The sequence below is a fragment of the Phyllobates terribilis genome, unplaced genomic scaffold, assembly GCF_046119375.1.
Source record: "Phyllobates terribilis strain yellow unplaced genomic scaffold, ASM4611937v1 Scaffold_10__3_contigs__length_209671492, whole genome shotgun sequence".
NCBI classification, from domain to species: Eukaryota; Metazoa; Chordata; class Amphibia; order Anura; family Dendrobatidae; genus Phyllobates; species Phyllobates terribilis.
In genome coordinates, this window is record NW_027362770.1 from 170,137,115 (window position 1) to 170,209,203 (window position 72,089).

General features: G+C 48.9%; 1 protein-coding gene and 1 pseudogene across 1 annotated transcript; both read right to left on the reverse strand.

Annotated features, from left to right (window-relative positions):
• Positions 1-2,113: 2,113 nt before the first annotated feature.
• On the reverse strand, positions 2,114-44,598 carry LOC141164069 (E3 ubiquitin-protein ligase TRIM7-like; annotated as a pseudogene).
• On the reverse strand, positions 37,380-51,587 carry LOC141164070 (uncharacterized). Its single transcript, XM_073649229.1, has 3 exons — positions 50,697-51,587; positions 49,855-49,950; positions 37,380-38,373 (listed from the first exon to the last, which is right to left on the reverse strand). Exons 1-2 carry the CDS (start codon positions 51,585-51,587, stop codon positions 49,939-49,941), a joined length of 903 nt encoding a protein of 300 aa, XP_073505330.1. The 3' UTR covers positions 37,380-38,373; positions 49,855-49,938.
• Between the last annotated feature and the right edge of the window lie 20,502 nt (positions 51,588-72,089).

Genomic DNA, 72,089 nt, shown 5'->3' on the forward strand with positions numbered 1-72,089 from the left:
TAAGAGGGCAACAACCCAGCAGCAGGACCGCTACCTCCGCCTTTATGCAAGGAGGAACAGGAGGAGCACTGCCAGAGCCCTGCAAAATGACCTCCAGCAGACCACAAATGTGCATGTGTCTGCACAAACGGTTAGAAACCGACTCCATGAGGGTGGTATGAGGGCCCGATGTCCACAGATGGGGGTTGTGCTCACAGCCCAACACCGTGCAGGATGCTTGGCATTTGCCACAGAACACCAGGATTGGCAAAGCCGCCACTGGCACCTGTGCTCTTCACAGATGAAAACAGGTTCACACTGAGCACGTGACAGACGTGACAGAGTCTGGAGACGCCGTGGAGAGCGATCTGCTGCCTGCAACATCCTTCAGCATGACCGGTTTGGCAGTGGGTCAGTAATAGTGTGGGGTGGCATTTCTTTGGAGGGCCGCACAGCCCTCCATGTGCTCGCCAGAGGTAGACTGACTGCCATTAGGTACCGAGATGAGATCCTCAGACCCCTTGTGAGACCATATGCTGGTGCGGTTGGCCCTTGGTTCCTCCTAATGCAGGACAATGCCAGACCTCATGTGGCTGCAGTGTGTCAGCAGTTCCTGCAAGATGAAGGCATTGAAGCTATGGACTGGCCCACCCGTTCCCCAGACCTGAATCCTATTGACAATGCCAGAACTCATGTGGCTGGAGTGTGTCAGCAGTTTCTGCAAGATGAAGGCATTGAAGCTATGGACTGGCCCGCCCGTTCCCCAGACCTGAATCCGATTGAGCACATCTGGGACATCATGTCTCGCTCCATCCACCAACGTCACGTTGCACCACAGACTGTCCAGGAGTTGGCGGATGCTTTAGTCCAGGTCTGGGAGGAGATCCCACAGGAGACCATCCGCAGCCTCATCAGGAACATGCCCAGGCATTGTAGGGAGGTCATACACGCACGTGGAGGCCACACACAATACTGAGCCTTATTTTGACTTGTTTTAAGGACGTTACATCAAAGTTGGATCATCTTGTAGTGTGTTTTTTCACTTTCATTTTGGGGGTGACTCCAAATCCAGACCTCCATTGGTTAATAAATTTGATTTCCATTGATGATTTTTGTGTGATTTTGTTGTCAGCACATTCAGCTTTGTACAGAACAAAGTATTCAATGAGAATATTTCATTCATTCAGATCTAGGATGTGTTATTTGAGTGTTCCCTTTATATTTTTGAGCAGTGTATATAGCTGCCCATCATGAAGGGTGCTCATAGCCAAAACTGTATATTCTACTTCCTGACCCACAACGATCTGTATGATCAGAAGTGGAAGCTTAAAACGATGTGTACTTGGCTTTACACTTCCCCCCACCTACTCCACCGAGAGGGAAGGGGGGCCCAATTAGGACTTTTGCTATGGGGCCCATGGTTTCTTCATACGCCCCTACCTAAAGGGGTGGTCCAGGTTTATCTCAAAAGGGAATAGTCAGGATTCAGCTGTGAGGATTCTCTGGTGTCGGCACCAAAATCGGGCACTCATGTGACGACGAGTATGCGATATGCATATTCCCAGCCACATTCCGACTAGACTTGCATGGCCTTACTCAATTCACAATGCTGGGAATGTCTAGTCGGAATGTGTCCAGTAGTATGCATATTGCACACTTGCGGTCACATGACATCCCGGTCTCACCGCCAAGGTTACCAAACATGTTTATTTTAAAAAATATATACATTTTTTTTTTGAAAGGGGAAAAGGGTGTGAGTTAAACTGCTATATATATATATTTTACATTTTCTAGGGTACTTGAACTTGCGATTGTTTATACTACTGTATATGCAGCAGTACCTCTTTGGAATGCATAGTTACTGTACATGTGCGATAAAGAAACTTTCTCCTGAATATCCATGGACTATACCTCACTGCAGCCCCCATACACCAGGTCTGTTGCTCCATCAACCTATAAAACTATACTGGAAGGGTCACGTCTTTTTTGCCTTAAACTATCGAATACTAATGATAGAACCCTGGATCAGCTCACCTCTTTCCTTAAAACTAATGACTCTGATCCAAATTCCCTCACTTTTCTTGGATACAATTAAAGCCCACGAGCAGATGCATGAGAACCTCCATCTCTTTTATTAAAGGGAATCTGTCAGGTGAGCTGTCACAGTGTCAAAAGGACACACTACACTAATCTCCGCTGGCGCCCTCTATGGGAGCAGATCTGTACATCTGGTCTCATGCAATGATGTCTCATCGCATGTGTTCACAGCATCATCTGATTGGCTGCAGCGATGGTCACAAGAGACCATGCATCATGGCAGAAATTCTCACTTGCGACGCTGCTCGGTCTTCTGGTAGTAGCTGGTGCTCGGTATTGCACATCTACCTCTTGTTCAAAGCAATAGGAGGCAGATGTGTAGTACCCTGTTGTGGACACTATCAGAATATGGAGCAGTGCAGCAAGTGAGTATTCCAGCTGGCGGCCGCCGCCGATGCCAATAGCAGCTGATAGGCGAGGGTGACGGGTGTCGGACCCCGGCCGATTAGCCTTTAATGACCTATCCTATGGTCATCAACGTAAAACTAATGGACAACCTCTTTAAAGGGAGAACAAAATAAATAAAAAATAATAATAATAAAAAGATGTTAATATATATCTTTTTTTATTTTGGCTTTTCTTTCAGCGAGTCATGGTGGCAGAGCAAAGGCAGTAGCACTCTCAGCCAAGGCAAACCTTTCCCTCTTTTTCTCTTCTTTTTTTTTCTTCTTTTATATTGATGGATTATTAAAATATTGTTCCTTTAGCAAACTTATTAGATTCTTTATCATAAGTTTCTTATATTATGATGGTTTCTTCCACTTTCTGCTGCTCCCTAATATCTTTATAGAACCTTCCCATACACATAATGCAGCATGAAGGGGCTCAGAGAAGATGGCGGTAAAGGTGTGTAAGTGGCTGATGGGGTCTCACAGATCATAAGGACAGCTGCCCGGTCTCATAATCCAGACATATCCTGACTCTATCACTGGAGATCTTGTCAGGTAACCGGATCTCTTTACTGTCATGTATCACTGAATACTGATTATTATATCTGCATAAACTCCAGGACTTGTTATTATCTCCAATCAGTGACTGATGCCCCCTCCTGTCTATACTGGGATAACACATCCCCACCATCCACCACCCTGATCTACTGATCTCCACATCCCAGTAATGTCGTCCTGAGGTAAATCCCCTCCTGCTCATCACCTGATTATTCTGGAATCTCTCTGCTGTTTCTGGACGTTTCTGCTTCTCTCGTGTCCCGGTTGAAGTTTTCAGGTCGTCTGATATAAGGAGATTATTAGCAGCTGTGTTTACATCCAGTAATATGTCTGCAGGACCCTCCATATAGATCCCAACCCTTATACCTGATATTACATCACATAATGTGTGTAATGTGTGTGAGATCACAGCCACATCCAGGTCATCTCCATCATGGAGCTGTTTATCATGTCCCCCTGTGTCCTCATCACCTCCTTCCTCCTCAGGATCACACAAGTCACCGGTGTCTGGTTCCTGTAAGACAGTCAGTGGATCCGTCATGTTACACAGCTCCTCAATGTGTCTCATCTTCCTGGACAGCTCGTCCTTCTTTATCTCCAGCTGATGGATCAGAGCAGACAGTGACAGTGACTCTTCCTTTTCCTGCCTGGAGATCTCACTCAGGACCTTCTTCTCCAGGTCGTCCACCCGTCTCCTGATGTCTGTACACAGGGCAGTGACTCTCTCAGCTTCTTCAGCTGCTTTTTCCTGAGATTTCCTCCATTGTTCCTCCAAACTCCGGACTCTGTCCTCAGTCTCCTCTGTCTTTGAGGTCAATTTCTGAAGATCATTTCTCAGTTTTTTCTTTTTCTTCTCAGAGGCCTCATCCAGCATCTCTACCTGATATCCCCGATGTTCTCCGGCCAAACTGCAGGACACACAGATACAAGCAGCGTCCTCAGTGCAGTAATATTCCAGGATCTTCTTATGGACAGAACATTTCCTTTTCTCCAGAGAAGTGCTGGGATCAGATAAGACGTGTTCTGGTGATTTGCTGTGAGACCTCAGGTGTTTATCACACAGAGAAGCCTCACAGTGTAGACAGGATCTAACAGCAGGTACAGGAGAGTCCACACAGTTAGTGCAGCAGATCCCGGTGATCTCCTCTTGTTCTCGCTGAGTAATCAGGAAACAGGGACATTATGAAGATTTATGTTCTTCATCGGTGCCGGCCGCTCCTGAAACTCTTCTCTGCATTCAGTACAGGAATAAACTCCAGACTCGTCCTGTGTATCCAGCACACGATCAACACAGACCCGGCAGAAGTTGTGTCCACATCTCAGCATTACAGGATCTGTATAAGTGCTCAGACAGATGGAGCAGAGCAGCTCGTCTCTCAGATCAGCAGACGCCATGGCTGACGGAAGAAGGAGGAAACGAAACTACAATTATCTGATACTCAGAAAGCAAAGGTCGGATTCAACTATGTAGACACAGGGAGAGGCTGAATCGTAAAAAGGTATTCAAGTCCTCTAAATACGATATATGAATATGAGTATATTGAGCTATAGCCTAAGGTTATGTGCACACAGTGCGTTTTTGGTGCATTTTTTCAGCGCGAAAATGGGCCAAAAACGCATTGCATCCCTTATCCCATGACTTCCTATGACATTTTGCAAGTTCTGTGATCAGGAATTTTCTTTCTTGATTTCGTGCGCGGAAAAAAACGCAGCATGTCTTTGTGTGTTTCAGCATGCGTTTTTGCCTATACAATGCATTAGAAAAACCGCATGGCAAATCTGCAGGCAAGAACGCATCAAAAACGCATGAAAAACACATGGAAAATCAGCAGCGTTTTTCCTGCCAAGAAGATGCAGAAACACTGCAGATTTTCTGCAAGCAATTCCTAAATGTGCGCACATAGCCTTAGAGATTATATATACACTGTTTAAAAAAAGAGAGAGCGCTAAAATACCACATCCTAGATATCACTGAATGAAATATTCCAGTTGCAAATCTTTATTCATTAAATAGTGGAATGCATTGAGAACAATAAAGCATAAAAATGATCATTGTAAATCAAAATTAATATCCCATGAAGGTCTGGATTTGGAATGATACTCAAAATCAAAGTGGAAAATCAAATTACAGGCTGATCCAACTTCAGTGGAAATGCCTCAAGACAAGGAAATGATGCTCAGTATTGTGTGTGGCCTCCACATGCCTGTATAACCTCCCTACAAAGCCAGGGCATGCTCCTGAAGGGGGGGTGGGTGTTCTCCTTAGGGATATACTCCCAGGCATGGATTAAAGTGTGGCACCCCAGGGGTCTGGTTGCCGCAGTGGTAGAAATACCATGTCTGAGAGCGAGCATGGGTTTTCCTGGTCGGGAGCAATATTGCATGCCACACCTCCTGCCCCAGTCCAAGGAGGGGAGGAACCTGCCCTTTATAAACTGGATCTGGGGCGGGGTTAGGGTAGTTAGTTCCAGAGAAGGGACAGAGCAGCTGCAAGGAGCTCTGTGGGAGCCAGGAACTGAAGACCAGGGACTGGAGCAGAGCTCGTCCTGGCAGAAGACGCAGAGAAACGGACACCGGAGTCCGAGGCTGTGGGGATATTCACATCCAGCAGCAGAAACCACCTGGCAGGGGATTTCAGGTCCTCTGGCCATAGAAGCCCGGAGGCTCAGTCACACGCAAGGGACCAGCACCGCCATCGAGGAGCGGAAGGCACCAAAGGCCCCAAGTCACCAGCCATATGGGTGAGCACCACACGGTACACTCAGGGACGTGGGCTACTACACGACTACAGCAGGGTAGTCAGGAAGAGTGCAGTCAGACGGGAAGGCCTATACCTCCACCTGGCCAGGGGGACTCTTGTTCGCTCACAGACTGACCAGGCCTCTAATGTTAGCCAGTAATCCCGGCAGGGCCTTCTTCATTACCAACAGTAAAGACCCTGAACTGTACTGCACGGACTCTGAGTCATTTCTACTGCTGCTCCCGCGCACCATCACCCCCATCATCTGCACTCACTGCCCTGAGGCTATACTCCTCCCGTGGGGAGTTATACTACCCTCTGCTGCGCACACAACATCAGCCTTAGCGGTCTGCCACGCAGCGGCGGTTCTCAGTGACCGCAATCCACGGGTGGCATAGTCGGACATTTAATATCATAAAAAACCACATAAATAGACTGCCACTGGTTTGACCACCTTGAGCCACGGGAACGGGTCACCGCCACGGAGACTACAACCCCCAGCATTATATAGAGACCCGGCTCCGGGTATTTCCCCTACACACACGGCCCAGGGGGCACGTCAACTTTGGCGTAGTCGGCAGGATTGCGTGCCCGCAACCACCGGGTACTGCGTACCGGAAGAAAGACTGTGCTATTACCGTGGTGAAGTTTCCCGCCATCCGCAGCCGTTTTCCCGCCTTCTGCCGCCATTTTTCCGCCATTGGGCGCCATTTCTGGGACGCCGCACGGGAAGAAGAGGGGCGTGGACGCCAAAAGCGCGCGAAAGCTGAAGCCCCGCCTTATGCACTGACGCTGCGCAAGGTCCTGGAAGGAGCCGAGCGGACGTCGACGTCATCAGCGCGCGATGCAAGGTCCTTGACCCCGACGATCGCCTGCAGATCCGCGGCCTACGGAGAAGAAGCAACGGAAGGTAGGCCACGGTTAACTAGGGGAGAGGAAGACACCAGGAATGGAGGGAGCTCCCACCACCAGCACGGCAGCTGCCGCAGTGATGCCGTTGACGATGCCGTATGTCCCCGGAGTGGCATGGTTACCCCAGTACTCAGGGGAGTCACATACCCTGAGCGACTTTAAAGAAAGACTGTATAGCTTATTCAAAGTGTACCCCCTGTCCGAAGAACAAAAAGTGAGCATCCTGACAGGCCAGTTAATCGGAGCAGCCCAAAGAGAAGTAAAGTCCTGGTCAGCCAGGGAAAAGGGGACTGTAAGGGAAATACTGGCCCGTCTAAAGGACACTTTTGATACCCGCACCTCAGCAGAGATCAAACTAAAATTCTATGGATGTAAACAGCGGGCACAAGACAGTATACGGGACTATGCTTTGAATTTGCAGGAGGCCCTGAGAGCCATTAAGCAGGCAGATCCTGACAGCGTGCGGAATGAGGATAAGCTGTTGACTGAACAGTTCATTGAGGGTCTACAGTCCAGTGCCCACCGAACCCAGCTGCGTGTAATGGCCCTGCAGAACCCTGATTTGGACTTTGCGCAGTTCAAAAACAGGGCCATCCGGGTGCTCCGAGAACCGGCACCAGGTGGCGCTGTAACCCATCGGCGCCCTGCTATCACCTATCACCAGGAGGCGGCACCCTTGTCTGCAGAGCCTGTGGGAGCTGATGCACAGGCTTTGGACAAAGACCCGGCTGCAGACCTGCACCATCAGGTCCAAGAGCTGATTAAAAGCGTTGCCGCGCTAACCAGTAAAGTATTTACAGGTGTCTTCCCCAGGAAAGATCCAGCTGGCTTCCAGTCCGGAGGACGTCCCTTGGAATCGACAGAGAAGGATCCCATCGTCCAGACGAAGACCCAGCGACCGCTACAACCAGGATGGACAACCCATCTGCCGCCGCTGCAACCAAGCAGGACATATGGCAAGGTACTGTCCTTTAAACGGGCCCAACCTGGGGCAGAGGGCCGACCCCCAGGCATAAGATCACCAGGCCCATCGAGCTGGAGTGATAAGTACGTAGGGGGGCGACCGGTCTTGCCTGTGGTGCTGGATGGCATTCCTATGAGTGCACTACTGGACACCGTGTCACAGGTGACCACTATCCCCTATGTGCTTTTTAAGCGGTACCGGAATGACTCGGATATTACCCGCTACCCAGACAACGATTTGAGCATCATCGCCAGCAATGGTCAGCCCGTACCGCAGGTAGGATTCAAGGAGGTGACCATCAAAATCGGTAAAGTTGAACTGCCAGCGCAAGGACTGATTATTGTGGACATTGACCGTCGTGAAAGCCACCCTAAGATAACCTTGGATACTAATGTTATTGAAAATTGTCTTGCAGAGATAATTGTCATTTTACAACAGGTTGCGGTGAATGCCAGCTCCAGCCAGCAGCGTGTCCTACAAAAAGAGATTAGAGCCCTGATGAAAAGGCAACAGGTAGAACTGTCTGGTGGTGAGATTGGTAGTGTTAGAATGAGTGACCCGTTCCCTATCGCCATGCCCCCAAAAAGTGAGATGATGATCTGGTGCCGGACTGTAATCGGGTTAAGAGGAAGGGACTACCAAGTCATGGTAGAACCCGTCTACTCAGACAGTAGGCCCACCATTTTGACAGCACGGGGGGTGGTCGATGTACGCCATGGGAGGGTACCCGTCAGCATCCTAAACATTGGGGAAAGAGAAGTATACTTGCCCCGGTATGCCACTCTAGCCACATTGTTCACCGTTAACCAAAACTCTGTAAAGGCCGTGGAACCCTTGCCTCCATCTCAACCAGAGGAGGGTAAGGGCTCCAAGAAACAAATGGAGGACTGGTTTCAGAAACTGCATGTGGGCACCGACTCCACTCCCTCACACCACAAAGAGGGAGTCTACCGGGTGTTTCAGGAGTACGAAAGAGTTTTTAGCAAACACCCGCTAGACTTTGGGCAGGTAAAGGGGGTAGAACACCACATCCCCACGGGAGACCATCCACCCATAAAGCAAAGATACCGACCTGTACCCCCTGCATACTATCAGAATGCCAAGGGAATGTTGCGAGAAATGAAGGAGGCTGGGGTAATCAGGGACAGCTGTAGCCCCTGGGCAGCTCCACTAGTTCTTGTAATAAAGAAAGATGGCACCATGAGAATGTGTGTAGACTATAGGAAGGTCAACCGTATCACACACAAAGATGCATACCCGTTACCTAGAATAGAAGAGTCCTTAGCTGCATTAAAAACTGCTAACTTCTTTTCTACTTTGGATCTTACTAGCGGGTACTGGCCGGTTCCTGTAGCAGAGGCCGACAAGGAGAAGACCGCGTTCACCACCCCGATGGGTCTCAGCGAATTCAACTGTATGCTGTTCGGGCTCTGCAACACGCCAGGAACCTTCCAGCGGTTGATGGAGTGCGGTCTGGGACACCGGAATTTCGAGATGGTCCTGCTATACCTGGACGATGTCATCGTGTATTCCAAAACATACGAGGACCATCTGAAACACTGGCAGAGGTGTTTGACGCCCTGGCAGGCTACGGCCTAAAGGTGAAACCCTCCAAGTGTCATCTACTGAAACCAAAGGTACAGTACCTGGGACACGTGGTGAGTGCTGACGGAGTAGCTACAGACCCTGATAAGATCACAGTGATTAAGGACTGGCCAAGACCCTCCAGCATAAAGGAAGTGCGGCAGTTCCTCGGGTTGGTAGGCTACTACCGAAGATTCATCTCCGGTTTCACCAAAATGGCAGCTCCTATGCAGGACCTCCTGATAGGCCAGTCCATGAAGACCAAAAACCAGAAGGTGCCCTTCAAATGGGACAAGCTGGACGATGAGTCTTTCCGCCAGCTGAAGATGGCCCTCACGGGGGATGAAATCCTGGCGTACCCTGATTATGGCCAGCCTTTTATTCTCCACACAGACGCGAGCAACATCGGGCTAGGGGCAGTGCTGTCCCAGATCCAACAGGGAAGAGAACGGGTAATCACTTATGCCAGCAGGAAGCTCCGGCCCACAGAAAGGAATCCTGAAAATTACAGCTCCTTCAAGCTAGAGTTCCTCGCGGTGGTATGGGCAGTGACCGAGCGCTTTAAACATTACCTTGCCTCTTCCAAGTTCACCGTGTACATGAACAACAACCCGTTGACCCACTTGGACACTGCAAAACTTGGTGCCCTGGAACAGAGATGGATGGCCCGCCTATCCAACTATGAGTTCACTATCAAATATCGGGCGGGACGCACAAATGCCAACGCAGACGCCCTGTCCAGGATGCCAAACTTGCCGGACGAAGGGGAAGATCCAGAAGAACTGGAAGAGATTGAACTCCCTGCGTTCCACCGTCATGGGATTACCCAGTATTCCCACCGTGTAAGGGACAGGCACGCTGCCACGTTCAATCCCTTACCCCACTACAGCTGGGCGGAGACGCAAGACAGTGACCCAGCCGTCCACCTGGTAAAAGAGATGCTGACACAGGCGGATGCTCGCCTTGATCCAGACGCTCCGGAAGAAACCAAACAGCTCTGGAAGGAGAAGAGTAAACTGTTTCTATATAAGGGGAAGCTGTGCCGGAGAATTGTCAACTCCCGGACACATGAGCTGACCTGGCAGGTAGTGGTTCCGAGACTAGACGCGGCTATGGTCCTGGAGGCATACCACGACGGAGCAGGGCACTTTGGATGGAAGAAGTTGGAGTTCCTGTTGGGTGAACGGTTCTTCTGGGTAGGCATGAGAGGGGCCATTGAGAGATGGTGCAGAGACTGCGGCCCGTGCAACCTAAGAAGAAAGGACCGTGCCAGCCAGAAGACTCCCCTGCAGTCCATCATCACCAAGCAGCCACTAGAACTGGTAGCCCTGGACCATGTGAAGCTGGCTCCAAGTAGGTCCGGGTACGTCTACGCCCTCACCATCGTAGACCACTACTCTCGGTTCCTGGTGGTGGTCCCTGTCAAGGACTTAACGGCTCAGACAGCAGCTAGAGCCTTCCAGCAGCACTTCTGCCGTCCACACGGGTATCCGGAGCAAGTGTTGACTGACCAAGGTCCAGCCTTCGAAGCGGAGGAGTTCTGCAACCTCTATGGCTGCAAGAAGATAAGGACAATGCCCTATCACCCCCAAACCAACGGATTATGCGAGAAGATGAACCAGGTGTTGATAGACTTGCTGAAAACGTTGCCCCTGGAAGAACGCAGTCTGTGGCCTGAGAAATTGCCTGATCTGGTGGACTTGTATAACCACATCCCAGTAAATTCCACCAACTGCACTCCAGCTTACCTAATGAGAGCAAGACCTGGTAAGCTGCCTATTGACCTGGATATGGGAGTCCTGACACCAGAGGACACCTCGCCAGAGGCAGACTGGGATACAGAATGGCAGCAGCAGTACCGGAAAGTGCAGGAGAGTGTTGAGAGAAGTCTGTCTCAAGCAAGAGAAAGTCAAGAGAGGACTTACAACCAGCATGCTCCCTCTGTTCCCCTGGCACCTGGAGAGCAGGTCTTGAAGAGGAAGAGGCGGCTCCATAAGTTGGATGACCAGTGGGAGAAAGAACCGTACACAGTACTGCCCTCAAGCCATGAAAATCCAAAAATATGTATTATCAGTAAGGATGGAGGAGAGACCACAGCCACTGTCTCCAGAGACCACCTGAAGAAGTATCCCGAGCAGCTGCAAAGCACTGATGAAGACCAAGATAGCCCTCAACCCGCAGAGGAAAGGGAAGAAATGGTCAGTACAGTACTCGGAGAATTTACCCGATCCTGGACACAAATTAACAATGCTATTGTGGTACCTGTCCTTACCTTCCTCCAGCCAGCCCCTCAAGGGCCTACAGAAGAGCAAGTAGAGTTGGGAGAGCAACCGGCCCTGGAGGCAGAAGAATCCATACCAGCAGCCCAGGAGAATCAACCCTCTGCTAGTAGTGAGCCTGCCGTGCTCGTAGTAAGCCAAAGAGTATGCAGCAAGCTGCCCAACCTACCCGTAACATCTCCAAATACCTGTAGTACAGACACTAGTGAGCCCACTACACAAGGGGTAGAAACAGGGGACCCAGAAAGAACACCACCAGATAGTGTGTTACGTAGGTCTACCAGGAGCACTAGGGGTCAGATGCCCGCTCGCTGGAAAATCTAAATGCAATGTATATATACCAGTATATTGCAACTGTTGAAATGTTTAATGTTTGTTGCCTGAATACTAATTATGTTTTTCTAGTTACCCGACAGGGTTCATGGACTAACAGGTTATGGACAATGAATAACCGGAACTGTACCTTGTATATAGTTGCACCTGTAAAGTGCCCCTTTTTGTCCCAGACCACAGAACAAAAACCCGTGGAGGTGGCTGAAGACGTGGTCCAACGCCGGATCATCGATGCCCTGTAGCCACCCCAGGACCTACGTGGAGGGCTTGGGACGGGTCCCTCAAAATGCATCGCGGGTGACATGGACACCTGGTTATGGGAGCGCCGTGACCAAAAAAGACTAAACTTCTTGTATATATGTTGTGTTACTGTTTATACTATGTTATGTTTTCATAAAATGTGTTTAGTCCTGGAGTACTAAAATTTACTAGGGGGGAATGTGGCACCCCAGGGGTCTGGTTGCCACAGTGGTAGAAATACCATGTCTGAGAGCGAGCATGGGTTTTCCTGGTTGGGAGCAATATTGCATGCCTCACCTCCTGCCCCAGTCCAGGGAGGGGAGGAACCTGCCCTTTATAAACTGGATCTGGGGCGGGGTTAGGGTAGTTAGTTCCAGAGAAGGGACAGAGCAGCAGCAAGGAGCTCTGTAGGAGCCAGGAGCTGAAGACCAGGGACTGGAGCAGAGCTCGTCCTGGCAGAAGACGCAGAGAAACGGACACCGGAGTCCGAGGCTGTGGGGATATTCACATCCAGCAGCAGAAACTACCTGGCAGGGGATTTCAGGTCCTCTGGCCATAGAAGCCCGGAGGCTCAGTCACACGCAAAGGACCAGCACCGCCATCGAGGAGCGGAAGGCACCAAAGGCCCCAAGTCACCAGCCATACGGGTGAGCACCACACGGTACACTCAGGGACGTGGGCTACTACATGACTACAGCAGGGTAGTCAGGAAGAGTGCAGTCAGACGGGAAGGCCTATACCTCCACCGGGGATTCTTGTTCGCTCACAGACTGACCAGGCCTCTAATGTTAGCCAGTACTCCCGGCAGGGCCTTCTTCATTACCAACAGTAAAGACCCTGAACTGTACTGCACGGACTCTGAGTCATTTCTACTGCTGCTCCCACGCACCATCACCCCCATCATCTGCACTCACTGCCCTGAGGCTATACTCCTCCCGTGGGGAGTTATACTACCCTCTGCTGCGCACACAACATCAGCCTCAGCGGTCTGCCACGCAGCGGCGGTTCTCAGTGACCGCAATCCACGGGTGGCATAGTCGGACATTTAATATCATAAAAACCACATAAATAGACTGCCACTGGTTTGACCACCTTGAGCCACGGGACCGGGTCACCGCCACGGAGGCTACAACCCCCAGCATTATATAGAGACCCGGCTCCGGGTATTTCCCCTACACACACGGCCCAGGGGGCGCGTCAAAAGCATCAGTTAACTCCTGGACAGTCTGTGGTGCAACATGGGGTTGGTGGATGGAACCAATCATGATGTCCCAGATGTTTTCGATTAGATTCAGGTCTGAGGAACGTCCAGGCCAGTCCAAAGCATCAATGCCTTCATCATGCAGGAACTGCTGACACGCTTCAGCCATATAAGGCCTAGCACTGTCATGCATCAGAAGGAACCCAGGGCCCACTGCACCGGTATATGGTTTCACAATGGGTCTGAGGATCTCATCCCAGTACCTAATGGCAGTCAGAATACCTCTGGCTACCACATGGAAGGCTGTGTGGCCCTTCAAAGTAATGCCTTCCCGCAACATTACTGATCCACTGCCAAACCGGTCATGCTGGAGGATGTTTTGCAGGCAGCAGAAATCTCTCCACAGCGTCTCCAGACTCTTATCACGTCTGTCACATGTGCTCAGTGTGAAGCTGCTCTCATCTGTGAAGAGCACAGGGAGCCAATGACGAATCTGTCAGTCTTGGTGTTCTTTGGCAAATGCCAATCGCCCTGCATGGTGTTAGGCTGAAAGAACAACACCCACTTGTGGACGTCGGGCCCTCATACCACCCTCATGGAGTCGGCTTCTGACAGATGGAGAAGACACATGGATGTTAGTGGCCTGTTGGAAGTCATTTTGCAGGGCTGTGGCACTGCCCCTCCTTGCACAAAGGAGGAGGAAGCGATCCTGCTGCTGGGTTATTGTCCTCCTATGGCCCCCTCCACATCTCCTGGTGTACTGGCCTGTCTACTGGTACAGTATCTGCTCCATGATCTGGACACTGTGCTGACAGACACAGCTACCCTTTTTGGCACAGCTCGCATTGATGTGCCATCTTGGATGAGCTGCACTACCTGAGCAACTTTTGTGAGTTGTACTCATTTTTGAATGTACGAAGTGTATAAATTGTTATGTTATGTGCATTTTTGATCATTTTTTTTACAACATAACCTTACCAACACCAGTGTGTAGAACAGAGAACAGGTATGTAAGTTCATAAATTTTTGGTGCAGGTTCACTTAGACTTACATGTTACTTTGTAAAACTTTTAACATTTTATTTAATTCAGGGCACTGAAACGGGCCTGTTAAGTCCATCTTTAGCTTGTAATATTTTTTTTGGCCAGCCTTTACTCTTGGGGACCAACTTGCATCTCTGTGTCATTGAGTGAACAAGTTTCTTGTTACGCACACGCCCGGCAAGACTGGCGTGGACGTGATTAGTGATCCCACTAGACCATGAACCGAGGAGTGCCTGGAGGGGCGTAACTAAGTATCAACCCGTTCCGACCAAAGTCGCACGGCGGCTCAATCGACTCCGTGAACCAGGGAGGAACTGAGCAGAGGGACCAGGTGCTACTCCAGGTCAGACCCCGGTCACAGCTGTTGACCCACACTGGGGAATGCAGGAACAGGCAGGTTAGGCTGGCATACAGACAGGTGGTTACTGGCAGGTACGGCTGGTATGCGGACAGGTGGGTACTGGCAGGCACGGCTGGTATGCAGACAAGTGGGTACTGGCAGGCACGGCTGGAGTGCAGACAAGGGGATACTGGCAGGCACGACTGGTATGCAGACAGGTGGACACTGTCAGGTAGGAACGCAGGCAGGATAGAGACCAGTACAGACTGGGATACAGGAGCAGAGCCGCAGGAGCGGTAGACAAGCAGAACAGAGCAAAACCTGCAGGTGCGGTAGACAAGCAGAGCAGAGCAAAACCCGCAGGTGCGGTAGACGAGCAGTGCAGAGCAAAACCCACAGGTTCGGTAGACGAGCAGAGCAAAACCCGCAGGTGCGGTAGACAAGCTGAGCAGAGCAAAACCGAAAATGCGGTGAACAAGCAGAGCAGAGTGAAACCGCAGGTGCGATGAACAAGCAGAGGAGAGCGAAACCGCAGGTGCGATGAACAAGCAGAGCAGAGCGAAACCGCAGGTGCGGTGAACAAGCAGAGCAGAGCGAAACCGCAGATGCGGTGAACAAGCAGAGCAGAGCAAAACCGCAGGTGCGGTGAACAAACAGAGCAGAGCGAAACTGCCAGTGTGGTGAACAAGCAGAGCAGAACAGAGCAGAAGGTGCAGGCAGACAGGACAGGGCTCTGTTCACATGGAACAGACTGGAAAATACAGAAAGATAGTTAGAACACAGGAGGTAGATACGAAGGCAGGGAAATGGGACAAGCAGAACCAGGTACACACAAGGTACTTACAATGAAGTAGCGAGTGGACACAAAACTCACAAACAGAAGTACAGAGATAACAAGTTGGAGTTAGGTGCAGGTTCAGACACTGCAGGAAAAAGGGAGGGTGCGGACATAGAGACAAACAGGTAACGGGCTAGGACACAGTTCAGACAGGAACTGAAAGGTAAAAACCGAGAGAAATAGACCAAAATAGATTGGCAAAGGGGTATCTATATATTACCAAAAAAAACCTATAGACAAGAAAAAATACCCTTAAAAGTTAACTTTTAATAATATCCTTAAAAGCGTACTCTATAGTACAAGTGAAAAACAGAACCATACATATCAAATTAGAGATACCATGTCAGGGAGGGATAATATGGTAATAAATCATAATAATGTAAGAAACAGTCACACTTGCCCTAGAAAGCACCTAATACAGATACTCTCCCTACCTAACAGCGGAGTGTTTTCACCCTAGGGTTCAGATAGGTGCCCCCGCTCCACGACGGCTGTCCCTCTCCTTTCCATAGGTATCCCTAAACAGACACAATATTCACACACATGTATGTATAAAACCAGTTCTAAGGACTAGTCATAATAGACATGCTCCATATCGGATGACAATAATAGCCATGTCCGTGGTGGGTGGACAAAATGTATATATAATTGCACAAAAAAAGGCTCAAATATAAAATGACCCACAAACACAGAAGAAAGTATATACTGGTCAAGGATTATCAAGAAAAAACAATAGACTTATCTTATCTCTGAGGTTCAAGCGATGCCTTGAGTGGTGTCCATTAAAGGCCCTTCAATAAGTAGCTGAACAAAGTCGATCCACAATCCAGAGTTTCACAAATATATAACGACACTCCAGGCATCCATTTTTTAAAATCCCTCAGATTGGTATAAAGTCATCAGTAAGAAAATTATCCCTTCGTCCCAACGCGTTTCACCCCCTCCTCAATATGGGGTTCATCAGGGGACAGAAAGTATTAGAAGAGACAAGCCATAATAGATGCCCGCATAGTAGCTCCTTGTATACCGGAATCCAACCAAGTGTTAGATGATAGGAGTCATCGCTTTATACCTCCCTGAAAATCAACACATGCCACAGGATTAAGTTCACCTGTGATCAATCCCAGCGTTGCCCTGGCTACGAGACGCAAGCTTCATTAAGGAGACTAGCGTACCGCCGGATCCTACGTCACTTCCGGTTTCAACGTCAAACGTCATTTCCGATTGCGTAGTCAGTAATGGTAGCTAGAGAATGGGACGCAAGTTGCGTACGCAAAGTCTGTATCCTCCCGCTTTGTTATACGTCACTTCCTGGTAATACCAGGTGAAACGCAAACTGTGTTTCACTATCTGCATGGAGGATTACGCGACTAGTAGGAGTACAGGGAAGTTTAGCACTATCACCAAAAAACGGACCCGGACATTAAAAACCATTTAGAGATAAACTAATTATTCCACCGTAATTAAACAAGTGTGTGTCCACCTCATATGGAGTTAAATAGGTAGTATACTATCCACTTATTTTAAAGTATCAATAAGTAACTAAATCAACATTCAGGTCAGCCAGTATACTAAATACGCACACTGGGACAATCTACAGATATGTACTTAAAAGGGCTCATAATGATTTTGTCAGTAGAGGCTGATAGAAGCAAAAAAGAGGCTACATAAAGCTAGAGAAGCTTAACTGCTCATTAATACCTCCGGGATTCAGAGATGCAGGCCAAAAAATCCCTGGACTCCCGCTGCAGAATTTTTTTTTTGGGCTGGTGGGAGGACACTATAGTCTTTGGGGACGGGGATGTGGTCGGGGGCCCACATATCCAGTTTTGGGGATTTACATTTAAACACTGGTGTGCTGGTTGGTCGCGGACGCTGCCCGCGACCAATCACCGATCTTGGCGCCACATTTAAACCCCGCTCTGCTGATTAGTCGCAACCACCGGCCGCGAATAATCAGCGATTTTGGAGCCAAATTTAAACACATTCTCCAGTCCTCACTAACACGGTTCGCTTATTGGTTGCAGCCGACGCCCGCAAACAATCAGCAGTATTGGCGCCAAATTTAAACCCCACTCTGCTGATTGGTCGCGGTCGCCAGACGCGACCAATCAGCAGTATTGGCGCCAAATTTAAACACCGCTCTGCTGATTGCTCGCGGTCGCTGAACGCGACCAATCAGCATTATTGGCGCCAAATTTAAACACCGCTTTGCTGATTGGTCACGGCCGGCCGCGACCAAACAGCGATATTGGCGCCAAATTTAAACACTGCTGTGCTGATTGGTCGCGGTTGCCGGTCACGACTAATCAGCTTTATTGGCGCCAAATTTAAACACCGCTCTGCTGATTGGTCGCGACCGCCGGCCGTAACCAATCAGCATTATTGGCGCCAAATTTAAACCCCGCTCTGCTGATTGGTCGCGTTCGCTGGCAGCGACCAATCAGCATTATTGGAGCCAAATTTAAACCCGCTCTGCTGATTAGTCGCGACCGCCGGCCGTGACCAATCAGCGATATAGGCGCCAAATTTTAACACCGCTTTGCTGATTGGTCACGGTTGCCGGCCGCGACCAATCAGCGATTTTGGTGCCAAATTTAAACACGCTCTCCAGTCCTCACTAACACGGTTTGCTGATTGGTCGCGGCCGCCTGCGACCAATCACCGATATTGCCGCCAAATTTAAACACTGCTTTGCTGATTGGTCGCGGTTGCTATTTAAATGTTGCACCCAAATCGGTGATGGGTCGCGGTCTTGGCCCGCGACCAATCACTGATCTTGCCGCAAAAGTTAAACACTACTGTGCTGATTGGTCGCGGACGCTGCCCGCAACCAATCACCGATTTGGGCGCCAAATTTAAATATCGGCCGCGACCAATCACCGATCTTGGCGCCACATTTAAACACCGCTGTGCTGATTGGTCGCGGATGCTATTTAAATGTGGCGCCCAAATCGGTGATTGGTCGCGGCCGATATTTAAATTTGGCGCCCAAATCGGTGATTGGTCGCGGCCAGCGCCAGCGACCAATCAGCGATTTTTAACACAAATGTCCGGACCTTTGTAACACCATGCGGATACTGTGGGGACATCAGCGGATAGCGTGTCAAGGGAGGACCGGGGAGCGGCGCTGCGGGTCGGGATACTTCTGCTGCGAGCAGTCGCTCATGTCTCGGCTTCTTGCAGCAGAAACATCCGCACAGGCAGCGGCGCTCCCCGGTCCTCACCAATACAATTCGCTGATTGGTCGCGCTCTCTGCCCGCGACCAATCAGTGATCTTGGCGCTAAAGTTAAACACCGCTCTGCTCATTGGTCGCGGCGACTGACCGCGACCAATCACCAATTTTGGCGCCACATTTAAATAGCGGCCGCGACCAATCACCGATCTTGCCGCCACATTTAAACACTGCTGTGCAGATTGGTCGCGGTTGCCAGCCGCGACCAATCAGCGAGATTGGCGCAAAATTTAAACAACGCTCTGCTGATTAGTTGCGGCCGCCAGCCGACCGCGACCAATCAGCGAGATTGGCGCCTAATTTAAACAGCACTATGATCTCCCGACGGCAAGTGTGAACGGAGGACCGAGGAGCGGCGCCGGCGGTCGGGATGCTTCTGCTGCGAGCAGCCGCTCATCTCCCAGCTGCTCGCAGCGGAAGTACCCGCACAGGCAGCGCCGCTCCCCGGTCCTCACTGATACGACGCTGATTGGTTGCGGTCGCCGGCCGTAAACAATCAGCAGTATTGGCGCAAAATTGAAACCCCGCTCTGCTGATTGGTCGCGACCGCCGGGAGTGACCAATCAGCGATTTTGGCGCCAAAAGTAAACCCCGCTTAGCTGATTGGTCGCGGTGGCCGGCCGCGACCAATCAGCAATTTTGGTGCCAAATTTAAACAACGTTCTGCTGATTGGTTGCTGTCGCCGGCCGCGACCAATTAGCAGTATTGGCGCCAAATTTAAACACCGCTCTGCTCATTGGTCGCGGTTACCGGTCACGAATAACCAGCATTATTGGCGACAAATTTAATCACCGCTCTGCTGATTGGTCGCGGCCGTGACCAATCACCATTATTGGCGCCAAATTTAAATATCGCTCTGCTGATTGGTCGCGACCGCAAACAATCAGAATTATTACCGCCAAATTTAAACACCGCTCTGCTGATGGGTCGCGTTCGCTGGCCGCGACCAATCAGCATTGTTGGCGCCAAATTTAAACCCCGCTCTGCTGATTAGTCGCGACCGCCTGCAACCAATCACCCATTTGGGCTCTACATTTAAATAGCGGCCGTGACCAATTACCGATCTTGCCGCCACATTTAAATACTGCTGTGCAGATTGGAAGCGGACGCCAGCCGCGACCAATCAGCGAGATTGGCGCCAAATTTAAACAACGCTCTGCTAATTGGTCGCGGATGCCGGCCGTGACTAATCAGCATTATTGGCGCCAAATTTAAACACCGCTCTGCTGATTGATCGCGGTCGCTGGCCGAGATCAATCAGCAGTATTGGCGCCAAATTTAAACACCGCTCTGCTGATTGGTAGCGGTCACCGTCCGCGACCAATCAGCAGTATTGGCGCCAAATTTAAACCCCGCTCTGCTGATTGGTCGCGGTTGCCGGCCGCGACTAATCAGTATTGTTGGCGCCAAATTGCCGGCCGCGACTAATCAGCATTATTGCCGCCAAATTTAAACACCGCTCTGCTGAATGGTCGCGGCCGCCACCAATCAGCGATTTTGGCGCCAAATTTAAACCCCGCTCTGCTGATTGCTCGCGGTCGCTGAACGCGACCAATCAGCATTATTGGCGCCAAATTTAAACACCGCTTTGCTGATTGGTCACGGCCGGCCGCGACCAAACAGCGATATTGGCGCCAAATTTAAACACTGCTGTGCTGATTGGTCGCGGTTGCCGGTCACGACTAATCAGCTTTATTGGCGCCAAATTTAAACACCGCTCTGCTGATTGGTCGCGACCGCCGGCCGTAACCAATCAGCATTATTGGCGCCAAATTTAAACCCCGCTCTGCTGATTGGTCGCGTTCGCTGGCAGCGACCAATCAGCATTATTGGAGCCAAATTTAAACCCGCTCTGCTGATTAGTCGCGACCGCCGGCCGTGACCAATCAGCGATATAGGCGCCAAATTTTAACACCGCTTTGCTGATTGGTCACGGTTGCCGGCCGCGACCAATCAGCGATTTTGGTGCCAAATTTAAACACGCTCTCCAGTCCTCACTAACACGGTTTGCTGATTGGTCGCGGCCGCCGCCTACGACCAATCACCGATATTGCCGCCAAATTTAAACACTGCTTTGCTGATTGGTCGCGGTTGCTATTTAAATGTTGCACCCAAATCGGTGATGGGTCGCGGTCTTGGCCCGCGACCAATCACTGATCTTGCCGCAAAAGTTAAACACTACTGTGCTGATTGGTCGCGGATGCTGCCCGCAACCAATCACCGATTTGGGCGCCAAATTTAAATATCGGCCGCGACCAATCACCGATCTTGGCGCCACATTTAAACACCGCTGTGCTGATTGGTCGCGGATGCTATTTAAATGTGGCGCCCAAATCGGTGATTGGTCGCGGCCGATATTTAAATTTGGCGCCCAAATCGGTGATTGGTCGCGGCCAGCGCCAGCGACCAATCAGCGATTTTTAACACAAATGTCCGGACCTTTGTAACACCATGCGGATACTGTGGGGACATCAGCGGATAGCGTGTCAAGGGAGGACCGGGGAGCGGCGCTGCGGGTCGGGATACTTCTGCTGCGAGCAGTCGCTCATGTCTCGGCTTCTTGCAGCGGAAACATCCGCACAGGCAGCGGCGCTCCCCGGTCCTCACCAATACAATTCGCTGATTGGTCGTGCTCTCTGCCCGCGACCAATCAGTGATCTTGGCGCTAAAGTTAAACACCGCTCTGCTCATTGGTCGCGGCGGCTGACCGCGACCAATCACCAATTTTGGCGCCACATTTAAATAGCGGCCGCGACCAATCACCGATCTTGCCGCCACATTTAAACACTGCTGTGCAGATTGGTCGCGGTTGCCAGCCGCGACCAATCAGCGAGATTGGCGCAAAATTTAAACAACGCTCTGCTGATTAGTTGCGGCCGCCAGCCGACCGCGACCAATCAGCGAGATTGGCGCCTAATTTAAACAGCACTATGATCTCCCGACGGCAAGTGTGAACGGAGGACCGAGGAGCGGCGCCGGCGGTCGGGATGCTTCTGCTGCGAGCAGCCGCTCATCTCCCAGCTGCTCGCAGCGGAAGTACCCGCACAGGCAGCGCCGCTCCCCGGTCCTCACTGATACGACGCTGATTGGTTGCGGTCGCCGGCCGTAAACAATCAGCAGTATTGGCGCAAACTTTAAACCCCGCTCTGCTGATTGGTCGCGACCGCCGGGAGTGACCAATCAGCGATTTTGGCGCCAAAAGTAAACCCCGCTTAGCTGATTGGTCGCGGTGGCCGGCCGCGACCAATCAGCAATTTTGGTGCCAAATTTAAACAACGTTCTGCTGATTGGTTGCTGTCGCCGGCCGCGACCAATTAGCAGTATTGGCGCCAAATTTAAACACCGCTCTGCTCATTGGTCGCGGTTACCGGTCACGAATAACCAGCATTATTGGCGACAAATTTAATCACCGCTCTGCTGATTGGTCGCGGCCGTGACCAATCACCATTATTGGCGCCAAATTTAAATATCGCTCTGCTGATTGGTCGCGACCGCAAACAATCAGAATTATTACCGCCAAATTTAAACCCCGCTCTGCTGATGGGTCGCATTCGCTGGCCGCGACCAATCAGCATTGTTGGCGCCAAATTTAAACCCCGCTCTGCTGATCAGTCGCGACCGCCCGCAACCAATCACCCATTTGGGCTCTACATTTAAATAGCGGCCGTGACCAATTACCGATCTTGCCGCCACATTTAAATACTGCTGTGCAGATTGGTCGCGGACGCCAGCCGCGACTAATCAGCGAGATTGGCGCCAAATTTAAACAACGCTCTGCTAATTGGTCGCGGATGCCGGCCGTGACTAATCAGCATTATTGGCGCCAAATTTAAACACCGCTCTGCTGATTGATCGCGGTTGCTGGCCGAGATCAATCAGCAGTATTGGCGCCAAATTTAAACACCGCTCTGCTGATTGGTAGCGGTCACCGTCCGCGACCAATCAGCAGTATTGGCGCCAAATTTAAACCCCGCTCTGCTGATTGGTCGCGGTTGCCGGCCGCGACTAATCAGTATTGTTGGCGCCAAATTGCCGGCCGCGACTAATCAGCATTATTGCCGCCAAATTTAAACACCGCTCTGCTGAATGGTCGCGGCCGCCACCAATCAGCGATTTTGGCGCCAAATTTAAACCCCGCTCTGCTGATCGGTCGCCGGCCGCAACCGATCAGCAGTATTGGCGCCAAATTTAAACACCGCTCTGCTGATTGGTCGCGGCCGGCGATTGCGACCAATCAGCATTATTGACGCCAAATTTAAACCCCGCTCTGCTGATTGGTCGCGGTTGCCGGCCGCGACTAATCAGCATTGTTGGCGCCAAATTGCCGGCCGCAACTAATCAGCATTATTGCCGCCAAATTTAAACACCGCTCTGCTGAATGGTCGCGGCCGTGACCAATCACCATTATTGGCGCCAAATTTAAACACCGCTTTGCTGATTGGTTACGTTCGCTGGCCGCGACCAATCAGCATTATTGCCGCAAAATTTAAGTCTATAAATAATCGTCTTATCCCGTCTGTCTGTCTGTCTTTCTGTCTGTTCAGGAAATCCCGCGTCGCTCATTGGTCTGGCAGCGGCCAATCAGCGCCACGGGATTTCTGAAAAAAGATGGCGGCCGTTAGCGGCTCATCTGCGGGACGGAGCTCAGCGGCGATGCAGCCGGGAGATGACCGGCGCGAGGTGCTCATCTCCCGACCGCCGGAGACGCTGACCTCCATGCGGCTAGGGTGTCAAGGGAGGACCGGGGAGCGGCGTCCCAACAGTATCCGCATGGTGTTTCAAAGGTCCGGACATTTGTATTAAAAATCGCTGATTGGTCACCGACGCTGGGCGCGACCAATCACCGATTTTGGCGCCACATTTAAATAGCGTCGTCGACCAATCAGCAATTTTTAACACAAATGTCCGGACCTTTGTAACACCATGCGGATACTGTGGGGACATCAGCGGCTAGGGTGTGAAGGGAGGACCGGGGAGCGGCGCTGCGGGTCGGAATTCTTCTGCTGCGAACGCCCGCTTATGTCCCGGGTTCTCGCAGCGGAAGTAGCCGCACAGGCAGCGGCGCTCCCCGGTCCTCACCAATACAATTCCGCTCCCCGGTCCTCAGCAATACGATTCGATGATTGGTCGCGATCTCTCGCCGCGACCAATCACTGATCTTGGACCAAAAGTTAAACACCGCTGTGCTGATGGGCAGCTGCCGCGACCAATCACCGATTTGGGCGCCACATTTAAACACTGCTGTGATGATTGGTCGCGGACACTGCCCGCGACCAATCACCAATTTGGGCGCCACATTTAAACACTGCTGTGATGATTGGTCACGGACGCTGCCCGCGACCAATCACCGATTTGGGCGCCACATTTAAACACCGCTGTGCTGATTGGTCGCGGACGCAGCGTCCGCGACCAATCAGCACAGCGGTGTTTAAATGTGGCGCCAAGATCGGTGATTGGTCGCGGCTGATATTTAAATTTGGCGCCCAAATCGGTGATTGGTCGCGGCCAGCGCCAGCGACCAATCAGCGATTTTGAACACAAATGTCAGGACCTTAGTAACACCATGAGGCTACTGTCGGGAGATCAGCGGCTAGGGTGTCAAGGGAGGACCGGGGAGCGGCGCTGCAGGTCGGGATACTTCTGCTGCGAGCAGTCGCTCATGTCCCGACTTCTCGCAGCGGAAGTAGCGGTACAGGCAGCGGCGCTCCCCGGTCCTCACCAATACGATTCGCTGATTGGTCGCGGTCTCCGCACCCGACCAATCAGTGATCTTGGCGCTAAAGTAAAACACCGCTCTGCTGATTGGTCGCGGACGCCAGATGCGACCAATCAGCGAGAATGGCGCCAAATTTAAACAGCGCCCTGCTGATTGGTTGTGGCCGCCAGCCGACCGCGACCAATCAACGAGATTAGCGCCTAATTTAAACAGCGCTATGATCTCCCGACGGCAAGTGTAAACGGAGGAGCGGCGCCGCCGGTCGGGATGCTTCTGCTGAGAGCAGCCGCTCATCTCCCAGCTGCTCACAGCGGAAGTACCCGCACAGTCAGCGCCGCTCCCCGGTCCTCACTAATACGACGCTGATTGGTTGCGGCCGCGACCAATCAGCAGTATTGCCGCCAAATTTAAACCCCGCTCTGCTGATTGGTCGCGGCTGGCTGTCGCGACCAATCAGCAAGATTGGCGCCAAATTTATACAACGCTCTGCTGATTGGTCGCGGCTGCCAGCCGCGACCAATCAGCGATATGGGCGGCAAATTTAAATCCCGATCTGCTGATTGGTTGCGGTGGCCGACCGCGACCAATCAGCGATTTTGGTGCCAATTTGAAACACCGCTCTGCTGATTGGTCGTGACCGCCGGCAGCGACCAATCTGCGATTTTGGTGCCAAATTTAAACAACGCTCTGCTGATTGGTCACTGTCGCCGGCCACGAGCAATCAGCAGTATTGCCGCAAAATTTAAACCCCGCTCTGTTGCTGCTGATTGGTCGCGACCGCCGGGCGCGACCAATCAGCAAATTTGGTGACAAATTTAAACACCGCTCTGCTGATTAGTCGCGGTCTTCGGCCGTGACCAATCAGCAATATTGGCGCCAAATTTAAACACCGCTCTGCTGATTAGTCGCAACCACCGGCCGTGACCAATCAGCGATATTGGCGCCAAATTTAAACACCGCTTCGCTGATTGGTCGCAGTGGCCGGACGCGACCAATCAGCGATATTGGCGCCATATTTAAACACCGCTCTGCTCATTGGTCGCGGTTACCGGTCACGAATAACTAGCATTATTGGCGACAAATTTAAACACCGCTCTGCTGATTGGTCGCGGCCGTGACCAATCACCATTATTGGTGCCAAATTTAAATACCGCTCTGCTTATTAGTCGCGACCGCCGGCTGTGCCCAATCTGCGATAGAGGCGCCAAATTTAAATACCGCTCTGCTGATTGGTCGCGACCACCGGCCGCAAACAATCAGCATTATTGCCGCCAAATTTAAACCCCGCTCTGCTGATTGGTCGCGTTCACTGGCCGCGACCAATCAGCATTATTGGCGCCAAATTTAAACACCGCTCTGCTGATTGCTCCCGGTCGGCCGCATACCTATTCTAGAATACCCGATGCATTAGAATCGGGCCACCATCTAGTCTAATATATATAATTGTCTTTTCCCGTCTGTCTGTCCAGGAAATCCCGGACCAATCAGCGACGCAGGATTTCAGAAAATAGATGGCGGCCGTTAGTGGCTCATCTGCCACACGGAGGTCAGCGGCGATGCAGCCGGGAGATGACCGGCACGAGGCGCTCATCTCCCGGCCGCTACCAGCAGAAGGACCTCGACCGCAGGAGCCATCTGCGGGACGGAGATGCTGCCGGGAGATGACCGGCGCGAGGCGCTCATCTCCCGGCCGCTAGCAGCAGAAGGACCCCGACCGGCGGCGCCGCTGACCCCTATGCGGCTAACGTCGGGAGATCAGTGGCTAGGACCGCTGCTCTCCCAACGGTAAGTGTGAAGGGAGGACCGGGGAGCGGCGCCGCCGGTCGGGATGCTTCTGCTGTGAGCAGCCGGTCATCTCCCAGCTGCTCGCAGCGGAAGTACCCGCACAAGCAGCGCCGCTCCCGGGCCCACACTAATACGACGCTGATTGGTCGCTGCCGACGGCCGCGACCAATCAGCGATATTGGCGCCAAATTTAAAAACCGCTGTGCTGATTGGTCGCGGCCGCCGGATTCAAGCCCGATGCTGCGAGCATTACCCTCTTCAATGAATTATCTGGATTAACCCTATAACAGTTCTCTTTTTCAATTTTTCCATGATCGTTATTGGTTGAGCACTCATGGGGAGGGTAAGAATGATCTTGAATTTCCTCCCATTAGTTCATAATTTGTCTGACTGTCGATTGGCGGACTACAAACTCGTTAGAGATGGTTTTGTAACTTTTTATAGCGTGATGTGCATCAATAACTCTTCTTTTGAAGTCCTTGGAAAGAGTTTGCTAGGTCACTGTTCTTCAAATAAAACAGGTCACCCACTCACACCTGATTATCATTCCATTGGTTGAAAACACCAGACTCAAATTCCATCTTCAAATTATCTGCTAATCCTAAGGCTATGTGCCCACGATGCAGAAAATATCTGCAGCATTTCTGCATCTCCCTGGCAGAAAAAATGCATGCAGATTGTACATGCGTTTTTCCTGCAGAATACATGCGGATTCACATGCGTTACCGCATGCAGATTGACAAGCGCTTTCCAGGCAATAGCATCACTTGGAAAGTGCTTGACAACTAGGTCACACTGTATAAATCCATGCAAACAGCATGGATTTATACAGTGTGAACCGTAAAAATTAAAACAAATAAAGCTATACTCACCCCCGAGGCCCCGGCGTGGCTGCAGCGCTGCTTCCTGTCTGGTTCCTGGATGCCAGCATATCGCGAGACAGAGCGGTGAAGGGCCTGCGGTCACATGACTGTGACGTCACCGCAGGTCCTCAAGCGATGCCGGCATTCAGAGAAGCCTTCGGAAAGGTGAGTATAAACTTTATTTGTTATTTTATTCTTTTTTTACAGGTACAATGGTACCCAGGTCTAGATGAGAGTCTCCTCTCCTCCAGAACTGGGTACCATCCGCACATAGAGACGCATAGAAGCCGCTTGTACAAATGTTCAGTCGCGGTTTCTATGCGTCTCAATGCAAGTCAATGGCGGGAGTTCCGCTGCGCTTCCGCAAAATTAAATGACATGCTGCGGATTTTTGTACGCAGCATAAACGCTGCGGAAAAATCCGCAGCATGTGCATAGAACATGCGGAATCCCCTTGGGGACCATGGGGTGTGGATTACCTAGCGTTTCACAAGCGTTTACGCTGCGGAAATTCCGCAGCATAAACGCTTGAAAAACGCTACGTGGGCACCCAGCCTAAAGGTTCACATACTTTTGACATTTACAAATGTGAGATATTGGATAATATCCGCATTTAAAAAAAAAAAAATGACAAAGTCTAATATTTTGACTAATTCATTTGATTTGGTTCTTTTTATCTACTTTTAGTACTTGTGTGACAATCTGATGTAGTTTTATGTCAAGTATATCTAGAAATCTAAGAAATATTTATAGAAATATAAAAAAAATTCTGACTACAGACTTGTGAATTCTCACAGCATGCAGTGTGAGCGTTCTTAGGATTCTCCGGTGCCAGGAGAGGGAGGGGGGCCTAACTGCAAATATGTGATTTACATGCAATCACTTGCTGACTAGACTTGTGTAGCTTCGCTCAATACAAGTCAATAGGGCGAGTCCAGAAATGTCTAGTTGGAATGTGGCCGGAAGTATTCAAATCACAAGCTTTCAGTTACATGACTGCCCACTCCCTGTGCCGGAGTATCCTGACAGTGTACACTGTGAGTATTGTGAAGATTCACAAGCCTGCAATCACATAGACTGACTTCAGCCCCAAACCTGGACAATCTCATTCAGGGGCGGACATACCGCCGATGCAACTGCACCTGGGCCCGGCGGTGCAGGGGCGCCCTTGCACGGTGGCTAATACTGAGGGTATTCTGGCCAGTTTCTCTGAGCCAGAGGTTCCGGGGGGCTCATGTCCAGATTGCCCTCATTATTCACGGCGGGCAGGGAGCGATCCCTGCAGCTCCGCTGTCTATATGAGAAAATGGCAGCGAAGCTGCAGGGATCCGTCCTCTGCTTCCTGCCCGCCCGGCGCTGTCTGACACAGACTCATGCAGCTTGATGATGTCATAATGCAGCACATGCCTGTATCAGAGAGAAAGTTGCTGCGAGGACTATGCTGCAGGGGAGCAGGCTGAGAGGTAAGTGTTTTTTTTATTCAATACACTGGGGAGACTGAGGACACTGAGGTGTGGTGGGGAGAGCAATGATGAGGATGATGGGGGGAGAGCAATGATGAGGATGTTTTGAGGAGACCAATGATGAGGTTGATGGGGGAAGAGAAATGATAAGGATGATGGGGAGATCAATGATGAGGGTCATGGGGGGGAGCAATAATGGGGTGGTGTGCGACAGCAATGATGGGGGCTGGTGTGGGAGAGCAATGATGGGGGGTGGTGTGGGAGAGCAATGATGGGGGGTGGTGTGGGAGAGCAATGATGGGGGGTGGTGTGGGAGAACAATGATGTAGGTGGTGTGGGAGAACAAAGATGGAAGGAGAGCAATGATGGTGGTGGTGTGCGACAGCAAGAATGGGGGGTGGTGTGGGACAGCAATGATGGGGGTTGGTGTGGGACAGCAATGATGGGGGGTGGTGTGGGACAGCAATGATGCGGGGTGGTGTGGGACAGCAATGATGGGGGTGGTGTGCGACAGCAATGATGGGGGTGGTGTGCGACAGCAATGATGGGGGTGATGTGCGACAGCAATGATGGGGTGGTGTGGGACAGCAATCATGGGGGGTAGTGTTAGACAGCAATCATGGGGGTGGTGTGGGAGAGCAATGATGGAGGTGGTGTGGGAGAGCAATGATGGAGGTGGTGTGGAGGAACAATGATGTAGGTGGTGTGGGACAGCAATGATGGGGGTGATGTGGTACAGCAATGATGGGGGTGATGTGGGACAGCAATGATGGGGGGTGGTGTGGGACAGCAATGATGGGGGGTGGTGTGGGACAGCAATGATGGGGATGGTGTGGGACAGCAATTATGGGGGTGGTGCAGGTACAGAAATGATGGGGGGTGGTGCGGGACAGCAGTGATGGGTGGTGGTGTGGGACAGTAATGATGGGGGGTGGTGTGGGACAGCAATGATGAGGGTGGGGGAGAAGACACTGAGATGTGGTGTGGGAGAACAAAGATGGGGGACAGCAATGATGGGGGTAAGGTGCATAGTACACTTTATAATGAATTGAAAGGTGGGAAAAAACTCTGTCAGGGACTTGCAATGAGGTGGCGGAGGATGCTCAGTACCTGAAAATGTCTTCTCCCACTTCCAAATTCATTATGATGCTATCAAAGACTTATAATGAATGGGAGGGACACAGGGCAGTGACTAAGGCTATGTGCACACATTCAGGATTTCCAGGAGAAAACTATGCTGCATATCCTAATGTGTTGGGAGTAAGAACGCTGCGTAAAATATTTTTTTTGCCACATTTTTTACATGCTTTTGGTTCGTATTTCCCCCCACTCATTAGTACGGGTGAAATACGCTGCAAGAATTGACATTATGCAGATTTTAATCTGCAAGGAAAAATTAAGTAATGTGTGCATGAGACTTCAGGGATCTCATTCACTTTCCTTGTACTGTAAAGCCTTGTATATTTTCCGTGAGCACAAAGCTTTACAGTTAATTAGGGATAGTCACAGAGACTGAATAATTTATATTATTGGGCGGCGGAAATTATAGTTAATGGGGGGCACAGTGCTGCTTTTCACTTTATATTTTGATTGGTGCGTGGCTAATAGTATATTAATGGTGGGGTACATATCTGTATTCAGGGGTGCAGTGCAGGTGAAACGCATGTATATATACAATATATGTGACCTTGCTATTTTCTAAGCTGGAGATCATCGTGACAAGACGAGTCGTGGCTGGGAGATGTCGACATGAAGGTCTGAACAGACGGAGAAGAAGCAGCAGAAACTGACTCTGATCAGATGAGATGTCAGCGGTAAATGCCTGGATGTAAATATTATTCTGTATCTGCGCTGTGTGACTTGGAGTGATGTTATCTGTAAAATCCCTTAGGCTGCATTCTCACATTTGTGTGAAATATCCGTGTGCTGCCAGATTTTTTTATTGGACAGCACATGGAATCGTAGAGCTTTATAGATTCATTCACACATCCGTGAAAATCACGGATCTGAGAATGAGATCTGTGAGGGTCAGAGAATGTCCTGTTCCAATCCGATTTTGAGGATCAGAATAGGACATGCTCAATGCGTCTGTAAAAGCGGGCAGCACACCGACACTGCACACAGATGCAGGAATGTAGCCATATTATGTATAGCACAGTCCCTTAGTATATAGTGTACTCACTTATTATGTATAACGCCATCCTTAGTTATATAGTTTCCTCTTTTATTATGTATAACACCCTCCCTTATTACGCACCATCCTCCCTAGCTATATATGGTGCCGTCTCTTATTGTATAGCTTCCTCTGCTGTTATGTACAGTGCTGTCCCTTACATAGCGTATTCTTGTTATTTTTGTCAGTCACAGCAAACTCTCTTTAAGCAGTTGTCTCTAGTTATATATAAAATGACTGCTGATGGAGCACCCGGTGACCAGAAGACCAGTCCATCAGCTCCTCCATTAGAAAAGAAGCTTTCCCATGCTCCATCAGCCGTCATTGCATTATATATCTAACAAGAGAGGACGGTATGTAATAAAGACAGGGGGCTATAAATAATCCAATATGTAAGGGACGGAGCTGTACATAACAAGAGAAGGCACTGTGTAATAAGGGATGGCAATCATAGGCGGATTATAATGAGGACGATCTGGGCTACCGCCCGGAGCCCCGAACCTCCAGGGGGCCCGGGGCTCCGGGGTGTCTATGGCCAGATGGTCCTCATTATATGTGCGGCGCCGCGGCACATACAGGCAGACAGTGGCGGGGGGGGGGGGCCCGAACTGCTCCCTGAGCAGCGGCGCACGGACGCTGCTTCTTCTCCGACCGGGCCAGCACTGCAGCAGTTAATTTCCCTGTGCTGGCCCGGCCGAGTCACTGCTAGGAGACACGGCCCTGTGCACGGCCGTGTCTCCTAGCTGTGACGTCACGCAGTGCGCGCCCTGCACTGCTACTTACCACCGGAGAGGAGCAGGAGCCAGGAGGACTGGAGCCGAGACGGGGGATGGTGAGTCTGTATGTGTGTGTGTGTGTGTGTGTGTGTGTGTGCGTGTGCGTGTGTGTGTGTGCAGGCACATATCATTGTGTGATGTCTGTTTATATGTATTTTTGTGTTTCAAATGTGTTTATGCGTCTATGTATATGTCTGTATGTTTGTGTGCGTGTGTGACTGCGTGCGGCCTCCTGCTGAGTACAGATGGCGCTGTGGGGTCTCCTGCTGTCTCGGTGGGGGGGTGCCGTGCGGCCTCCCGCTGTGTATAGATGGCACCGTGCGGCCTCCCGCTGTGTATAGATGGCACCGTGCGGCCTCCCGCTGTGTATAGATGGCATCGTGTGGCCTCCCGCTGTGTATAGATGGTGCCGCTAATCCTCCTGCTGTTTCTGGGGGGGGGGCGCCGTACAGCCTCCTGCTGTGTATAGATGGCGCCGTGTGTATAGGTGGCGCCGTGCAGCCTGCCGCTGTGTATAGGTGGCTCCGTGAAGCCTCCTGCTGTGTATAGATGGCGCCGTGTGGCCTCCTGCTGTGTATAGATGGCGCCGTGCGGCCTCCCGCTGTGTATAGGTGGCGCCGTGCAGCCTCCCGCTGTGTATAGATGGCGCCGTGCGGCCTCCTGCTGTGTATAGGTGGCGCCGTGCGGCCTCCCGCTGTGTATAGTTGGCGCCCTGCGGCCTCCCGCTGTGTATAGGTGGCGCCCTGCGGCCTCCTGCTGTGTATAGATGGCGCCGTTCGGCCTCCTGCTGTGTATAGATGGCTACGTGCGGCCTCCTGCTGTGTATAGATGGCTACGTGTGCTCAATTTTGAGTCATACAATTAATGTAAGGCTATGTGCCCACGATGCAGAAATGCTCCGGATTTTTTTTGAGCGTTTCTGCATCTCCCTGGCAGAAAAAACGCATGCGGATTGTGCATGCGGATTGTGCATGCGGATTGTACAATGGTTTTTCCTGCCAGGGACTTCCGGATGTGAAGCGTTCTTCACATGCATTTCCGCATGCGGGTTGACAAGCGATTTTAGCATCACTTGGAAAGTGCTTGACAACTTGATCACACTATATAAATCCATGCAACCAGCATGGATTTATATAGTGTGACCGTAAAAGAATGGTAAAAAATAAATATATAATTACCTTCTGATGGCCTGCCGATGTCAGCGGTCGTGTGACCGGTCACATGACTAAATGACGTCACGGCAGGTCCTTTTCAGACCATCGTGAGCTGTCGGCAAGCCAGGACGCATCGGATAAAGACACCGGGGACCATCAGAAGGTAAGTATAATATTTATTTTTTATTTTGTTCTTTTTTTACAGGTTCTATGGTACCCGGGTCCGGAGGAGAGTCTCCTCTTCTCCAAACCCGGGTACCAGCCGCACATTGAAACACATGGATTCTGCATGTACAGATGCAGTGATGCGGATTCCATGTGGTCCAATGCAAGTCAATGGCGGCCAAAACGCCGCGCTTCCGCAAGATAATTGGTAATGCTGTGGATTTTTCCGCAATGATAATCCGCAGCGGAAATTTCCGCATCATGTGCACGGCACATGCGGATATCATTGGGGAACATGGCAGACCTTCTACCAAGCATTTTTAAGCGTTTCTGCAGCGGAATTGCCGCTGCGGAAACGCTTAAAAAACGCATAGTGGGCACACAGCCTAAAAACAATTATTATAATTAATATTGTGCCAAATTAATTTCACGTGAACTATCACATGATCTATCACAGGGGATCATGTGACATGTCACGTGATACATCAGGTGTGTGTAGGGGGGGGGGCCTACGCCTTCTAAACTGCCCGGGGCCCTTGCTACTCTTAATCCACCCCTGATGGCAATATACATAATAAAGGAGACTATGTAAGAGATATATTGTCAGTTGAGCCTACTGGAGTTGTCTTTTTTCAGTTACAGAATTATCACTTCCAGATTTTGAGAATATTATTTTACCATGTACAAATCTACTACTGACACCTCCGTAGATGAGGGGCTGGGGCACTTGTCGAATATTACATTCCCTACATTATCTCAGGAAGATGTGGACGTGCTGGAGGCTCCATTTACTACTGATGAGTTGCAATTAGCAGCCTCTGACATTGGTAATAAATAAATCACCTGGATCCGACAGGCTCGCGATTGATGAGTGCAATGAGATTTAATCCCCAATCAATGTCAATCCCTATATTATGTGACCCCAAGCTGGCGTTATTTGGGTTGTTAGACGAAAAACAGTGGCAGCATCACAATCAAATCCTTCTCTGGGACCCTTATAGATCTCCACTGGACGACTGACAGACCCTACACAATCGGCAGATGGAAGGCTCTAGTTATCTTTCTCTTATGAAATAGTAGTGTTATCTTTCAGAAAAAGTGATACCCATCCAAATTTCAAAAGATCTGGGTGTCTTTGGGTGGACGGTCTCCTGCCCCTTGATCCTCAAGTATCGCAGTAGTTAAATTCCATTCTTGTTATGTTCCTTTTTTGTTATTTGTGTTCTGTTCTTTTCCTTCCCACATCTCAGCCTGACGTGTTGTGAACCTGATACCAGCACTCCGGCATGTTGCTCATGGCTTGGGTCAGTCTTGATGTTTTATCGAGCTGGAGAGTCCTTTAGACTTTTCTGCTCCGTGGAAATGTTTTCGCCGGCTGGAATAATACGACTTCTATTTTGTGTCTGTTATCACTGATCTGATTGCACATCCATCTTGTACTAACTCATTGCAGTTTTTCTTTTTGAAAAATGTTAAATAAAATAAAAAGACGAGATCGCTTTAAAACGTGGGGTAATGGACACGATTTAAACATTTGGAAATATGATCTTTCTGAGGAGCTGCCCACTTACTAAAGACTATGATACTTTTCCAGCAACGGACCACCATTTTTGTCAATATTATTATTGTGTATTATTAGTGATTTACTTGTTATGTTTATATAGTTCTGCTTACTTGTCAGTATGTAAGATTCACTTGTAAAATGTCCAACATTCCACTAATCTCATCTTTATCTCAGGAGTCCATTGTTTCAACAGCAAATGGTCTCATTAGCTGAGTGTGGATTGAGACACAGTGGAGCCGTCACCACAGGGGGTCTAGCAGGCAGTCTCAGATGAAGGCTTCTAGAAAATTCTTCATTGCTTTTTGGCTTACAGTGAATGCTTGAGGGGGAGGGTGATCACTTCTGACCTGGGAGGGGACTGATCCCAGGGAAAGAAAGGAGAGTCATGTTTTAGTGAGAGTTGCGTGGAAGGATTGAAGGAAGAGGATGGAGACCATGGAAGGATGAATGGATAAACATGTTACCATTATGGATTATGTCGTTTGGATTTACACTTTCTTAAAAGGACTTCTGCTACTGGATATCTGTGCTTTCATCATTTTATCTACCGTCTAGAGGACCATGGACTGTGGCTACAGACTATACAGGCTGGACATACGAAATCTGGGCCAACCAAAAGTTGGGAGACAGAGAGTATGGCCTGATACAAAGCAAGTGGAACTACTGAACCCAGATTGGGAATTTAAGGACTCAGAGAACTGTATTTTGGCCATTTACCTGGAATTGCTGCATTACTATGCATGTGATCAATAAAATATTGTTGCATCGTTAACCTGCCTAGGTGATTACTTACAATCCACAACCTCAGATCTTTAGAATCTTTATTATGATTTACACATCACTTTTATACATATCCCCCAGTATTTCCAACCTGAATGTGCACTGTAAGTCCATGACTGACAGTTATACAGTAACATAGAATTCGCTTTATACGGGTGCGTTATTACCGGAACCATCTGATACAAGACCCAGTGCTGGAGACGACGTGCTAGATGTAGATACACACAGGAAGAAGTAGACGACTAGAAAACTTGTAATTCATTCTCGAAAACAACCAAGGAATGTTTACTTTGGCCCAAGTATAAAAGAAGAGCTAAAGTTAAGTTAGACTTTAAGTTTCCTTAATCACTCAAGTACAGAAGTAAAAAAACTAAAATAAATTCTGCATTTTAAATCCTCTATGGATAAATGAAACGACTGAGACAATTTTGAAGCCCAGATTATCGGCCGAGCTTCTCACATAGAACAACATCACTGTCTGGTAATGTCACTATGCTGGCAGCATAAATCAGGGGCAGATGATGTGCTGGCTAGCCCCACCCCTTTATCTCTGATTGGCAGCATCAGCAGGAGGCGGGGCAAGTTAGCGCTTATGAACAGTGAGAACTGTGATGATCAACAAAGTACAGTAAGCAGCTCAGTGAGAGATACATCGCTGGAATCAGTGTCCCTATCCCTAATCTATGCTCCCAAGTATAAACCTGGTGAAAGTTTCCCTTTAAAAGGGGTTGTCTATCATCTCTGCCTTGGGAGGTCAGTGATACCGAAGACATTGCATCTACACATATCTGCAGAGGCGTGTGCATGATCGGCAGGTATCACTCATCTCCCAAAGCATAAGTCAGCGCTATTGGACAATCTCCTTTAAATAGTAGAACTCAATGGATTAACAAAAGGAAAAACGTATATATGATTTTTCTTTTACGATTTTTGGCCATCCACTAAACCCTAAAAAAACCTCTGCATTATGAGGGAAAAAAAACAAACAAAAAAACCTAAAAACAAAGTTCTTCCTAAAGTGTGTTCCAAAGTAGTGAATATCTTTGAATATTGTACTGAGCTATGTACACCGGTCACCGGGGAAGTTTGTCGTGGCCACAGCATCAGGGGTAGACATATTGCTGGTGCAGCTGCACCGGGCCGGGAGGTGGAGGGGGCCCTTGCAGGGCGATTAATAATGAGAGTAATCTGGCTCGAGGCTCCGGGGGCCCATGGCCAGATTGCCCTCATCATAAGTAATGTGCCAGGCAGGGATCGGTCCTGCTGCTCAGCTGCCTACTGTAGACAATGGCAGCGGAGCCGCAGGAACACGTCCTCAGCTTAGTGCCCGGTGCTTTCTCTGTGACACAGGCGCACACATCAGCACTCTACACGCACATGTGTGACTTAGAAAGATCCCAGCAAGATGAAGGAAGAGATGCTGCGGCAAGGGAACTATGAGGAAGTGAGTGAGTGTGCCATTTTTTTAGCACTACAGTGGGGAGCAATAAACTGGGGGAGGCAATACAGTGGACAGGCATACACTGGGGGGGTCAATACATTGGAGAGGCAGTACACTAGGGGGGCAATACACAGGTGAAAGCGAAAGGACAATGAGGGGGGTTAGTGGAGGGTTAGGATGGGAGTAAGGGGTGGAAGAGGGACTTCAGGTACTTCTGATAAACAAGAGTCCCTGATAGCGTCATAATGAACTGTGGGATGGTAGAAGACGCTGTCAGGGACTAAATATCCTCCCCCACCGCCAATTCATTATAAGGCCCTGATGGCGTCATTATGAATTATGAGATGAGAGAGGACACTATCAGGGACTAATAATGAATGGGGGTGGGGATGGACGCAGGACAGGAACTAAGGCTATGTTCACACATTCAGGATTTGCAGCAGAAAATTCGGCTGCAAATCCTGATGTGTTGGCTGGAAAAATGCTGCATAAAATATGTATTTTTGCTTTGCTTTTTAAAGGTGTTTTTGTTGCAGATTTTTCTCCACTCATTAGAATGGGTGAAATATGCTGCAAAAACGCCAACAATTGACATTACGTAGATCTGAATCTGCTGCAAATCTGCAAGGAAAAATAAGCAGCGTGTGCACGAGACTTCAGGATTTCCATTCACTTTGCTGGTACCGTAAAACGCTCCGTATTTGCTACAACAAAAGCGCAACATGTTCACATAGCGTTGAAATTAATTGGGGGAGAGTCACAGACACTGATTCATTTATATTTATTGGGTGCCAGAAATTATAGTTAATGGGGGGCACAGAGCTTATCTCTTTATATTTCGAATGGTGTGTGGCTGATTGTATATAAATACTGGGGTACATATCTGTAGTAAGGGGTGTATTGTGGGGGAGATTATATATATACTAGATGGTGGCCCGATTCTAACGCATCGGGTCTTCTAGAATATGTATGCGGCCGACCGGGCGCAATCAGCAGAGCAGTGTTTAAATTTGGCGCCAATAATGCTGATTGGTTGCGGCCGGCGACCGCGACCAATCAGCGGAGCGGTGTTTAAATTTGGCGCCAATAATGCTGATTGGTCGCGACCGGCGACCGCGACAAATCAGCAAAGCGGTGTTTAAATTTGGCGCCAATAATGCTGATTGGTCCCGGCCGGCGACCGCGACCAATCAGCTGTGTTTAAATTTGGCGGCAATAATGCTGATTGGCCACGGCCGGCGACCGCGACCAATCAGCAGAGCGGTGTTTAAATTTGGCGCCAATATCGCTGATTGGTCGCGGCCAGCGGCATGTGAACAGAAGAAAAGAAGGAAAGAATGTATGTTATGCAAGGAGTGATAATAACATGATTTTAAAACAAGCAGACAAAATGGAGTTGCTATAGCATGAATATCAATATGTCCTTTACATTTTCCCCCCTAAAAATTATGTTATTATCAACAATAGAGGTGCTATCCCAGGGTCATGCTTTGAGCCTGAGGGACATTGGTCTTCACCCAATTAGTGCCCTAGTTACCAATCGAGGCTGTCGCGGCATATCCATCCCCCCTTGTTAGTTGATATAATCATAAAGCTCTGATCTTCAGACGTGAGGTTGGTTGGGGCATGCGGGTAAAGGTCATCATTCTCTTGTCATCCAGGTCCTCAATGCTGGTTATATCTGGGAGGTCTGTGTATAGTAGCACTGGATGTTGGTTGACAGCGTCCTCCTTGCTCTCTGATGACTGGCAGGTTTTCCTCATGCAAAAAGGAATACAAAAAAAGACTAGTTTTAGTAAAACATATATTAACAAGACGCAAGCAGCAATATGCAACACTCCTTGTAATATTCCAGCAATCCATCCACCAATCCCTTTTAACCAATTAGCAGGATTTAAAAAGGAAAACGTATCAGACCACCAATTGTCTTTGGTCAATTCGTTATGCTTGTTATACTCTTCCCTGAGTTTCCTAATGTCTTCCATTTTAGTCTTTAACCGTATGGTAGAGTCGGGGTCAATAAAGTGACAACAGGCTGGGCCTATAACCTGACACATCCCTCCTTGAGCTGCTGTCAAATAGTCCAACACTAAAGTATGTTGATTGGCCACTATAATAAGTTGATTCTGCACTGCAACAGTAGTATTAATTACTTCCAAAATATTCCAAATCTGGTCATCTAAGTAATCAGTGAAGTCTTCCTGATGGGCGTGGGGTGTTGTCTTTGGCACGTTTATAGATGGTATGAAGAGGGATGGCTCTCATATCTACTTTACTATGGGGAATAAGATAAGTGGCTGGAGTTAGCCGGGCCAATGTACAAGTCCCCCCTACTCCGACTGTGAGCCATTTATACGCATTATTCCCACAGACCCAATATGTGGCTGATGGTAGATCCCATAAAACAGAGTGCTGTAATACTAATTTATGTACCAAATCGATAAAAACGGTGTTATTTGATAACATACACCATGAAGGCATTTGTCCCAGGGGGCTACAATATCCAACATCCGGATTGCTACATGTTGGATCACTAGACTTATATTCAGAAAATTCATGTTTTACTGCTGTTGGGGTTGTCAGGAGCACTTGGTATGGTCCGTCATACAATGGTTGTAGTCCGTGTTTCCGAACATGCCTCTTCACATATACATAATCTCCAGGCTTGAGGGTATGACAACCTTCTGCATCAGCTGGATCTGGAATAGAAGATGATACTAACACATGGGTGTTAGTTAAGGCTTTGGCAAGCTGAATCACATATTGCACAACATAATCTGTTTCTTCTGATAATTGTTGTGGGGTAAATCTAGCTATAGCTGGTTGTGACCTAAATAATATCTCATAGGGTGACAGTTTGTGTTTCCCTATGGGGGTGGTGCGTATGTGATAAAGTGCAATGGGAAGGAGCTCAGGCCACTGGGCCGTAGTCTCCTGCATCATTTTGGTCAACTGCCTTTTCAGTGTGCCATTCAATCTCTCCACCTTGCCGCTTGACTGTGGATGATAAGGAGTATGCAGCGCCACTGTTGATCCGATCATGGTAAGTATTTCTTGATATACACATGAGGAAAAGGCTGGTCCTTGATCACTTTCGATATTTTCTGGAACTCCATACCGGCGAACAACTTCAGAGACCAGCTTCTTGGCGGGGGTAAGGTTGCAGCCTCTACCAATGTATCTTCAGTTGTGATAGCATATCCAGTATCCAGTATGAAACCTGCCAGAGTTGTCAACATATCTGGATCCATCCGTATATAACGTAAGTTCTGGATCATCCAATGGTACTTCCCCCACTAGAACAAGTGGAGTTGACTCCGCAGTAATTTGTTCCAGACAGTCATGTGGTGGAGCCTCTTTCCCCTCTCCTTCAGGTGCTGGTAGCAGGGTGGCTGGGTTGATGGTGGTGCACCGGTGTAATTTCACATTTTCTGGCAAAATCAACGAACACTGCAGCCGCAGGTGTCTCTGTGTGGACAGATGTTTAGGTTGCTGTACAGCCAGAACAGCCGCAATATCGTGTGGGGCATAAATGTGAGTCTCATGTCCAAGGATGATGTCCACCGCTGTCTTCTCAAGTAACTGCTGTGTGGTGTGAACCACTCGTAGACAGCTGGGGGAGGCCGTGGCTACCGGGTCCAGATGTGCTGAGTAATACCCGACTGGGCGCTGCTTTGTACAGTGTCTCTGCGTGACTACCCCGGCTGCATGTCCTCCTGTCTCAGAGACATACAAATGGAAAGGTTGAGCATAGTCCGGATTTCCAAGGGCAGGGGCTGTCATTATCCTTGATTTTAGGCTTGTTGCAACAGTTCTTGGTGGTCCTTGTTGTTTACATCAGCCAGAGTGTCTTCTTTTTATGCATCATATTGGGGCTGCATCAGACGTGAGGCGTCTGGGATCCATTGTCTGCAATATGTACATAGTCCGAGGAACCGTTGCAGCTCTATGGGATCTTTTGGGAATGGTAGCAGGTAGATGGCCGTCTTCCTTTCTTCTGTGAGATGTCTGGCACCCTGAGTAAGGCAGTGGCCTAAGAAAACCACTTGACCGAGGCAGAACTGAAGTCTCGAGGCTGAGACTCGACAATTCAGTTTTGCTAGATGCTTGAGGAGGCTAACACTGGCCTTGATGGACATTCTCTCGTGAGTCTCGTGGGCCGGACGTCCTATTTCTAAATAGGGGGGCTTGGGGGTGCATTGACTAGCAGGGGTGTGACAGTCCCTTTGGAAGTGTCCTGCTTGGCCACATCTCCAACACAGAATACGGGAATTCACTACTGGTCTTCTCCCGGGATACATTACTCGCTGATCAGGCACTGCCATGGGGTAGTAGTGGGGCTTTACGGAAGGACACTGGGGGGGCAAGGGGGAATACTGGGGGGGCAAGGGCTGCAAGGGGGTACACTGTGCTGCAGGTACTGGGGGTGCAGCAACTGCCACTGCAGCGGGTTTAGATTTAGGCTTAACCGCAGAAGCTGCCCGGGCGACACTTTTCTGGAAACTTTTTGCTACTTTTAGGGCATCTCCTGGGGTGGCTGACTCAACATCCGGCCGTACAGCCAATATCGCGTCCTTGATTTCAGTACGTAAACCCTGGATAAAGGTGGACACTAACAGCTGGCAATGAGTTTTAGTATGTAATGAGAACCCAAGGTCCTTATAGACCTGCAAAAGGTGCCCATAAAACTTCTCAGCCGACTCTCCCTTTTCTTGAGTAACATCTGTGAGGGCAGTAGATTGATCAGCCAGCTTATCCTGAGCCCATATTTTAAGGGCTCGACAGACGTCAACCCCACTCTCATACGTATTGGAGTCTAATGCTCTGTTATATGGGATAGCAGTCTCTATCATGGGATAATATCCTTCACCGACTTTTACACGGAGCAGGTGTAAAAGATCCTGCCTTGTTGTTGAATATATCTCCCTGTTTGCGGCCATGTCCCTGTAAAAAGTCGTGGGGGAATGTTCGGGATCCGGGAGATGATTACACAGAGTATCCGTCTGTGCTGGGGTGAACGGGGTATATTTGGGTGGGCTGGTATTCTGGCCCACTTCCTCCATTTCCTCCAACTTTGTGAGAGGGGGTGGAGGTGGAGGGAAATCAGGGGGAGGGGGGAGATCAGCATGAGTACTGATTGAGGGGAGATCTCGGAGGTAAGGAAACGCTGGGGGAGACCAGATCCGATCGTGGGTTCGATTAGTTGAGCGGCATAATCGACTAGATCCCTGTCAACGGCCAAGAGTCTTATCTCTCTCAATTTAGTTGGATGAGTGGCAATGTATTGCTTTATAGTCCTGACTATTATTTTGGCCGCATCCTGTTTTGGATATCCAAAAATACCGGTGGAAATAAATGGCAGGGCTAGGGTTGGGACCGCACGAAGCTGTGATGCGTATGCTATGGTGTTCTGGATTGTTTCTGTAAGCAGGTGTTGTGACCTGGGTATATCCAGGGGATCATATCTTGGTACCACCGCATGCATAACATACTGACATGATAGCTGTCCGTCTCTTGTAGCCATCACCTCTCCTTCTCTTAACGGACCGTTGTCATGGATATAATCGTTGGATGCAATTTGTATTGCAGGACCCCCAAGACGACATATTCCTGCAGCTAGCCCCCCCCATGCTGTAGTCTCACATTTGCTGCATTTACAATGATCCCAACTTGCTGTTGCGGTATACTCCCTATGCCTATTCTCAGCATAGTGGAAAATCCTGAAGGACCATTCAATAAAACAGACGCCACCTCCTGATACTCGTGTCCATGGTCTATTCCCCCAGTTTGGGAGAGGGTGAATAGGGTAGAATTCGGTGGACCCCGGGTCTCTCTGAATGGAGTGTGGACCATGGCGGGGGCAGGTGGGGGCAATGGTTTGTAATACCCACCGTCAGCGTTAAGTAATGGGAAGGCTGGTGCTGCAGCACCGGGTCTGTGTGCTCCACAATTATAGCACGTCTCACACCATCCTGGGTTATATGATGGTGGCTGGCCACCAGTGGGAAGTGTAGGGTATTTAATCTCCTTAGGTGAAAATTGCTCAGTTTCCGGATTGAGGGGCTGGGGTACTGCTACATTTGTGGGGGTAGGGGATGCTTCTTTAGGGGCTTCGGAGTTGGTTTGTGGACACATAAGTTGGGAAGGGTAATCTACTTCCGCCTCTATTTTTATCCCATCAGCTTCATTTTGTAACACAAAACAGCCAGTCTTCGTTACAGGGCTAGATAATTTTCCCTTCTTTACATAAAAATAGTTGAAATAACCAGGCTTCATCTCCTCCGCTATTTCTACATATCCTTCATCACAAATCTCATGTGCGACTTTCCTGAACTTCTCAGCGTCTTCCAACAATCCACAGTCAACTAATGTACCCCTTTGCTGCTGGATGCCTTCATCCCACAACACAGGCTGAAGCCTCCCCTCCACAGGAAAATGTAACACCTTAAACACTTTGGTGCATCCTTAAAAGATCTTTTCCCTTCTCGACCGATCATGATATTCATCACATCCTCCTGCAGGGGAGACAAATTTTTTCTGCTCCACGGAAACATTGATTAATCACTACAACTGACAAAAGATCCTTAATTTGTGCACAGCATGAGTCCGGACCCCAGCTGCTGTTTCACTGACTTTATTTCACCCCTTCCCGTCGGGAGTCTCGAACGGCCAGATGAAAGGAGGAGAACTCTCGTCCGCAGTTCTCCGGACACTAGATATATGTATATCTGTGTGAGTGTCCTACCCAATCTTCGATCACCCGCCCCGAACGGGTTTACCCCGAAACGGTTTAGGTGAAAGGAGGAGAGCTCTTGCCTGCAGCTCTTTGGACACTAGATATATATATATGGGTGTCTGCCCCACCCAATCTTCGATCACCTGCCGCGACCGAACCTAACAGCGTTCAGTCTCCTAAGGATTTTGTCAGAAGTTGAGAAAGATTCACACAATATTCACTTGTCAAACCGAGGTGATACTGCTTTGAAAGTAAATAATATCAGACCCCTAATGGGACTACCTCAGGATCACACAAGTTATCGGTGTCTGGTTCCTGTAAGACAGTCAGTGGATCCATCATGTTACACAGCTCCTCAATGTGTCTCATCTTCCTGGACAGCTCATCCTTCTTTATCTCCAGCTGATGGATCAGAGCAGACAGTGACAGTGACTCTTCCTTTTCCTGCCTGGAGATCTCACTCAGGACCTTCTTCTCCAGGTCGTCCACCCGTCTCCTGATGTCTGTACACAGGGCAGTGACTCTCTCGGCTTCTCCAGCTGCTTTTTCTTGAGCTTTTCTCCTGCACTCCCCCAAACTCGAGATTTTTTTCTCAGTCTCCTCTCTCTTTGTGGTCAGTTTCTTCAGAACATTACTCAATTTTTTCTTTTTCTTCTGAGATGCCTCATCCAGTGACTCCATTTTATGTCCATTATGTTCCCCAATCAAACTGCAGGACACACAGATACAAGCAGCGTCCTCAGTGCAGTAATATTCCAGGATCTTCTTATGGACAGAACATTTCCTTTTCTCCAGAGAAGTGCTGGGATCAGATAAGACGTGTTCTGGTGATTTGCTGTGAGACCTCAGGTGTTTATCACACAGAGAAGCCTCACAGTGTAGACAGGTTCTAACAGCAGGTACAGGAGAGTCCACACAGTAAGTGCAGCAGATCCCGGTGATCTCCTCTTGTTCTTTCTGAGTAATCAGGAAACATTCTGCTACATTATGAAGATTTATGTTCCTCATCAGCGCCGGCTGCTCCGGAAACTCTTCTCTGCATTCAGGACAGGAATAAACTCCAGACTCGTCCTGTGTATCCAGCACACGATCAATACAGACCCGGCAGAAGTTGTGTCCACATCTCAGCATTACAGGATCCTTAAAGATAGATAAACAGATGGAGCAGAGCAGCTCGTCTCTCAGATCAGCAGACGCCATGGCTGACGGAGGAAGAAAGAAATGAAACTACAATTCTCGGAAACTTTGAAAGCAAAGGGCGGGTTCAACTATGTAGACACAGGATGCCACAGAATTGTAACAGTATTCAGTCCTCTAAATATGATGTATGAATATGTACATATTGCATTATAGCCTTATATATGTGTGTATATATGTTCAATCCTGATTTCTTCAGCTTTTATATGTTCGTCAGAATTTTATTTTTCAAGTGTTGATATAAAAACTAATAGGAGAAACTCAGAAAACACAAAAAAAATGAAAGTTGAAAAGTTGAAATGTATCAACAAAAGACCCTCCATAAATATAATTCTAGATTCGCACAGCACATGACTCCTGAATACTCGTCTTAAAGAAAACACCAATATTGTAGGAATGTAACGTTTGATCTTAAATTACCAGTCCGGTCACAGTTGTTATTTGTCGCTCTGTCAGGAATCATGTGTGTAAGTGTAATGATGGTAGTAATATTCTCACAGTCTTCTCCCGGTATCAGCGCGGCTCCTGATACCTCAACCTGAAAGACAAACAATGCATGCAATGCAACAATAACATATAACAAACGAGGTAGATGAATGTCTATAACAGTTCCTGAAGCAATCCAAAGGATGTCCATCTTCGGATTGGAGAAGCCGCACTAGGCCAAACTTTCTCCACCCCAATTGTAATCCAGTGGTTACAGTTCCTGGTTGCAATCAGATGAGTGTCTTTAGTAGTCCAAAAGTTTCTTGAAAGTTCCAAGTTCAAGATCCTGATGTGTTGGCGCAAACATGCCTTGTCCATCTGGAGAAGTGTTCAAATTGCTGTCAGCCCAAGCCAACCTTCTCTTTGGCAATAGGGGGGCTGACATCAGGATGGATCTCTGGGTCAACGTCTGGATCCTGAAGACTGAAGCTGTCTTCAACAGAAGTCTCTTCACACTGGCCGCAAAGGAACTCCGGTCCTGTTAACCAAGTAGAGTTTGCGAAGGCACCAACAGACACTGGCCTAGTAGCAAGGTCAGCAGGGTTAAGATGGGATGGAACATACTGCCATTGCTCAGGTTTAGAGGATTTCCTGATCCTTTCAATGCGGTTACTAACATAGACATAGAAGTGTTTTGTCTGGTTGTATATGTGGCCCAGAACAACCTTGCTGTCTGTGTAGAATCTTGTGTCATCGACGTGAATAGCTAGTTCATTCTGTATAAAGTCTGCAATCTTGATGGCTAGTACAGCTCCACAAAGCTCAAGTCTGGGTATGGTGTGTTCAGGTTTAGGAGCCAATTTAGCCTCTCCAAATAGAAATCCAACATGGGCTTCATTGCTAGAGTCTATAACCTTCAAATAGGCAACAGCTGCAATAGCTTCAGTAGAGGCGTCGGAGAATATATGGATCTCTTTCCTTTGACTCGGAGAGAGATGCTGGAGTATAACAACATGGTATGTGGATTTTATCTAAGGCACAAAGAGATTCCCTCCATGACTTCCACTTTAGTTGTTTGTCAGCAGGGAGTGGTGCGTTCCAGTCCTTAATAGACTCTGAGAGTTGCCTTAACAGAAGCTTGCCTTGTATAGTCAGGGGTGCAACAAACCCGAGTGGATCGAATAGACTGTTCACCACTGACAGAACCCCAAGCTTAGTAAATGGTTTTTCTGTACCACTAACCTGAAAGCTGAAGGAGTCCTTTAGCAAGTTCCATCTCAAGCGCAGACTTCTCTGTACTGGTGGGTTGTCAGAACCTAGATTCAAGTCTCTGAATTCTGAAGCATAATCATTAGAGTGAAAAGCCTTCATGACAACAGCACTGTTGGAAGCAATTTTATGCAATCTTAAATGAGCTTTAGAAAGCATACCTTGTGTCCGTTTGAGCAGATCTATGGCTTCTTCCGCTGTGGGCAGGGATTTGAGACCGTCGTCCACGTAGAAGTCCTTTTCAACGAACTGTTGGGCGTCCTTCTCGAATTCTGCTTCACCATCAGAGGCGGTCCTACGTAGGCTGTATGTAGCAACTGCAGGAGAAGGGCTGATTCCGAACACGTGCACCTTCATGCGGTATTCAACCATTTCCTTGCTGGTGTCGTTGTCTCGGTGCCATAGAAAACGGAGATAATTTCTGCGATCTTGTCGCACGATGAAACAATGGAACATTTGTTCAATGTCAGCAGTAATGGCAACTGGCTCTTTTCTGAATCTCATGAGCACTCCCACCAGGTTATTAGTCATGTTGGGACCAGTGAGGAGAACATCGTTCAGAGATACACCATTATGTTTGGCGCTTGAATTGAACACCACTCTGATTTGTTTAGGCTTTCTTGGATGGTATACTCCAAAGGAGGGTAGATACCAGCATTCTTCATTGGCTTGCAAGGGTGAGCTGGCTCTGCGTGGTCATTGCGAAATATCTTCTCCATAAAGGCTACAAAATGGTCCTTCATTTCAGGCTTATTTCTCAATGTTCTCTGCAGTGAGGTGAACCTTGATAAGGCCTGTTCTCGGTTGTTAGGAAGCATGGCTCTTGTACCCTTGAAGGGTAAGGGAGCGACCCAACGGTCAGATTAGTTCTTGAAGAATCCACTGTCCGTTATTTTAATAAATTCCTTGCCTTCTATGGATAAGGCGACCTTGTTGTCATCTTGCGTTGTGCGAAACACTGTTCTCCCTAAGTTGTCACCATAGGGAGTGGGAATGATGTCAGGCTCTTGGATGAAGTCAGAGAACCATTCTTTCACTTCGTAGTGATGAGAGCATGGTTTGAAGTGAGTTGTGCGACCATTTCGAAGTACATACGTTTTAAAGGAGTTGACTTCGGATGCCTTGTGACTCTAATCCAGGCATACATTGCCCATGATTACCCAGCCTAGATCAAGTCTTTGGGCGTATGGAGCATCACCTGGGCCATTGCATTGTTGGCGCACCTTGTGGACCCTTAGAATGTCTCTCCCCAGTAGGATTAGAATATCAGCATTCGTGTCCAGAGGAGGAATTTCTTTAGTCAGGTGCCTCAAGTGGGGATGATGAAGCGTGACTTCCGGAGTGGGAATTTCTTCCTTGTTATCAGGAATCTGGTCACATTCAATTAAAGTTGGCAAGGGTATGTGCACGTTCCCCTTGATTGAAGAGATAATGTACCCAGAGGCTCTCCTACCAGAAGTCTCAATACGACCAGAACAGGTGTTGAGGGTGTACGGAGCCTTTTGTCCTTTTATACTGAAGATCTCAAAGAGTTTTGGCTTTGCTAGAGACCTGTTACTTTGCTCATCTATTATGGCATACATTTTGGAGGCCTTGTCGGGTTGTCCTTCTGGATAGACCTTGACCAGACATACTTTAGCGCAGCATTTAGGACCAGTCCCTTCTCCACATATTTCCATACATGAGGAGGAAACAGCAGTTGCAGCTGGGTCAGGAACTTGTGGCTCCCCGCCATGCTTTTGAGCAGGATTGGTTGCTGCAGAAGGTTGTGAATTGTGTGGAGCTGGTGTGGGATGCATAGATGTAATGTGTTTGTCACTACTGCATTCAGTGCACTTAATGACTCCTGGATCTCTCTGCAGCATTCGACACTGTGGATCACCAGCTCCTCCTCACTATGCTCCGCACTATTGGCCTCAGGGACACTGTTCTCTCCTGGTTCTCCTCCTATCTCTCTGACCGCTCCTTCTCTGTGTCTTTTGCCGGCTCCTCCTCCTCCCTACTTCCCCTTACTGTCGGGGTTCCTCAAGGATCAGTCCTAGGCCCCCTTCTTTTCTCCTTATACACCGCTCCTATTGGATAAACAATCAGTAGATTCGGTTTTCAGTGTCATCTCTATGCTCATGACACCCAATTATACACCTCTGCTCCGGACATCACCCCTGCATTACTACAAAAGACCAGTGATTGTCTTTCTGCTGTGTCTAACATTATGTCCTCCCTCTACCTAAAACTGAATCTGTCAAAAACTGAACAACTCGTCTTTCCTCCCTCCACTAACCTACCTGTGCCCGATATTGCCATTTCCGTTTGTGGCTCAACCATTACTCCCCAGCAACAAGCCCGCTGTCTTGGGGTCATTTTTGATTCAGATCTTTCTTTCACTCCTCACATCAAATCACTCGCTCGTTCATGTCATCTACACCTCAAAAACATCTCAAGAATCAGGACTTTTCTCACCTTTGACTCGGCAAAAACTCTTACTGTAGCTCTTATTCATTCTCGTCTTGACTATTGCAACGCTCTACTAATCAGTCTCCCTCTTACTAAACTCTCCCCTCTCCAATCCGTCCTTAACGCAGCAGCCAGGATCATATTCCTCACCAATCGCTACACCGATGCCTCTTCCCTGTGCCAGTCATTGCATTGGTTGCCCTTTCAATATAGAGTTCAATTTAAACTTATCACGCTTACCCACAAAGCGCTCCATGCTTCAGTATCCCCCTACATCTCCTCTCTTGTCTCAGTCTACCACCCTACATGTGCCCTCCGTTCTGCAAATGACTTAAAACTAAAATCCTCCATAATCCGAACTTCCCACTCCCGTCTCCAAGATTTCTCGCGTGCTGCGCCAATTCTTTGGAATGCACTACCCAGGACAGTTCGATTAATTCCCAATACCCACAGTTTCAAGCGAACCCTAAAAACACATTTCTTTAGACTGGCATATCGCCTAAACACACTCTGTCCGTCTCAGTTTTCCCCCATATTAAAATCTTCTTCAACTTCAGGTTCATACCAACCATGTACTTAATAGCCTCTGTCAGGACTGTACACATACTGGCTGACGACCAGTCCATGTATTATTATTTATCCTATTTAGTATATTAAGGCTGCATTATACAATATATGTACTTTTTACCTTTTGTGTCTCCCCCATTTCCTCATAGACTGTAAGCTTGCGAGCAGGGCCCTCACTCCTTTCGATATGAGATATGCTTATTCTGTATTGTCTGTATATGTCCCCCCTAAAATTTGTAAAGTGCTGCGGAATATGTTGGCGCTATAAAAAATAAAAACTAGTATTATTATAACTATTAATGACAGCCTTACAGTCCTTAGCAAGGTGGTCTGAAGAGGCGCAACACTTGTAACATATCCCTAGCTCTTTGAGAGTATTTCTGTGTTCCTGCAAAGTCTTTGCCCTGAATCCATGGCAATCCTTAAGTGGGTGAGGTCTTTTGTGAATAGGGCACATGCGGTTACTGTCCATAGCTTTAGGAGCAACAGCGTTTGTTTTGGTAAAAGAGGGCGCAGTAAGTGGAACGTCAGTCTTTCTCACGGATACTGTGCTTCTTAACTCTCTACGTTTGGTGATATTGTTATCATACCTTGTAGATGATGATGATGATGATAAAGCTGGTGGAGTAGGTTCAGTGAAGTCAAAGCTGGGATCATTCTTCTTCCGAGCTTGATCACTGACGAACCTGGAAAAATAGGAAAAGGGAGGAAAAGACACATTATGCTGTCCTTTATAAAGTGAGCCGTGGTCTGCCCATTTATCCTGCATGCCTTTTGGCAACTTGAGAACTACTGGAATCACGCCATGGGCAGTATCAAGGTAGCTCAGTCCTGAAAGACATGGGTCTAATTTTGCCAATTCTATTTCCTTTAGCAGGTCACTCAGGTCTTGCAGTTTTTGATTGTCCTTGTTAGCTATTTTTGGGAAGGCTTGCAGTTTCTTAAATAAGGCAGACTCTATGGCTTCTGAGCTGCCGTAGGTTTGCTCTAGTCTTTCCCATGCTGCAATAAGACCTGCATCTGAATAGTCCACATGAACTGCCCTTATTGTCTTGATGCGCTCCGCTGATTCAGGACCTAACCAGTTGACAAGCAAATCTAGTTGTTCCTTGCCAGTGAGATTAAGGTCTTGGATTACTGCTTGAAAGGTCGATTTCCAGGCTCTATAATTTTCGGCACAATCATCAAACTTTGAGAGACTGATGTTTATTAACTCCCTGTGAATCATATATCTGGCGAATTCAGACATGTCCGACCTCCCGGTCATAGTTGCAGGGCTAACTTGTGGTATCCCTGGGGAATGTAAGTTCTCTGGTTTATATGACTGAGACGGATCAGGACGGAATGATGTGGCATAAGGGTTAAGTTGTGGTTTAGTCTCTATAGGGTCTGCTGGCTGCGGCCTAAATTGTGGGTTAGTGCTGGAAGTTACCTTGTCGGCAGTAGGTGGCGACATTTCTTGGCTTACGGGTGCATCCGTGTGGTGTATTGGAGGTGGCGCTGGTACAGATGGTAAATGTTTTAGCACATAGTCTGTAGTGCGATCAGCTGGGTCCTCCATTTCTCCTGGAATAAAGCAGTCCATATTAGCATCTTGACTTAGTGCTTGTTCAAGGACCTTCAGTTTAGCGAGGGTTGCTGCTTCTTCCCTTTCTGTTTGGAGCATTTTTAATTGAGCTTCCTGCTTTTTTAATTGGGCTTCTAATTCAGCCTCCTTCCTAGCAAAGGAGCTTCTTACTCTAGCTTCCTCTGCAGATGCACGGATTTCCAGTATCTTGTCAGACAATGTTGACTTCTTGGACTGAGATGACCTGGAAGACCGAGATGTAATTTTGGTCGAGGCTGTACGATGTGATCTAACCTCTTGGAGGTGTGCGATGCGGAGTTCGGCCTTATCCTGGGCCTCTCGCACTATTGCAGTCTTTTCTTGGAGAAGAGTCTCCCTTTCAGCCAGCTCTGCTGGGGCATCATCCATATCACAGTTCCTCTGGAATGCAATGTACTTAACAGACAGTCTCTGGTAGCGATCATAGGCGGCAGATAAACTCTTTAATTTGGCGGTTAAATCTGCTGCGTCATTGTTAGCACGTGGAAGAGCTGCTAAATAATGATCAACTCTGCCCCATAAATGATCTATGTTATCAGGGAACTCATTCCTGGTTGTCTCCAGGTTCTCTCTGACCTTTTGTGTTGGCTTGGTTACACGCTTGGGTCGTACATCCTGCTCTGCAGTAAGTGTGGACTCTGCTCCTGGAACATCTGTGGTGTCAGGAACATGATGTGCTTCTCCCACAGAGGGATCCACTGTGCCCTTTGTAGACATGCTTTAGCTAAGATGGTGGACGGTCATAGACTTGCTAGCAGACAAGCATATGCACACAGACACTGAAGACTTAGGTCTCTTGTTACTATTCTGCCACCTATGTACATGGGGCGAGATTTGTCTGAGGGATGTGACACGGATCTCTATAAGCAGTGGCATATAGCGTCAACTCACTGACCTGCGCTCCTGTTCCTCATGAACTGCACGTGATAATCCGGAATGATGATCCAGTGATGAATTCAACAGATTTATTTACAGTTCTTGATGAGGTGAGATGAGGGAAAGGGTAGGAATTGTAGGTATTAGAAGCGCCAGGTAAAGTGGTAACAAGAGAATCCTTTCTCCAGTTCTGCAGCATGAGTAGTCAAGATGGATGTGATGAAAAAGAAGGAGATGAGGAGAAGGAGATAGGAGGAGTTACAGACCGAAGGGGTTTGTGGGTAAAACACAAGAATAATACGTTATAACATACAGTATTATAACAACGGCCAGTAGATGGCAGCAAAGTACAACAATACAATAATCCTGTAACATTAGGTAATGTCCAAGATGGCTGAAAGTCTTTTCAAACAAAAAGTTGGACAGCACACCAGACTTGTAAGAGTGGAGATATCACCTGGTTATCTATGTTGTCTTATTGTTCTGCTAATGACTCTTTCTGCACACTATGTCATTTACGTTATGCTGTGTGATCATATAACATGCTATATTGTGCTGTAATGTGTATATGCTCTATATTGTACTGTGGCTAAGTATTTGCATGCTGTCTTATTTGCTAGGCAGGATGAAATGGTGCTTGAAAGTTTGTGAACATCAGATTTTAATAAAAGTCCTAAAAATTTAAAATGTTGCTTAGAGTTTTTATAAAAAATAGTTCTCGGATGTAGAAAGTTATTACCTTTCAGCCTCTTCAACTACAAAGGTCAAAATGTTCAAAATTGTTACTTCACTCAGGACCTTCTCCAGGTCGTCCACCCGTCTCCTGACATCTGTACACAGGGCAGTGACTCTCTCGGCAGTGACTCTTTTCTCCATTCTTCCTCCAGACTCCGGACTCTTTCCTCAGTCTCCTTTCTCTTTGTGGTCAATTTCTGGAAAACATTTCTCAGTTTCTTCTTCCTCTTAGAGGCCTCAACCAACATGTAAACCATAATATCAACTAAAGCAACCCAGAAAGGGAAAATAACCCCTGCATGTGGGAACAGGATCATTAACGACATATGTTTTCAACAACCTGTCCTTAACCCCTTCATCGCTGGGCGATTTTCAGTTTTTTCCTCGCTTTTCCCAAAAGCCATACATTTTTTATTTTTTTATGTCAATATGGTTGTTTGAGGGCTTGTTATTTGCAGATCGAGCTGTTCTTTTGATTAGCATCCTTGATTTTACCACACATTGTAGTGGAAAATGGGGGAAAAATTGCGAGTGCAGTGAAATTACAAAAAAAGTGCAATTCCAGAATTGTTTTTGGGGTTTTTATTGACCATATTCACTACATGGTTTTAATTGTTCTATTTTTAATGGGACAAAACCCCTCTTTTGAACTTTTGTGTTTTTTTTTTACCTTTTCTTTTTTACTGTAATCAATAGTCTCCTTAGGAGACTTAAAGGGGTATTCCTATCTCCAAGATCCATGTCCAATATGTAATAGGTGTAATAATAATAATATTAGCAAATGCCTCCAATTAGAAATGTAGCATAGTTCTCTTTTCCTCATGTGTGAGCATTGCAGGACCTTAGGTATCCATGGTTATGATCACTGATATAGTTACAGCTAGTTGCTAGTGGTCGTAACCATGGATACCTGAGGTCCTGCAATGCAGGAAAGAGACATAGCGAATCAGAAAAACTATACTACATTTCTAATTGGCGGTATTTGCTAATATTATTACTATTACACCTACTACATATTGGGATAGGATCTTGGAGATGGGAATACCCCTTTAAAGCTGCGATCGTCCAACCGCCTGTGTTATACAGAGCAATGCTTCAGCACTGCTATGTGTAGCAAAAATCACGATCTCCTATGAATGCCGGCCACAGGAGGATCGTGAAGCCAGGCCAGAGGACCTTCAGCAGATCTCAGATCCACCCTCTGACGACACAGCTTTTCTTCTTAATTATGGCAGACATATTCGGTAAGCCAGGAGCCATATGCTTTTATCTTCATACTGACTTTTGCATTGGTGTTCTACTTTGGTTGATTATCACAGGCTATTGTTTGAATAATCCTGAATGTTGACACTTGAGTTGAGATGTCCTGTAACCTATTGTCTGCAAATCTTGCAAGATGGAGACATGGAGCAATACTGTGATAATATGCTGATTACGTATTATACCAAACCATGCAAGTTGATAAGATGCTTAAACAATGATTCAAGGGCCCCTTCCACCTTGATCTCTGAGCCTTGACCTGTGAATGATGGCTGCAAGGACAACTGTGATCTATAAAAAGGGGTCTCTGCCTTTATTTTGAGTCATTTTACAGCATGTCAGCTTAGGGGACTTCGGCCCCAGCTGAAGGACTACAGATCGGCTCCATTGACCATTGCTGAACCCTCAGAGACGCCTTGAAGAATCCAGGTTGGGACAATCAGACCACCTGGCCCCAGACTTCACTGCTTTCGGATAGTTTCCTAAGCTTGTTGTTATTTTCTCTCTTTTGGGGCCCACCAAAAGCAGGGTGCCAATGGTGCGGGCAGTCGGCCCTGGAAACCCCGAAATCGCAGCTACTCTATTCTCGGCGGGCCAGCAGAAGGGTAAGGACTGTGTAATGTTGCACCATCTTGGCTACTTGTGTGGCACCCCAAGGGTTTGGTGGCCACAGTGGCATTGCCTCCCTCAAAAGGGGTGATGACACACCTGGAAGCAAGCAGGGGTTCTTTTAGCTAGGAACACAATACATGCAACACTTCCTGGCTCCAGACCAGCAAGGGGAGGGTCCTCCCCTTGGCAACTGGACCTGGAGGCGGGGTTAGTTGAGGTTGGTGAGAAGAGTTGAGTTTAGGACATTGAGGAGAGGGGAGCTAGGGATTAGAGCTGGAGATAGCTCGTCCTAGCTGGACTACACAAAGAACCGGACACCGGAGTCCGAGGCTGTGGGACACTTCAGGCCGAGCAGCAGAAACCGTAGGGTAGGAGATTGCTGGTCTCCTGGCCCCCATCAGACGCCCGGAGGCTCAGTAGCACAGAGAGACCAGCACCGCCACGGAGGAGCGAAGTATCCACAAGGCCCGCGCTGCTAGCCATACGGGTGAGTACAGCACGTTACACTCAGGGACGTGAGCTACAACACAGCTACAAGCAGTACAGCCAAAGAGTATAGTAAGAATGGCAGGCCTACAACTACACCTGGCAAGTAGGACTCTATGCTTGCTTCTAGGCTGACCGGACTCTTATCACTAGCCAGTACTCCAGTCCAGGCCAGTCTAAAGTATCATCAGTAAAGACCCTGGGACTGCATCACACTGACTCTGTGTTTATTATTGACTTCCTGCACAAAAACCACCATCATCCACACACACTGCCCTGAAGCTAACTCTTCCTGTGGGGAGTTATACCACCTTTGCTGCCAAACCATCAGCTTCAGAGGACTGTTCCGCAGCGGCGGCCTCCATTAGGCGCACTCCACAGGTGGCGTAGTCGGACATTATAAAACCTATATATATAAATTACCCTTGGATTGACCGCCCTGGGTCACGGACCGGGCCACTGCCACAGTGACTACAACCCCCAGCATCTACCGGCCCGGCTCTGGGTACCCCACAGCCCAGGGGGCGTGTCAACTTTGGCGTAGTCGGCAGGATTTTGTGCCCGTTACCACCGGGTACTGTGCGCCTTCACGAACTGTGTCGCATACCGTGGTGAAGTTTTCCCGCCAATTGCCGCCATTTCCGGGTCGCCGCGCGGGAAGAAGAGGGGCGTAACCGCTGGAAGCGCGCGAAGCCCCACGCACTGATGCAGCGCCAGGTCCTGGAAGGAGCCCCAGTGAGCGCTTACGTCAGACGCGTGCGACGCCAGGTCCTAAAAGGAGACAATCGCATGCGGAACAGCGGTCTACGGAAGCAAGGTGAAAGAAGGTAGGCCACGGTTCACTAGGGGGGAGGAAGACGCCTGACAAGGAGGGAAGTTCAGCCGCAAGCGCGACCGCTGCCACGGTGATGCCATTCTCCATGCCGTATATACCGGGGGCGGCGTGGTTGCCCCAGTACTCAGGAGAGTCACACACCCTGATTGATTTTGAGAAAAGACTGCGCAGTAGTATACCCCCTGTCAGAGGAGCAGAAAGTCAGCATCCTCATAGGCCAGCTAATCGGCGCAGCCCAGAGAGAAGTGAAGTCCTGGTCAGGCAGAGACAAAGGCACTGTAAAAGAGATACTGGCCCGACTAAAGGACACCTTTGACACCCGCACTGCAGCTGAAATAAAAATGAAGTTTTACGGGTACAAGCAAAGGGTGCAGGACAGTGTACGGGACTATTCTTTAAACCTGCAGGAGGCGCTGCGTGCCATCAAACAGATAGACCCCGACAGTGTGCAAGATAAGAGCAAATTGCTAACTGAGCAGTTTATTGAGGTGCTCCTGTCCAGTGCTCATCGGACACAGCTGCGCATAATGGCTCTGCAAAACCCTGATCTGGACTTTGCACAATTTAAAGACGGAGCCATCCGGGTGCTGCGAGAACCATTTCTTATTGCTGAAGACGTTGCCCCTTGAGGAACGCAGCCTGGGGCCAGAAAAGCTACCAGATCTGGTGGACCTATACAACCATATCCCAGTAAACTCCACCAACTGCACACCTGCTTACCTGATGAGAGCAAGACCTGGTAAGCTGCCCATCGACCTGGACATGGGAGTCCTAACACCAGAGACGGCCTCACCAGATGCAGATTGGGACACTGAGCGGCAGCAACAATACCGCAAAGTGCAAGAGAGTGTTGAAAGAAGTCTGTCCCAAGCAGACAAAAACAAGAGAGGACTTATAATCAACATGCCCCTGCTGTTCGCCTGTCACCTGGAGAGCAAGTCCTTAAGAGAAAGAGACGACTCCACAAACTAGATGACCAGTGGGAGGTAGAGCCGTACACCATCCTACCCTCGAGTCATGATAACACCAAAGTGTGCCTCATCAGCAAAGATGGAGGAGAAACTTCAGCGACAGTCTCAAGGGACCACTTGAAGAAATGTCCTGAACAGTTGAAGCACACTGAGGAGGATCAAGACACCCTTCAGCCCACAGAAGAAGTGGAGGAAGTGATCCAAACAGTATTCGGAGAATTTCCCCGGTCGTGGACACAAGTGAACAATGCAATTGTCGTGCCAGTCCTTACCTTTCTCCAACCAGCCCCTCAGGAAGCTGTAGAAGTCCCAGAAGAGTTGGAAGACCAGTTGGCCCCAGAGGCAGAAGTTTCATCAACAGCAGACCAGGAGAATCTACCCTCTGCTAACAGTGAACCTGTCGTACCCACGGTGAGCCAAAGAGTTCGTAGGAAATTTCCCTACCTACCAGTACTACCTCAAACTGCCCGTAGTGTAGTTCACACTGAACCCACCACACCAGGGGTAGACACAAGGGACTAGGGTAGAGCAATGACAGATATTGTACTATGTAGATCCACCTAAAGTACAAAAGGTCAGCTCCCTGCAAAATTTGAAATGCAAAATTTAAAGTATAAGAAAAATTTGAAATGTAAGCTGTATATAGTTACCCGTAAGGGTATGCCAAAGATATTGCCAATTTTGAAATGTTTTATATGTGTGCATTTAACCTGTTCATCCAGAGACTTTTAGGTTATGGACTTTTATAATCTCAGGGCGAGCATCCAAAGCGCATGTCCATGATGGCACATGAAAACGTGACACTGATAGTAGTTATGTGTGACGCCCTCCCTGAGCTGTAGGTGGTTTACTCGGACGGCGGACCGGTGGATGGTGTGGTGGAATGTCGTCGTGGCCGTGGCCCGGTCCGTGCCCAGGGCTGTCACATGAAAAAGAGGCTTGGTTGATTGGTTGTGATGTTAATTTTCGACTACGCCACCTGTGGTGTCTGGTGAATGTCACCAGCGCTGCAGCCGTCTTCTGAGGCCGGTGTTTAGGCAGCTTAGATGGTGTAGCTCCCCACAGGTGGAGCAGGGCCTCAGGGCAGAGTAGGTGTACTGTAGAGTTATGGTGGGTGCAGTGCCGCGGAGGAATGAATAAGCAGAGGCAGTAGTTGAAGTCATCCAAGTCTTTACTCACTTTGATGAATTATCAGCTGCAAAGCTTCTCTCTGCTTCTCGCGGCGAGCTGCGGCCACCAGGAAGGGGTTCAGCACTCTGCAGGTATATCAGGAGCACCTGTCAAGACCCCTCTGTAGTATGTTCCTTTCTTAGTTGACTTCTCCCGCCTGGTGTTCCCCCACTGAGTCCTTTATTGATGGTGTGTGGTGTGAACGTGGCATAAGGCTGGGTTCCCCTGGATGAACTCAGATTAAGAGAGACAGGTGGCGACTCCGCTCCTTCTGTATCCCCCTGGGATCCACTAAGCCTCCGGGCTTTTCCAACAGTGACATGAAGTACAAAGCCAGATATCGGGGGCCGGTAACCCCTCTTGCGGCAGGGTCCCTCTGGCGAGGCCAGAATGAAGAATACAGGTGGCGACTCCGCTCCGTCCGTATCCTCCTGGGATCCTTTCGCCTGTGGAGCCTATCTCCTCTGCTCCCCTCCTAGGCCTTCTTAGAACAGGACCCTGACCAGGGCAGAGTCACCCGTTACCTCTGCCCTGCTCCTCGTCTCAAGGCCTGAGAGCGAGGACCGTGAATCTTCAGCCAGCTACAGACTCTTGCTGGACCCCGATCGAAGACCCACAATCAAAGACCTTGAACTTAAGATGGCCTCCTAATATATAGAATATGCTAATGTCCCTAGGTTAGTGCTTCCTCCACCCTCACTCACTACTTGGTTCCCCCCAACTCCTCTATCTTGGCCGGAGGCAGCACCCTGGTGCATGTGAGCCCCCTACAGAACTGGAGTGGTGTAGTGTTGAGTGTGAAGTGGGGTCCTGTGTGATGCTCCATCCTTACCTGCAGGAGGAGATACCACACCTCTTTATGAGGTGCAGTACCCCTGTGGCGACTGAAGCCTCAGGGGCGGCACATTCCCCTCTGGTGAAACACAGCACGTCCGTGGGCTGCAATAGAGCAAAGAATTGGTACATTTCAGACATTCAAAATTTTAAATGCTTTTTAAACATAAACAATCTTCCCTTTATGGGAGGCTCGATTTCTTCAACGTTACTGGTTATATATGGTATAAATATAAAAGATTTGCAAGACATTATATAGTAGAAAATACTGTAGAAAATACTGTAGAAAAGGTGATGAAAGTGCTAGTTCAGCAGTATGAGGGACCTGCCCCAAACCCTCAACGTAGGTCCTGAGGTGGCTGCAGGGCATGGTGATCCTGAGTTGGACCTCCAATTCGGGCCACGCCAGGCAGGTTTTTGTTCTGAGGTCAGATGTGGTTCTGCATAAAACCAATAGGGGGCACCTTAATAGGTGCAACTATGTACAAAGTGAGTCTGTCATCTGCTCAGCGTCCGCAGGGACAAATGTTTGTAAAGAAACCGGGTAAGTGCAAACAAAACATGGCAAACAAGTAAACTAAAGAGGTTCAGCCTCCGGGGCTGCACTAAAAGTGGTATCCCCACCGGGGGTAAGGCTCGTGCTTGCCAACAGAGCCTGACCGATCCTCAGTGGCCAGGTGTGTGGGGGCATCTTCTCTGAACACGCTGTGTACGTCCAGGGCATACCACCCACGCACCCCGTGGTGGTGGGTGTAAGATACCAAGTCACCCGGGTAGAGGTTGCGGTCAGGGTGGCCTTGCTCCAATCGCGGCTCGATGTCCCGCCGATTGACGAAGACGTCTCTGTTGAACTGGGGGCTGCGGATGAAGCCCCATCCCGCCTCCTGGTGGAAGCGTACAATCAGGCCTTCCTCCCTGGGGCTGGGACAGGAGGCCTCCGCCTGACGGGCCTGAGTCTTGGCGGCCTTGGAGCGCACCTCCAGGTGCTCGCAGCGGATCCTCCGGGAACGCCGCTCCTTCTCGAGCTGGAGGAGCTCCCGATGACAGAACTCCTCCTGTCTCAGAGCTTCGGACTGGGTCTCCCAGGGGAAGCCCATTAAGCCCCCCCCTGGTTGTCCCAGACAAACTCTTCCGCCGCTGGGCAGGCAACCGGGGGTGCGGGCAGCGGCATTAGCGGGGGCTGCTGTGGGCCCTTCATTGGTGTGGACCAGTCCGGGTTGGGGTGTGTGTACACCCAGGAGGGTGCAGGATTCTCTTGGTCCGGAGTCAGGAGGTGTAGCAGGCCTCCGGGTGTTGCGGCGGCTTGGGCCTCAGGTTCTGGGGCCAGGAGTTGCTCCCAAACGGTGGCGTCCAGGGACAGGGGTGACGGCAGGAAGTCTAGGAGGGCTTCGGAGCACTCCGCTCCTGGGTAAGGGGCTCTGCCTTACCCTCTCTTGGGCTGCATGGGGCCTCCTGGGGTTCTTCCGCCTGGGTTGGGGCCTCGCTGGTTGGGCGCGACGAGCTCCGGGTCGGGCTGCGATCTTCCCCAGCACCTCTTCCCTCCACGCGACGGTGGCCAGCCGCTGGGCCTCTTCGACCCTCCAGGTCAGATCCTGCGTTTCGCTGTGGAGGAATTCGGCCTCCTCCGCGGTCAGGTGCATTCCCTCCAGGGTGAGGGAGGTGGCAGCTGGTGGGCCAGCGACAGAAGGTTGCTCCCGAGCTGTGTCCATCATGGCTTCCGGGTGCAGTCTCTCTGGGTTTGTTCCGGCCACATCTAGTCTCCCTCTTCTTCTCCTCCTCTTTCTGGGGTGGTTCCATGGCGGCTGGCTGACGGGCACCCCCAGGGACATCCCATCCGTCTTGACGGACACTACCACGCGGATAGTCTCTATAGCAGGGAGAGGTCAGCACTTTTGGCGCCATTGAGGAGCCTGGCCCACGATGGGAGGTCTTGATTTGTTGTTGTTTTCCCGGCACATAATGGCGTCCGTTCTTCTTGGGCGGGCGCCACCTTGAATGTGGGAATATAGTCTTTTGCAAAAAGGCGCACAGTACCCGGCGGCAATGGGGATTAACTTCTTCCGTTGCTGCGGGCACGCAATCCTGCCAACTATGCCAGGTTGTGACGCCCTCCCTGAGCTGTGGTTGGTTTACTCGGAGCCGGGCCGGTGGATGGTGTGGTGGAATGTCGTCGTGGCCGTGGCCCAGTCCGTGCCCAGGGCTGTCACATGGAAAAGGGGCTTGGTTGATTGGTTGTGATGTTAATTTTCGACTACGCCACCTGTGGCGTCTTGTGAATGTCACCAGGGCTGCAGCAGTCCTCTGAAGCCGGTGTTTAGGCAGCTTAGATGGTGTAGCTCCCCACAGGTGGAGCAGGGCCTCAGGGCAGAGTAGGTGTACTGTAGAGTTATGGTGGGTGCAGTGCCGCGGAGGAATGAATAAGCAGAGACAATAGTTGAAGTCATCCAAGTCTTTACTCACTTTGATGAATTATCAGCTGCAAAGCTTCTCTCTGCTACTCGCGGCGAGCTGCGGCCACCAGGAAGGGGTTCAGCACTCTGCAGGTATATCAGGAGCACATGTTAAGACCCCTCTGTAGTATGTTCCTTTCTTAGTTGACTTCTCCCACCTGGTGTTCCCCCACTGAGTCCTTTATTGACGGTGTGTGGTGTGAATGTGGCGTAAGGCTGGGTCCCTCTGGATGAACTCAGATTAAGAGACATGTAGCACCCTGAGGGCTCGGTTGCTAATGAGGTATTGCATCTCAACCAGATGTGCGATATCTCACTTCCAGGTAAGGATGGAGTGTGGATCAGGACCCTGAAACCTGCATGCATTACACCACATTTCCGGGGGGCGGGGCGACCGATATGCTCCAAGCAGAGCACGACAGTCCCTGTCCCTGGCTGGAGTGGGGGGAGGGAACACCGAGGAAGGGGGAACCTTGTAGTGCATAGGAGGGAGAGGGCAGTTCCTGGGTGCACCTAGAGGGAGGTATAAAAGGTGGGCACCATCTTAGTTCAGTGAGAAGTCAGTCAGTGCAGAGTGAGAGGAGGAGACAGGGAGCAGAGCCTCTGCATGGGCTCTGCTCTGCAGACAGGCCTAAGAGAGAGGCCGGAGCCTGGAGGAAGCAGAAGGAAGGAGAAGGAAGGAAGAGGAGCAGAGGAGGCTCCAGGAACAAGGAACGAAGTGACCCCAGGGGTGAGGACCGGCGAGTCGCCACCTCACGCCCGAATCTACCTGTGTAGAAGAGTCAGGCCAAAGGGGGAGACCGGTCCCCGAAAATAGTGGAGGCGGGAAACTACCCTCAGCTAGAAACCGGAGGCTGTGACATTTCAGGTGGCGCAGCCCCTTGCTACTCTCGCTAGGAAGGCACCACATAGGGTCAGGGAAACTGGCGCCAAGTTCACCAAGAGAAGGCCCGAGGCTGCCGGACAGAAGCAAGCTCACTGGCGGGGTATGATAGGCCAGAGAAAGGACACACAAAGGGGGCCCTGTGAAACACTCCGGAGATACCTGGGAGTCGGCCGAGCCCCTCAACTGGTGGGCACAGTATGACGTGGGCAGCCGTTACCTGCAGTAGTGGTCTGTATAAAAGAACTGTGAGTAAAGACCCTGGACTGCATCACTGACTCTGTGTCATCACTGCTACTCCTGCACCATCACCCCCATCCTCCGCATACACTGCCCTGAGGCTACACTCCTCCCGTGGGGAGTTGTACTACACTCTGCTGCACCCACAACACCAGCCTCAGCGGTCTGCCCTGCAGCGGCGGTTCATCCTGACCGCTATCCACGGGTGGCATAGTCGGACATTTTAACATCACAAATAGACTGCCATTTGAGTTGACCACCCTGAGCCACTGGACCGGGTCCCCGCCACACGAGAACTACAACCACCAGCATCCGTAACGGGTCCGGTTCCGGGTATCCCCACACACGCGCGGCCCAGGGGGCGCGTCAGACACAGGTGGCGACTCCGCTCCTTCTGTATCCCCCTGGGATCCACTAAGCCTCCGGGCTTTTCCAACAGTGACATGAAGTACAAAGTCAGATATCGGGGGCCGGTAACCCCTCTTGCGGCAGGGTCCCTCTAGCGAGGCCAAAATGAAGAATACAGGTGGCGACTCCGTATCCTCCTGGGATCCTTTCGCCTGTGGAGCCTATCTCCTCTGCTCCCCTCCTAGGCCTTCTTAGAACAGGACCCTGACCAGGGCAGAGTCACCCGTTACCTCTGCCCTGCTACTCGCTCTCAGGCCTTGAATCTTCAGCCAGCTACAGACTCATGCTGGACCCCAACCGAAGACCACAATCAAAGACCTTGAACTTAAGATGGCCTCCTAATATATAGAATATGCTAAAGTCCCTAGGTTAGTGCTTCCTCCACCCTCACTCACTACTTGGTTCCCCCTCACTTTGGTTCATCCCAACTCCTCTATCCCGACCCAGGGCAGCACCCTGGTGCATTTAGGCCCCCTACAGAACTGGAGTGGTGTAGTGTTGTGTGTGAAGTGGGGTCCTGTGTGATGCTCCATCCTTACCTGCAGGAGGAGATACCACACCTCTTTATGAGGTGCACTACCCCTGTGGCGACTGAACCCTCAGGGGCGCCACATATGAGCATGCATCAATACAAAGAGGAATGAACCTCTATTATTACAGATAATCCCTGATGGTAAAATATTGAGTTTACAGACAAGTGCACCACCCATACGGTCACCATAATGTGTGTATATGTCGACACACTTTCAATACTGAACCCCAATATCGCACAAGAGCGGATACAAGAAAGAGTAAAGAATGGCGCAGAAATCAGACACAAGGCGCACATCAGCATCCGCACCTGGATGACACATATTTACCTCCATGATCCTCATTCATATCCATGCTGATCAGCGTGAATCGGCATAGGAAAGGTTAACAAATACTGTATATATGCGGACCTGCCCGAAAACTAATATAATCCTGCAATAACGCCGACAACAGATGTTACATTTATAATTAAATATACATCCGCCAACCTAAAAATAATATAAAGGGCGCATGCAAATATCGGCGTGCGTAAATATAGATAATATGATATGACTAGATGGTGGCCCGATTCTAACGCATCGGGTATTCTAGAATATGCAAGCGGCTGACCGGGCGCGACTAAGCAGCGAAGCAGTGTTTAAATGGGTTGTGCACTACTTTTAATTAACTTCACAATGTATCCCCTCGGTGCCCCTAATGAATTTTGTCATTACGTCATGTTGTCAATCTTGCTTGTGACAACATCGCTGACGACGCACAGCCAGCACGTAATTCTCCCGCCTGCAGCCGGATCTTGCTTCCGCTTCCATCACGACTATTTGCGGCTGCAGCCAGGGGTCTGCTGTTCCGCGCACCACAGTGAATGACGGGCTGTGGGCGGGGTTATCCCACATCGTGTCACATCCAGCATCCACAGCGCGGTCTGTCAATGTGGTTTGTATGGCTGCGTCATTCCTCTAATCCTGGTTTGTATGGCTGACTTATTTTGGATTGTACGCCTTCCTCATCCTGGCTTGTATGGCCTCCTTATCCTGGTTTGGTATGACCTACTCATTCCCCCATCTCCACAGCACAGTTAAAAAACTAAACCCTAATCCTCCCCTTGTTTCCTTTTCTCTGCTCCAGCGCTGTCTGTCCTGTTTTCAGCAGCTCCTCGCAGGATGTGAGGCGCAGCACGCGCTCTCAGATACTGCTGTGATTAGCTGCTGTCTGTAGATTCGCTGCTTTCCACGCCGGGACTAAGTACGTGGAGAGGCACAAATCTGCATTCACTTTAGTAGCACATGCTGCAGATGTCGCTATGAAGATTTAAGAATAATACAATGAATACACAGAATAATACTTTATTATTAACTATTATTGGTTATAGAACTTAATACAACTGAACAAAATTATTAAATAGATGATCAAAATATATAAACTATTCCATGAATATGTAACAATATTTTACAATAAATCATCAGACAAAAGAAGTACGCCCCTAGAATATATTTCTTACAATATCAACCTAAAATATTTTTGTACACGACATTTTTGGTGAATACTTTTGGACTATCTGTAAGCAACTTTCCTTGTAAATGGGTATCCAAAACTTGCACCTTGACATTAGATCTCATTTTAACTCTTGAAAATGCAACATAGAGTTGTCCATGACCAAAAACGGGCTCCGGTAAATATATGCCAACACGGTGTAGAGTTTGACCTTGTGACTTGTTTATTGTCATGGCAAATGCTGGTTTTACTGGAAACTGTCGACGTCGAAGCCTAAATGGAAGACCGGTGTCTGAAGGACATAAATCAATGCGTGGAATGAACACTTCGTCTCCTTTTGCAGATCCAGTGATCACTGTTGCTTGAATTATGTGGGAATGGAGTCCAGTAACAATAAGGCGAGTTCCATTACATAGACCATTTCTTGTAATTAAATTCCGCAGCAACATTACGATTGCTCCAACTTTAAGCTGTAGTCTGTGGGATGGCATTCCTGATGGCGTAACACTATTTAAAAATTCAACTGGATAATGCTCTCGTTCATCTTCATTGTCGACATCCACCGAATCATCACTTTTGTACAATTTATAATCTCCAGGCATTCAATCCATCACACGGGAATTTAGCAAAGCTACGTCATCGTTCTTGGGACAGAGAATTGCATAGGAAGAGGCCCTCTCAACACTGCTTTGGTCGTTCACATCTATTTCAACGCGTTGTCCAAAAACATCACTTACGATGCAGTCAGTGCACAACATGTCTTCTGGTATTTCAATAATGTCTTCTCCAAGGTTATGTTCATTGCTAAGTTCACCATTACCAAGTTTAAGAAGCCAGTTGCTGTACTCTGAGTCAGAAGATCGCATGTTGTTAATTAGTTGTAGTTTATTAAACTCTTTCCAAAGGTCTGACATTTTTAAGGTTGACTCGATAATATTTGTTCTTGTTCCATTTGGTACAACTGGAAGGCATTGCCTAAAATCTTCGCCAAGGACAAAAACTTTACCTCCAAAGGGAATTTCATTTTTTTCAGCAATATTTGTAGTCATAACTTCACGCAGAAGTCTGTCAATTAAGGTCAAAGCATATTTGGGTGCCATGGTGCACTCATCAAGTATCAAAAGATTTGCACTGTTCAACTGTTTTCCTGCAAATGTGTTTTGTTTGATTCTGGGAATAGAGATTTCATTGACTGGAACTGGTATCCCAAAGAGTGAATGCATAGTGCGACCTCCTCTTAAAAGGTTTGCTGCAATACCTGTTGTAGCCGATGGCAATACGACTTTTCCTAACCCTCTAACGTGATGCATTAAAACTTCATAGAGGAATGTTTTACTGCTGCCTCCAGGACCGTCAATAAAGAAACATTTTGGCGTTGGATCGGCTTGGTTTTGTACAGCGCTCACAATAGTGTCATATGCAATCCATTGTTCTTAATTTAAGAAGTTTTTCTTCTCTGTTGCCAACAATAATTCATAAGCTTCATCATACTCTTGAATTTGTGCAACTTGACTTGCAGGCTGTGGCAAATTAAAGTCTGAAAACGTTTTTCCATGCAGTAGTAGCACATTTTGGACATCTTGCATGGCATAAGATTCGCAATTTTGACAATTTCCACTTTTGTTGTGAAGACGTAAGCAGTAATCTTCAATTATATGTTCTTTGAAATTTGTCCAAAGTTTATCCGGATTTGTAGGCGGTCCAAAGACACAAATGTAGGCAAACAATTCCCGAAGTTTCTTAGGCATATGTAGGGTAACTGCGTCTTCTAAAGTGAGTGTCCACATAGTATCATCCAATAGAAGTCCTAAAGCCAAAGCTGCAGCTTTAAATGTATCGTGCAATACTCCATTAACTGTTTTCAAATCTTCGTAACTTCTAGCTCCTTTGACATGCAGTAGTAACAGCCGAAGGCAATATCTTTCTTGATCCTTGACACTAACAGTATACATGCCTCCAATTATTCTGTTAAGTCCTCATTGTCTTGGCTTCCAAGTTTTATTCAAAACGTAATGCTCTGGAATCTCTCGATACAAATACTGCCTTGCGCTTTCGTCACGTTGGTTCAGTAAAAACCATTCCATTAATGTTGACGTTGTGCTTAAATTTTTTGAGACATCTTCGACTTGAGCATTTTCAAAGAAATAAAGCTGCTGTTGATTTGGTAGATGAATAGCTAAACGTATAATGGCATGGGACTGTGAATGCATTGGAAATGCAAATATTCTCCAAGCAGCTTCTGGAGCACTGACATATCTTGAGTCAACAAACCGTGATGATTCATCGTTATTGACTGTTTTTTGTTGTATTTCGACGTTAGCTTTGTCATGCCCCTTGTAGATGTACTTGAAAAGATATTTAACACTTTTTATTGAAGAGCAGATTTCAATGTTGATGTGACAGTTGTAGAGTTTTAATAAGTACGGGTTGTATGGAACTATCCATGAGTTATTTATAATCTTTTTGTTGTGTACAATGTTATCAATCAGTTGTCTCCGATAGGATGGGTAGCCGTCCAAATCTTTAACAGTGTGCTGTTTCAAATGCTTTGGAAAACCTTTCGTACAATTTCCGTTTTCCATGCATGGACTTTTTGGATTTGCTAAACCGCATGGGCTATGAACCATATTACAGATTACAACATTATATAATTCAGGATACTTTTCTTGGTTAGGAATTTCAGCCCACACTATGTTGTCAATGTCGTCCTCCGTGCGAAACTTGGAATCCGCATCTAAAATAATTGGTATATGCGCATGTGGGAGACCTCGTTTCTGAAACTCTATGTACCATTGCTACGACTGTTCCAAAAAGCCCATTTTTGATGTCTTTAAAAAGGCTGCTGAATTTTAGTCGAAATACGAGTGCAACTAAGTCCGGCCTGTGTTCAACTTGCTGCCAGGGTTGTAGATTTTCAGTAATTTCTGGCCATTTAGGATTACAGGTCATTGTTAAAAAAATGTCAGGTCTTCCATACTTTGTTACTATTGCCATTGCATCTTGATAACGCTGTTGCATGTTGCGGGGGCTACCTTCAAAGGACGACTGGAGAATTACTGTTTTTCCAATTGGAATTCCTTTTTGAATGGATTGTTTTTGCAAATGTTCTTGAAGAACGCAGTAGTCTTCAACTTTAAGTTGTTTTTGGTTCATTCGTATCAAATTGAGCCGATTCGCTTCAATTTTAACATATGCGTCGACTAAGTACTGTTGTGTCAGTTTCCCACCGTTTAAAATAGGATTGAAGTAATTTCTCACAGACAGAAGAAAACTGTAGTACTGTAGTTGTGTAATTCTTCTTGAAGTTCCTTGCTGGTGTAGGTTTTCATGCCACCCTTGATCACCGCTTGGAAAGAATAGCGGATACAGAAGAGCATCAAGGTTGCTGTGCACAATGCTAATACATTGTGTTTTAGGAACGAAAGGGTTGTTTTTGTCTGGCTTAAGATGGACTAATATGTCTCTTTGAAAAGGAGGCTCTCCATCATCGTTTTGAAAAACAACTGCGACCTCACTTACACGTAGTTTGTTGTAACATCGGGGATCTTGTTGACGTTCTAGTTTAATGGCCATGATAATAGAAGGCATTTCCGTTCCATTTTGTATAGCTCTCTGTTCCTCCTCAGCTTCAACGTCTTTTAGCATGCGATATGCGGCAGCAAATGGGCTGATTGTTTGTAAATGCACGGCAATTAGGTTCATCAGTTCTGCATTACACTTTTCATTTTCTTTTCGGTTCATCCTTTGTTCTGTAGCCTCATTTGGATCAAAGATGTATAATTGTGCAAATTTTGGTGGTTGTCCTAGTTCTGGGTGAAGTGTTTCAGTGCGATGGTAGATCTGGCCATTAATTTTAAAACAATACAGTCCGAATCCACAGGGCGGTGCAATGTTGGCACCAAATGAAGCAAATGCATGAGAACTGTTGATACTTCTGATATTTTACATAAAATTTCTACTGTGTTCATGCATTCCTTTCATCAACTGCTCAAACAGATCTGAGCAGTGACATCTTGGTAGCATCACTTTTCCTTTTTGGCAGCATTGAGTAAACTGATTGTCAGATGGTTTTTCCTAGATGAAATTTAGAGAGTCGCATTTTGAACAAACTACATTAATCTTCCCACAGTAGTGTTGAATAATTATAGTTTCATTGTCTGTTACGCAACGTGCAAGTTGTTGAATGTTCTGCTGGGTTTGCCTTAGTTGGTAGAGCATTCGTTTTTGATAAATTTGTCGATCGTGTTGTTCTCGGTTTGTCCTGGATTCTGGAGATTCATTCAGCCGACATTGTCTATGGGATTCCGCATCGTGTTCCTGTCTAGCCGCAGTGTGTTGCGGTGTTTCCCGTTCCCGACATTGTCTGTGAGATTCCGCATCCTGGGCTGGTCTGGCGGCAGTGTGTTGTGGTGTCTCCTGTTTCCGACGTTGTCTGTGAGATTCCGCATCCTGGGCTTGTCCGGCGACAGTGTGTTGTGGTGTCTCTTGTTCCCGGCGTTTTTGGTGAGATTCCGCATCCTGGGCTTGTCTGGCGCCAGTGTGTTGTGGTGTCTCTTGTTCCCGATGTTGTCTGTGACATTCGGCATCCTGGGCTTGTCTGGCGACAGTGTGTTGTGGTGTCTCCTGTTCCCAACGTTTTCTGTGAGATTCCGCATCCTGGGCTTGTCTGCCGGCAGTGTGTTGTGGTGTCTCCGGGTCCCGAAGTTTTCTGTGAGCTTCCGCATCCTGGGCTTGTCTGCCGGCAGTGTTTCGTGGTGTCTCCTGTTGCCGAATTTTTCTGTGATCTTCCGCATCCTGAGCTTGTCTGGCGGCAGTGTGTGGTGTTGTCTCCTGCTTCCGAAGTTTTCTGTGAGCTTCCGCATCCTGGGCTTGTCTGCCGGCAGTGAGTTGTGGTGTCTCCTGTTCCCAGCATTTTTGGTGAGCTTCCGCATCCTGGACTTGTCTGGCAGCAGTGTGTTGCGGTGTCTCCTGTTCCCGATGTTTTTGCTGAGCTTCCGCATCCTGAGCTTGTCTGGCGGCAGTGTGTTGCGGTGTCTCCTGCTCCCGGCCTTTTTGGTGAGATTCCCATCCTGGGCTTGTCTGGCGGCAGTGTGTTGCGCTGTCTCCTGTTCTCGGCGTTTTTTGTGAGATTCCGCATCCTGGGCTTGTCTGGCAGCAGTATGTTGTGGTGTCTGTTGCTCTCGACGTTGTCGTTTTCTTGCTGCTTCTGTCTTCCTCCGTGGCGTATTTTCGCTTACGACCCATTATAAAACAGGAATCGTAAAGAAGTATCTCTTCAGCGCGCTGTCACTGGCAGAACGTGTTCAGTAAACGTGACTGAAGTCCCTCGCACAGTGTGACTGAAGTCCCTCGCACAGTGTGAGTGAAGTCCCTCACACAGTGTGACAGAAGTCCCTCGCACAGTGTGACAGAAGTCCCTCACACAGTCTGACTGAAGTCCCTCGCACCGTGTGACTGAGAAAATCTGCTCAGTACGTTATGAGCATTTTGTGAGTCACATGACCACATGGGCGGAGTTAGCCCTGCTATCTCCCGAAGGTGGCGTAGCTATTTGAAATGTTGCAGTAATTGGCCGGAGAGCGTGTTTAAATTTGGCACGAAAATCTGTGATTGGTCGCGGGCGGCAACCGCGACCAATCATAGAAGCTGGTTTTAAATCTCGCGCGGCGTGTTACTAAGGAGTATTTGAATTTAGCGTTCAAATCTCTGATTGGTTGCGGTAGGAGGGCGTGACCAATCAGAGAATCATATTGGTGAGGACCGGGGAGCGGCTGCCTGTGCGGCTACTTCCGGTGCGAGAAGCCGGGAGATGAGCGACTGCTCGCAGCAGAAGTATCCCGACCCGCAGCGCCGCTCCCCGGTCCTGCCTTGACACGCTAGCCGCATGGAGGTCAGCGCCGCTGCCTGTGCGGATACTTCCGCTCCGAGAAGCCGGGACATGAGCGGCCGCTCGCAGCAGAAGTATCCCGACTCGCAACGCCGCTCACCGGTCCTCCCTTCCGCATGGAGGTCAGCGCCGCTGCCTGTGCGGATACTTCCGCTCCAAGAAGCCGGGACATGAGCGGGAGCTCGTAGCAGAAGTATCCCGACCCGCTGCGCCGCTCCCTGGTCCTCCCTTCACACCCTAGCCGCTGATGTCCCCACAGTAGCTGCATGGTGTTACTAAGGTCCCGACATTTGTGTTCAAAATCGCTGATTGTTCACGGGCGCTGCCGGCGACCAATCACCGATTTGGGCACCACATTTAAATATCGGCCGCGACCAATCACCGATCTTGGCGCCACATTTAAACACCGCTGTGCTGATTGGTCGCGGACGCTGCCCGCGACCAATCACCGATTTGGGCGCCACATTTAAATTGCGTCCGCAACCAATCAGCACAGCGGTGTTTATATGTGTCTGCAAGATCAGTGATTGGTCGCGGCCGCTATTTAAATGTGGTGCACAAATCGGTGATTGGTCGCGGTCTTCGGCTGCGCCCAATCACTGATCTTGCCGCAAAATTTAAACACCGCTGTGCTGATTGGTCACGGACGCTGCCCGCGACCAATCACCGATTTGGGCGCCACATTTAAATATCGGCCGCGACCAATCACCGATCTTGGCGCCACATTTAAACACCGCTGTGCTGATTGGTCGCGGAACCTGCCCGCGACCAATCACCGATATGGGCGCCACATTTAAATCGCGTCCGCAACCAGTCAGCACAGCGGTGTTTATATGTGTCTGCAAGATCGTTGATTGGTCGCGGCCGCTATTTAAATGTGGTGCACAAATCGGTGATTGGTCGCGGTCTTCGGCTGCGCCCAATCACTGATCTTGCTGCAAAATTTAAACACCGCTGTGCTGATTGGTCATGGACGCTGCCCGCGACCAATCACCGATTTGGGCGCCACATTTAAATATCGGCCGCGACCAATCACCGATCTTGGCGCCACATTTAAACACCGCTGTGCTGATTGGTCGCGGACACTGCCCGCGACCAATCACCGATATGGGCGCCACATTTAATTCGCGTCCACAACCAGTCAGCACAGCGGTGTTTATATGTGTCTGCAAGATCGTTGATTGGTCGTGGCCGCTATTTAAATGTGGCGCACAAATCGGTGATTGGTTGCGGGCTTCGGCCGCGCCCAATCACTGATCTTGCCGTAAAATGTAAACACCGCTGTGCTGATTGGTAGCGGACGCTGCCCGCGACCAATCACCGATTTGGGCGCCACATTTAAACACTACTGTGCTGATTGGTAGCGGACGCTGGCCGCGACCAATCACCGATTTTGGCGCCACATTTAAACACCGCTGTGCTGATTGGTCACGGACGCTGCCCGCGACCAATCACCGATTTGGGCGCCACATTTAAATATCAGCCGCGACCAATCACCGATCTTGTCGCCACATTTAAACACTGCTGTGCTGATTGTTCGCGGCCGCTGC

Bases quoted from the DNA above. Each gene is read 5' to 3' on its own strand.
- LOC141164070 (XM_073649229.1), bottom strand. From the start codon at position 51,587: ATGTCTACAAAGGGCACAGTGGATCCCTCTGTGGGAGAAGCACATCAT.